This window comes from Scomber japonicus, chromosome 21, assembly GCF_027409825.1.
Source record: "Scomber japonicus isolate fScoJap1 chromosome 21, fScoJap1.pri, whole genome shotgun sequence".
In the NCBI taxonomy this organism is placed as follows: domain Eukaryota; kingdom Metazoa; phylum Chordata; class Actinopteri; order Scombriformes; family Scombridae; genus Scomber; species Scomber japonicus.
In genome coordinates, this window is record NC_070598.1 from 8,422,276 (window position 1) to 8,494,364 (window position 72,089).

Here is a 72,089-nt window from a genome sequence, read left to right on the forward strand (position 1 = left end):
AATGTAATCTAATGTAATCAATAAGTTAGAACATATTGATTTTTAACTTAGTGTAATAGAAACATCATTGGTGTATCAATAAAATCCAATATGTGTAATAGCAAGTACTGTTTGGCTGACGTAACTGTAATAACGGTAACTTCAATGTCTTCACTTTTCACACTTCCTATAATTTCAGATCCACACACACACACACACACACACACACACACAGGATATACAAAAAGACACCCGAGTCAAAACAATTCACATTTAATGCCCTGGGCTTTATTGTCTTATTTTAGTGAGAGTTCTGTCACATTTTTTTTAGTCTTTTCAGCCTCCAGGTGGGACAAGTAAACCTCAAGGATATATCCTGCCATTGGACTGGGCATTCAGATTCTGACAAAGACGAGAAGCACTACTAAGTAATGCTGCCTTTGTGCCTAACTCTTCACAGAAGAGAGTACATAAAATTCCCCAAAGGAAGGCACCCAATACTTGTGGTTTTTGGCCTTGCAGCCGTCTGGAGATTCTTTTTTCAAAGAAAAAAAGAACATAAAGAAAAAGGGGAAGAGAGAGGAGAAGTTTTCCCCTTCATCCCCCTCAATAGCATTTTTTTGTTATTAAAAATTGGAATGATGAAACACGTACAGCAATTACTGCCCATTCACCTCCCTTATCACCTATGCATGAACAAGTAACAAATGAACAAAAGAATGAAGTCTTTCAATAAACGAAAAGCTTACAATCAAGTTTACCACAAGAACAAGAAAAAATTACAAAAATAACTGAATTTGTTTTACAAAAATGTGTGTGGGATAAAACAAATATAAAGGGGACTCTGCTTGCATGAAAATGAAGGACAACCCCTTTAAAAAAAAAAAAATACAAAAGCAGCATTGATATTTATCAAAACCATGAACAAAAAAACCCAAAAACATCACAAAAAAATAGTGCTTTAATCAGAAGCAGCGAAGGCTTCTGGGAAGAGACTTCATCCCTGTTTTGTTACTTGTGTTTGGGACAATGTTAATGGAGGCTCCCAGGCAGAGAGGAGAGCCTCTCGTCAAGGGAACCACAGTCACCCCTGCCAACACACCGCCTCCTCTTCATCCTCCTGGTTCTCCTGGCCTCCTGGTCTGTATGTATGTCACCATTGATTTTCACATGATCCACAGAGAGAAGCACAGGGACCCAAAATAAATGTGGGGGGGGAAGGGGGGAACCTGCTTTGTGTTCACAATATACAAAAATACCCAGGAGTCCGTAGCTACCTAACATTTACTACAGCACAGGAACCAACAAAGGTACAGTGTACAAATAAAAAAACAAAACAAACCCAAAACAAAAACAAACAAAAAAATAAACTGTAAACACAGCACAATAAATAGATAACAGCAGGCTCCGCACCATGCACATGATGTGATAAAACTCTTCTCTATACAACTCCCACATCTCTCACACTCGCCACAAGTTACTTGGCTTTACTTTTTTTTCCTTTAAGTTTGACTCCCAAGTGCAAAACATCACAAATGGACAGTTCTGTATTCAAGTAATATATACAAGGGGGATATTACAAATATGTAGTTACTGTACAGATATTAATTTAGCCATATTCATAATTTACAGATGTCAATCTTTTACTTTTAACAGTAACAAAAAGAACAAAAACAAAAAGTTTAAAAAGTATGAGAGATGAGAATTGCAAGCGAGCGGCCGTGGCCTCTCGTCATTCTGTCAGTCTGCGTCAGAGTCCTGCTGTCCCTTTTGCATTCCCGATGCTACGATGCACAGCACCTAAAGAGTGGACTCTTCAATGCACCGCTACTACGTCACCTCCATGGCCACTGTGTTGTCTGCTATACTGTTCAGTGCTGGCTTGTCTTCGTCATGATTATCCCTGTGGGAAAGCAGAAAAGACATTAACGCTGCTGTTTTTATCTCTTTTATCATGAATGCATCTTTAACTGTCCCAAATCTCTGTCGACAGATCTCGTACGCTTGTGTGTGTGTAGCTCTGACGTCACATTATCTCAGCTCTTATTTCAGGCTAATTTATGTGGATTGTCTTTTCTGTGGCAATCACAGCTGCATTATCTCTGTTGGGCAGGCAGACAGACTGCGTCAGCAATATTAAGAAGATATTTCCCGTTTCAGCTGAATACCTAAACCAAGGATTGTATCTGCTGATGGAAAGGCTTTATTCTACAAGGTAACTCATCTGCTGCTACTGCTGCTGCAAGACGTACTGTAGATGCATGTAAACATTTTTTTAAAAGTGTCTTTTTCTGTTGTGTCTGGAGTGTGGAGGCGTTGTTTGAGACACTGCCACAAGGAGTACAACTTCTGTCTGATCGCCTACACCTGTGTGGAGGTTTAGAGTTTCTATTGTTTAGGTTCTACTGTAAACTAATTAAAGCCTGCGGCTAAATGACTTCTTTATTCCTCATCAAAATGAAGTTGCTGCAAAACTTGCATTGTTTTCTCATCTATGGGGAGTGCTGTAGAGGGGATCATGGGTGTACTGCAAAATGTGACTCCAGACCACTTCTATAACCCAGTTAGACATATGAGCTCAAATCCTGTGGTTCACCATAATATTCACAGGACAAAAATGTCTTTTTCCAAAAGTAGACGGAAACTTTTCATTAAAACTAGCAGTCTGGGTTGAAAAGGTACAATATATGCCATTTTTGTTTCCTTTATCCTCTGGCCCCTTTCTGATTTGTTCTCCTTTTTTGGGGGAGAAACCAGTTACAGCACACTGGGTTTGGGAAAGTGTTCGTAGGTCTGTTTTGGATTGTGTCTTTCTTAAAAGATATCATTTTTATTGAAGAATATCGAGTTAACTGCATAAACATGTTGTGTGTTCACAGATTTTGGCTTTATAAGCCATCCCAGTGGAGCAGTCTCTCACCTTGAGCCCATGTCCATGGATGATGCTCCAGAGACTTTGGGCATCTGCAGGTTGGTGGTGGCGGACAGCTTTAAGGCAGAGGGTGGCACGTTGCCGAGGGTCCGGGGGATGTGGCGTCCGGCCAGGCTGGCGGCCGACGGCACGCTCAGACAGATGTTGTTCCCGATGAGGACCTGAGTGGTGGCGGGGGTGGCGCTGGCAGCGCTGCATCCCAGGAGCCCCAGTGCTGCTGCATGGGCGCTGGGGGTGGAGGTGAGGGAGGTGGGGACGGCATTGGTTGAGGCGGGCGCAGGAGTGGCTGAGTTGGAAGAGGGCTGGAGGAAAGTCGTGGCCGCAGAGGTGGTAGTGTGTGTCGACTGGTTGGTCTGGTGAAGGGCTGCGGTGGTGCTGGAGAGGTGCAAGCCTTTGAATACACCTGGTGAGCAGACAAAACCTCTCATTAGTGCAAACACAAAAACAGACAAACTGCAACAAGTCTATGAATGTACTGAATGTACTAACACACTGTTTCCACAGTCATTTTTCTTTGGTGTATTCTGTGACAATTCATCAGTTCATGAGATGCACCTGCAGAATCTAATGCAATCTGACACAACAGTCATGCAATAAATCTTATCTTTGTGAAGCGTGTAATGTGCAGTTCATGTTGACGCCGTCAGGAAGGTGTTGATGCAACTCTACGGTAATTTTTAGTGATGTTGTTGTAATCGACTGCATTGTATTGCGAGCTGTTTTAATGGGGTTTTTCTCCCAACCCATCCATTTACGCTCAAAAGGAGAGGGAGGTGCAGTAAAATGTTCGTAGTTTAATGTTCAAATATAGTATTTCCAAATATTAACCCTTTCAATTTACAGCTTTCCCCCTTATGTGGCTATAAGGTTCCAATTTTGAGACATTTTCATAAAGTCTGTTTGTTTTATTTGTTGCAAAGTATAAAAACAGCATACCATAAATCTGTAGACCCCATTCTTTTTAACAGATATTATGGCCTTATTATGGATATGTGGTTTCCAGCAGTTTTTCTAATTCCTCATCAATTGATGACACCTCAGACTACAGGTCTTCCTTTCCTCAAGAATCAGCACAGAAGTAATCAAAACCAATTATCCCTCAATTTTGGGGTCTAAATGAGTAATTAATTAAACTAGTGACACTCACCGGCACCTGCCAGGACTCCATTGACTCCACTGGCCAGCACCAGCTCTTCTTTGGACTTGATGGCCAGCAGCTGGTCAGTGGTGACGAGGGCCGACGCAGCAAACTGGGCGCTGGCCTGGTCCAGCGTCTTGGACACCAGTGCCTGGATGGAAACAAGGGAGATGGGAGTGAGAACATGTGGGTCTGGGCCAAAGACTTGACTGCTCTGTTAAAATGTATGAAAGTGCAGAAAACGACTGAGCTCGGCACTTTGGCTGCCAAACCGGAACTGAGCCAGTGGCATTAATACTGCTCGTGGGAATGAGGATGCGTCCCATTTCCTAAGGATGGGTGAACTGACCTTCAACTGTCAATGATTTCCATATTGGGAGAACTCTGGCTTACTTAGCTTTAACCAAGCCTCCATTTACGTCTGTTTTAGTCATAACAAAACTACCAAAATGACACAAGCTGAGAAAAATGGGTCTCGCCTGTCCAGTTTAAGCAGGTAAAGTAGATACATCTGATTCTGTCCATAATAGGACATCAACACCTGTGAATTATATCTCCAACAGTAATAATTACATCTCCATTTTGCTCTACTTCAATCTGATTTGTTTGGTGTTATAAAAAAAACTTGTGCAGGCGGTAAGATGTGTGTCCGTCCTTCCTGACCTGTGCGTTGGTGGGTGCTGCAGAGTTGTTGGCTTGTTGCTGCTGTTGGCTCTGCTCCAGCTGCTGTTTCTGCATGAGGGCCAGCTGCTCTTGGTGCTGCTGGTACTGCTCGGCTGTGAACACTATGGAGAGAGGACAAGACACCAGTTAAAAAATAAAAAAATAAAGGATTTGGATTATTGTTTGCTGCTGTTTTCTTTAGAAAGAATTCAGCTTGAGACTCTACTTTTGGTTTGTGTTACATTTTATGAGATATATACAAGAACTTTTTTTATATTGAAGATACACCTAGCATAGTAGGTGGCTGCTTGGACCGTATACCATTATTTTGTAGCCGCCAGTAAAACCAAAGAAGAAGAAAAGGAATAGTATAAATGGTTGTTGGAGTTTCCCGCTGCGTAGTCTGTCCAAAGTCACTCTATGTTCTTCACACGATTTCAGAGACCCTCTTCAAATAAGTTGTTAGCAAGCATGTAGGGCAAGAGTGACTTCCCATCATAACAGGAAGGATGTAACAATTTGGGGCAAGGGTGAAAAAAGGGGCCAAGTCCAAAACTGCACAGCTTTCTGCGCCTGTTATGTATGTAGTGTGTTGACTTTATTAATTAAAAAAGGGACATTTCTGAAACATAAATGACATTAAAAGTTATTTTAAAGCCCGTTAGAGAGAAATCAATATGGGATCATTTTGCTCATTTTGCATTTAAATGAAAATAATGATTAAAATAATCATTATACAAATAGCGTTCCTAATCAATGAGCTTCCAGGATGCTCGTCAATGGGATGATGGCATTGGTCATTGACAAACTGATTTTCTGTAAGCGTGTACAAACACAAAGCCTTAGGGGACGTAAAGACATCAACAGCTCTGTGGAAACACAATACAAAGGTTTGGTTGGTGTAGGCGTAAAGTCAGAGCAGAAAGTTCAGTTCTTTCACTTTGTATTGTTTTGTGTATTATCTCTTATAGGTGAGGTTTTCAGATAAGCCCAGAGTGGGTTTCTACCTCACCCTCACGTTTTATTTTTATTTTACTATTTGAATACTTTTCAATGCACAGTGATTTAAACTCCTGTTTAGCACTAACTGTACAACAGGGGAAAGTACAGTTACATTACAGACGCAACAATTTACTACTATTTTTTTAATAGTGTGAAACCGAGCACATATCTGATACCCTGTTTTTGACAGAGGCAGTTCAAGTTCTTAGTGTTTTGAGAGTCAAAGAATCGGTTCTAGAGTGGCATGAACTCTGAAGTCAGGCACAGGGGACAAGTTTGTGACCAACCAAAACTAAATCACCACCATTGTGACAGAAACTTTGAGCCAGGTTAAAAGATGTTAATATGTCACTTCATTAAGTTGAAGGTTTTTCAGTTTAAAGCCATAACTACACTAAATAATGGCTTTTCTTAGAAGCAATTATTTGTTTATTATTGTTTTCTGCACTTTAATTCTGCTGTGCTTTTTCCAATGACAATTTATAGCGCCTGTTAGGAAATCTGCTGGCTACATTTCCAGTGGTTCGAGGAGCTGCCCGAGACGGCTGTCAGTCCATCTTTATCGTGGATTACGTTAATAAATGACTCTTTAATGGATTTTTGCTAGTGAAGCTTTTATTACACTTGCGCTTTAACTTAGTAAATGTAGTTGTTTCTGTCTATCGCTCCTCTAGTGCACTCTGTGTGGAGCTGGAGGAGCAGAGGAGAGAAGTAGCGCGAACATCAATGACAGCAAAAACCATTATAGACTATAGAGGGGAAAAAAGAGTGGGCAAAGATTACTTAAATAACAAATAAACAGCCTTTATTGTCACGTATGATTGTTTGTAGTCTTTGTGCTTGAAGTTCTTTGACGACCAGCGTTACGGCGCATTACCGCCACCTACATTGTTAGTGTGTGAAGTCCTTGACGTAAGCGTTGCTAGGAAACTGGAGGCGTGTACGGTTAGGTAACGATGACTTGGCTCTTATATTCATGGAAAAGCAAGATGGTTCTTAGAAGATTTGCTAACTGTGAACCGGCACCAGCACCAGGTTCCAGTTTGTGGGGAGACGGTATGATGGGTCGAGAGTAGAGCCAGAACCGAACAACAAAGAAAGGAACATATCCAATATCGTCACATGGATGTGATTTCATTATAACAAGTGGTTCATTTTTTCCCTCCGCCATCTCTAATCCTCTGTGCAAGAAGTCATGAAAAGAAGCCAAAATTGACATAACCCAAAAAAAAGCTCTATCTAGTTTCATTACATCTTGAATAGAAAGCCGGTTACAGCTTCGGCCATAATAATTAAATTATTACAGATTGATATCTCTATATATTACTGTGCTAGGGCAATGCATTTCTAGTTGGCTGTCATTTTTAATTTGTCTCATTAAAAGTGTATTAGCTAATGCTGCTAGCTTCATTAGTTTATTCAAGCTGGTATAATCAGTATCTCTTAAAAAAAAGTATATATTCAAGAGCTGATGCAATTCTTCAATGTTATCTCAAATCCACCTGCTGTAACATCACACATGTTACACGGTGAAAGAGAGGAAGATGCTGCAATCCTAAATCTCAACATGATTAAGTGGAAACAAAACAAAGCAACCTCTTAAAAAACCAAAGCAACACCTACTCACGACTCTCTGCTGTGGGCTTTTCTTTCCTACATAAAATTATATATATTTTCCAAACTCATTTTACTTTAATTACTGAAGGAAACCTCAGGGCAGTAACTATTATTTCTCTAAATAAAAAAAAGGCATTGATCAAAAAACATTAGAAAATAAAGGCTAACACATCATTTTCCATTCCTCCCCCCCACACACACACCAATTTCCAAACTGTATGATTTCTTCCAGCCATAATTGTTTTTTTAAAGACTTATCAGTGTTGAATAAAATGCGTTTTTCACAGCAGTTAACAGAAACTACCACAATATGTAAACAACAACCCCCTTCATGTGTATTTAAAAACAAGCATTATATACATTTTTTTTATTTCAGGATGCGATCAGATCATGTGATCAGATCTCTGTCTATGTGGGAAATACAGATTTGCTGACTACAGGATAACTAAAGAAACCACAACATCATAATAAAAAAAAAAAAAAAAACAGTTTCACCCTAAACTTGCTTAGTTTCTCTTCAAATCCTATCTTGTGTAGTTTGATTGATGTTCCCGTTTTTCCCTGAGCTAAACAAAAGTGGTTCAAATATTCACCCCAAGTTCCCGTCTACACAGTCACCAGACACTCGCACATCCTTCAGATCTATTTATACCCCCGACCGTTTCTAATTGACTCTGAGTCAGGGGAGCACAAATCAATGTGCGATATGGAAAGAGGGTCTTGAAAGCACAGAGTTCATGCGATTTACCGGTTGCATGGGAGCAGGAGCAATCTACCCATTTTTGGAGGTGCCTCATCAAAATGTGCAGCAGTGAGCCTCCACCACCTTTTTCCTCACTACTCACTTTCACAGGGCACAAATAAAAACAAAATCAATGAACATATAATTTGACATTTTTCAATTTCACTCCCTCCCTCCCTCCCTCCCTCCCTCCCTCCCTCCCTCCTGCCCCTTTCCTATGCATAACACAAAACAGTAAGTCTCCAGTTTGTTTGTTGTACTGAGAGATAAAAGACTTAAGTCTGACAGAGAGGATCCCCTAATGGTTAAACTGGGCAGCCTTCCTTGTCAGACCATCTGGCCGAGCTCTAAAGTAACTACGTGATGACATTTTCAAGGCTGCCTGTAATTATTTCACCTTTATTGGGAAGCAGATATGTCAGTGAGGGTTATCAAGATGAGCAATTAAAAATATCAAGCAGCATCAGGTTTGTTAAAATGTACTTTTGGGGGTTTTTTTCTATTTAAAAGTATTAAAAGTATAGAGTATAAAAAGTATTGAAAGTAAGACTGAATGCTCCACAAAAAAATGATAAATATTAAATATTTTATCCACCTAGAGAGTATTTAAGTGTATTATACAAAATTAGAGTATTTCTTCATTTAAATTTTAATGCATTCTGTCAATATTGAGCAGGACATATCCTTAAAAACAATTTTTTCTATACAATTTTCTTTAACAAATGATAGTGTTGCATTGCTAAAGTGTAACTATATATATAGTTTTAACCATTAGAGCCTTATTGGAGAGTTATTGGTCAGGATGCTTTAGTTTGCTAATCCTAACCTCGGCCAATATTAGCAGCAATAACCAAGTTAAATGGTATAAGACAGATGACGAAAGTATGAATACAGTGCCAATTAAATAATTACAAAATACATGTCACATGCTACAAAGATGACCCGTATGTGAGGGCTGCTCAATATATTGTTTAAACACTGGCATTGTCAAGTGTGCACGTGCAATAATCATATTTAAGGATGTGTGAACTCAAATGAGTCATGCAACCACTTTTTTTTGGTGCTTGAAACTAAAAGGTTTTCACTTTCCATGACTAATCTACAAGGAAAGTCCAGCTTGATATTATATAATTTAGTCAGATTTAAAGGTTCTTGGATGCACAGAGCTTGATCAGTTTTCCAATGTACTCCAGTGAAAGGGTGCAAAAATCCAAATCAGGCCCCACTAGTCGCCTACTACCACCTAACCCAATCTGTTTGGGTTGCTTGATAAACTGATCCAGTGCAGCTTGTTCTTCAGAGCCGGCAGATCACCTGTCTGTAAACACACACGCGACGCAGCTACCGTCACAGATAAAGTTGCCTGGATGCTAGTGAGCGGCAGGCGTTCAGTTACACAAGGCAGCTATTGAGTGTGTGTATTCCCCAATAACTGTCACCTCTTCCCCCCAGTGCTGGTTAAAAGTTAAACAGTTGCTGTCAGATGGCTGGCCAGTGCCCTGATGTAAGATACACTTAAAACACACACACACACACACACACACACACACACACACACACACACACACACACACACACACAAAACTGATAATATCCACATCTATCTGTATTTACATTCCAGCATATAGCTAAATCAGTTTTTTGCTTGAGTTTGAGAGTTTCACCATCCTCGGCTGCACCCGGAGGCCTCTTTATCCTCTGCTACGCATTTTAAGCGTACATTTGAACATCTCTTAAAAATGGTAGATTACATGTATACAACACAACACACAAGTCCACTTTTAAGTTTATTAAGAGATGTGTGTTGTTTTTCCACCTTTCTTCTCACTACTTGTCCATTAGAGTCACATAGGTTAAAACTGTTCAGTTTCGGAGGGCTAAACCAAGTGTGGTAGAGGTAGGAGGTCGGTTGTGTTTTATTAGAAGACTTGTAAAATACCCAAATGATTGAAATTATGACTGTATATATGTACACGAACCACACAAAGCTGGTGAAACTTCCTGTATTTTTTCATCATATCAGATATCAGTTTTTTCCAATCTTGTGTAGCCCTACCATGCGTACTCTGAAAGCACCAATATCTCAAATATATCAAAACAAGAAATTAATGAGATCAACTGGTTCCAGAGTCATTCTCAGTGGCCAAGACACTTGCACACAAAAAAAGTCCCCCAGGTTTCCAGAGGATGGCTGTTGACATTTCAGCAGCAGATGCTAAAAGAAGTGTACTGAGGGCAAACTGTATTTCTGACTGATGCTTAGGCTGAATGCAGTTCCTTAATTACAGCACAGGGTGCAGACAGGGCCATCGCATCAGGCTTTGCTATATTTATTCCAAGAAATTACTGCCAGAATCACTAACCTTACATAATGACAGCTTATCAAAACTGTAGAAAATGGGCCCCGTAGGAGTCTGAGAAACCTTTGCTTGCAACATGAAAAGGCAACAAAATAAACTGATCCACTTAGTGTTCAGACTAAATGCATTTAGCTGAACAACATTTCTGAATATTCCAAAGAAAACATTGGCTGAGGAAAGCTTTGACTTACCATTGACAGGGGCAGGGGCTGGACCGGTGCGGTTCTGGGAGCTGGCTCCTCCAGACAGGGTTCGGGTTAGTCCTGACACTGTCCGGCTAAAATCCTTAAATCCTCTGCGAGACAAATCTCCTCCACCCAAGGGGTGATGGGATAGCGTCCGTGGTCTGAAGTGCCTCCAACGGCAAGTTTTAATGTTCAAAAGAATCTGGCTGAGGTCCATGGGTGTTGGCGATGATGACGACAGGGGTGATGAAGAGGAAGGGAAGTGGGGGGAGCTGGTCGGGTCCGAGGTATTGGTTTCTGAGGTACTGGCGTTGGAGTTGCGGAGCGGAGAGCTTGGAAGTGGTGAGGCGAGTGGTTCGGGCTCCGGGTCAGAGTCCAGGCTCTGGCAGATGCTGTCTAGGTCTGTGTGCGCTCTATCCAACAAGATCCTGAAATACAAAAAAACAACAACATTACAAATAAATCCCCAAACACTGAGCTGTCAAAAAAAAAAAAAAAAAAAAAAAAAAAAATACAACTCAAAAAGACATGCTGCTGCCATCACCTAGACATTACAACATCAGCATTTCTTTATTTATCGCTAGAGTGTTGCACTAGTGTGGCTTTTTCCTTGCATACCATTCATGTAATTACAACGTCCAACTTGCCAGTACCAAAATGTAGTTCCACCATGAGTACACGAAAGAATACTTATGTAATGGAACAAGATTCAAAGTTTATAGCCACACTGCAGCCTCGTGAAGCTATAATGAGACAATTTTGACATTTTTGCTACTCCACACGTTACAACTAGTTGGGGCAAAGAATTTAAGTGTGGCCTTGTGCTTGTGCCATGCTGGTATGTAAATGAACGAGGTGCTGTCTTCTGTACAGCAACAGTTTTAGGTGACACTGGCTGAGATGTCAATAGACTACACCCAAGCATGTCTGTACAAACTTTGAAAGCAATGCAATCCTCAACTTCACATAGCGGGTTACACAAACATACAGACATGGAGGTACATGGCTAGTGTGCCTAAACAAACACACAGAGCTCCATGTTTTCTAACATGATTATGCACTGCTATCTTAAGTAAATATCATATTATGAAGTTGACATTTTAATACAGACATCAACTGCTCCTTCAGTCTCCCTCAGGGCAGCTGATAAGGCTGATTGCAGACACCGAAAGAGAACATTGCTTATCTCATGTGTGTGTCTGTGAAAGAGATGCTGCCTGACCAAGTTGTTCTCCTCAACAATATTTGGCAGTGAGGAAGCTGCTGGCTAAGCCCCTCCAGTCAGCGTGCTTTACCCAATCGTCTGTGTAATTACTGAGGAGATATCAGACAAAGCTGCAGGACATGTTGCTGTTCTAAAACTCAGCGGAGGCAAAGTTTTCTGATTTGTCTACAGGCTACAGTGGCAGGTGAATCCCAAAATGAGACTGTCATGTTCAACATTTTTACCAGCCAGCGTGATATTGATGGTAGAATGCGCCCGCCAAATGATGGCTTGGTAACCTGCCAAAGAGCCGGTACGGTAAACAACCTCAGCAGCTCCAGCCAACACTTGGCTGGATTTCCCCTGCTCAGTATTGGTACTGGCAGCATTCCTACACACATTAACTACATTTTTCCTCGACTTAATTTTCTTGACTGAATTCGTACATGTTATATTTTGAATATGATACATACATGGTTAAGTCTTGCGATACCAGAGAATGAGAGATCTCTACCTAACGAAGTCTGAGGATTTGTAAATGCATGGTATTGTTTGAACGGTGGCATGAACAGCCAATAACAAACAGATGCTCATTAATTTTTGGAAGGGACATGCCTTATCAGAAATGATATCCCTCCAAATGCTTCTGCAGTGAACTGAATGTCATTGCCCTAATGAAGGTCCACCCTAAAGGCTTTGGATTGGTTCTGCAAAGCCATTTTTTTAAAAACGCATTGTTTCCACCCAGTTTTAAAAACGAAACCTGGGAGATTGTCCTCAGTCTTAATGATGAGCAGTGTTTAGAGACTGACCTATGACTCTAGTAGATGAACAAAATATTCTTTATATCAAATGTCAGAAGCAAGGACAAATAAATACATTTATGAAGTCAGACAAAAGTAAAACTTTTCAACAACTGGAAACAATCCACTTCGTTTGGCCTTTGTACCTACAGAGGAAACCGAGCATCACTTATCAAATGTAAGCCACAACTAAAGCGAAATACCTAAAGAGTGATATTGAACTCACCTGCCCCCTCTGCCCACACGACGTCGTGCCAAACCTATGCAGCGCCGTGGTATGTTCAGCGAGGTCAGACAGTAGCGGAACCGTGGGTTGCCGAGCCCGCCCTCCGACGGGCTTACCCAAGGCCAGTTGCCACTCTGGTCTGGACAAGGCTGGAGGAAGATGAGGAGGAGATGAAGAACCAGAGATGGAGACAGAGATCAGATATTAAAATTTAGAGCAAAGAACGGGATCAGAAAAAGAAAAGGCAGGTCTTCCTTATTGCATTGTTCTGTCCAGCAGAGTGTGGAAGACTAACAGCCAGGGCGGCAAGATTGGCCAGCCTGCTGCTGGCACTAAAAATAGAAACACAGGAGTCACAGGAGGGCACTCACAGCGTAGTACTGACAGCCGGCCTTCCTTCTGAACGCAAAGCAGCCATCTGGGTCATTCTCCTCTTCTGCGTCTGAGGAACCTGAATGGATCTATACAGTAAAAACAACCAGAGTAAATTAAGAGCTTAGTCATTGACACCACATATCTTTGTCTACCTTCCGTAATCAGTGTTACTAGCCAAGCCATCTGCCTGGGTGGCTTTCAAACTCAGCAATTGTCTATTTTTAAATTGTAGCCTTCACATCAAAATTGTACTTGATTCAAAAATGTCAAAACAAAAAAAAAATAATTCACATTCATCTGAAACCAAATAGTGTTACCTGTGAGAAAGGTTCTTCATCTGAGCTGGGGAAATCATACTGGTTGAGGTCCTTGGGATTGAACACAGAGGGCCCTGAATGTTGGGGCACTGACAGAGGAGGGATCTTGGGTTTCTTTTCATATTTCCTTTTGGTTCGTACGGCCTCCGTCTTCTCCGGCTGAGAGGAGGGAAGGGCAAAAGTGTTTATACAGCAGTCTGTGTGATCAACAAGGCATTTTCAACATGAAACACACGCCCGGTCCTGTTTGTGGTAGTCTTGTGTTGGTGGTCTGTGCACGGACGAAGACTGTGTGCAGAAACAACAGTGAGTAAAGGAGGCATTGATATGCAGATTGCAACACGTGCCAGATGCCGCTGCCTAGGCAGATGGCGGGTGCCCCCCCGCAAATCCACCCCGCGCCACCGCTCACCCCAACTTCCCCAGTGGGACGACCCCTCCCTGACTGAACAGGCTCCAAATCTACTAGGGTTAGTCAGATCCTATTCAGGTCTTAGACACAGGGGACAAAGCTAACAGAGAGGCAGAGGACTCTACGGTGAAGCATCAAATCAGTGGAAGAAATGAGGGACGAAGGGGCACAGTTAAACCAAAAATGAGCGCCTGCATAACAAAAGGGAGAAGTCAACCAGCTGGTGAAGGGAAAAGGAAGAGCAAATGAAGGGGGGCGAAGTTGCCTCCCTGCATGCAGGAGGGGGGGGGGGGCAGTTGTTGGACACTGGAGATAATTGAGTTATAATGGGAAGAGGTGACACAGAGTTCACAATACTGCTGTGTAATGAAGTGCATTATTGTCAAAGCATATGGTAGCTCAGCTTTATATTAAATGTTTTGGGTTTAAAGGCACATAACCTATGTACCCTTCCTCCTTCAATGACATAACTGATTACCACGCATGAATATTAATACACAACTGTCAGTCTTTTAGCTGAGGGCCATACAAGAGCCTGATAGACCTTTGTTAATTGGAAAATACAAATTCATTATTATGATGCAGGTTTATTCATATTTTTCACAGTATGATATTTCCATTTTGGAGATTTTCCTTGATGCAAAAAAAATGCATTGTACGTTTACTTCCTTATCAAAAATCATAAAGTTGTCCCTGTTGGGGAATGAAATGCTGCACCTTTTCAACTATGGAAATTATGTCTTTGATTATGAGCATTCATTGTAAAGGTGAAACTATGCTATCCAGGTCAACATACTATCTATACGTCACGCAAGCGTCCTCCAAACACACTCCAGAAAATAATATAAACAGAACCACTATGTGTCCATGGTTGCAACAGCTGAGCATGTGCATGTCCACTTACGATATAATCAGGCCTTAAGGTCTATAAAGCTCCTCAATAATATATTTCCCATATTTCTGCAGACATTATGTTCCAACACACACTGTATATGACCTTACTTTCTTATAGTCCTTCATGTCCAAGTGGTCCTGATGTCTGTACTGGTTAGTGCTCGACAGGGGAATGATGGGGATGGTGTAGACAGGCTTTGCCAGAGCCCTCTGTGCCAGAGCCTCTGCCATCACCTCACTGCCAAAGTCTGGCATTGCATTCCTGAGAGAGAGAGAAAGGTAGAGGTTGAGGAGTCAGTGACCATTGAAGGGAGTATACTTTTATGGTCAAATGCAAAGAATAATTGGAACGGGCCCCAGTAATGTCCCTAAAGCTGAATACAAGAAAAATACAAGGAGGAATAAGTGCTATATAGTGCTAAAACACCCCCCCGATCACCCAAAAACCAATGAAAATTAAAGTGACATGCTAATATCTGAATCGTAACAGGCTTTAATTGATTTATCCGGGGGGGGGCTGTTTGGGGTTTTGCTGCTGATCCCTACTTCCAACTTGGCTAATAACATTTACTGCAGTTATTTATCAAGAACAAAAGGAAGATTTGATTGTGTTTCTTAATTGACTGTAATTGTTAACTGATTACTTTAATTTTGACAGTTGAATAGATAAAACGAACAATATGAAAAAGACAATTAGGACTGGTAAATTGTGATATCTTTAGCCATTATTTCTGGCACTTAAGTACTAAACAATTAACCAATTAATTAAACAAGCAGCCAAGAGAGCAATCCATAAAAAGCTGCAGCTTTCATTTCTAAATCTCTTCTTATTTTAAGCAACAAGCAAGTTTTACATTCACTGAAGTGTGACATAAAAAGGTGCTTGTGAATGCTGTATTGTGATATACAATCTAGTATTCAGCAATATGGTCAATACCATGCAGCCATGGCCACCACATAACAGAACAGCCACACTACTGACAGACTACACAAACCATGTGGCATACCTGGGTCACTCTGCACAAGCATAATATTATGAAGTGGGCTGGAGCAGCTATCTGCTGAGAATAGAGTGGTCCAATCTGGGAGTGAACACTGGCACTGAAGCACAGGCAGAAACCAGGCCAGGATAACAAGAGGAAATTGAAATGTCACTACAAATCAAAAGCACTTCAAGCAGAAGGGTCCAATTTAAGCTCACACTGACAGCTACTTTCAGAAGAAATTCATCCTGTTCGGATGTCATGTCATGTCATGGATCAGTCATTCGATGGGAAAAAACAAACAAAACAATTATTAAAATTAAAAAAAGAAAATAATACAAATACAGTCTCGTGTACTACCTCCAAGACTGGGGAAAGACTCTAGCAGCCACTGAGAAGTCTGTGAGCTAATCTGCTCTTGACACTACTGAATAAATAGGATGAAACTCTAAATTGATAATGCATGCAAAACAAGTGTCCATAACTGTAACCCCAATTAACACGAGCAGCGAAGCCTGACTTTACAGAAAAGCTGTCGTTGATTCTTTTGTACAATCAATCTTGCAGGCGAGTGTCATATTTACTTGGGATTTTAACTTGATGAGGAAACAAAGGCCTAAATGAACATGTAGGTTAACAACACAAGTCATCCATGCAGTGAAGCTCTGACACCACAGCTTGTAGGAGCTTAATGTTTACTGTACTCAGCAGAAACTATTCCCAAAACACTTCCAGAGAGACACAACGAGGGCACAGCAACAAAATAATTGTCACCTTAACAGACAAGTGAAGCCTGCGTTTATCTTACAACTGCATCCTAAATCCCTATGAAAAAGCTTCCCTAATAGCAGCTAGTTGCCTAACAAGGTAGTTGATGCAGTGCAGACAACCTTAACAGCCGCTGCCAAACTCTTTGTGGGATTTTGAATGGTGTCTGGGGCCCAATTTCACACACTGGTCTTTCTCACCGCTTCTCCACAATCTCCAGTGTGAGGTGCAGCAGTTCACGCTTGCTTTTCTCTCTCCTCTTGATCATCTCCAGGATGGTGACGGCTCGGCTCAGGTCCCTGCGTAGCTTCAGCATCTTCTCATACGACGCTTCGTCATTCTTTCGGTTCTGGGAATGAATGGGTGATAATTCAGTCATACAAAAAGGTGTAGATGTTCCCTCTTTGTATCCAAACTTTTCCAAACATTACGTTACTGAAGCATTTATGGAAATTCTTATACTACTGATACTTGTCAAAAAAAAAAAAAATCAGGCTGCTGAGAAGTAGTCGTAAATACATGTAAATATCTTGTACAGCTTGACTTCTTCTATACTTTTAGCTTTCATTTGCTTCATCCTTCTACCTTTCTGGTCTGCATCTTCTCCGTCCGTCTGCGGAAGGCCACATAGGGGTCACTTGTGCTGGAGCCGTCCCTCTTCTCCTGCTTGACGAGGGGGATGAGGGAGCCACCCTTGCAGGTTTTTCTCTTGCGGCTCCAGTAGTCAAACACCTCCTTGATCAGTTCATCATCCTCTTTCAGCAACAGTTTGGCCTCCTGAAGACTGACGAGCTGCAGAGGCAACACAGGTGGACCAAGTCAGTGCAATGAAAGGAACAAAGAACTATTTTAACCCAGTAATCATTAAATAAAATAAATCATAAAGCAAGAATCAGGATTTTTGTTCAGTACAAGGAAAATACTGACTCAGTCTGCTTATTTTTCCTGTGGAAGGGAAAGACAGAGATGTGTTTGTGGAAATAGCATGCAAACCGGCGCTTTCCCCCATGCAGGGTGACAAATACCTGCTGTCCACTGCCTTTCTCCAGACGGTCAATCATTTCTTCAAACTGCAGGGCAGTAATTTCCATTTTCTTCTTCAGCTTATTCACAAACGTCTCATCCCCTGAATCTAGGTCGTAGTCTGGCTGCTCCGTATCCAAACTGAAAGCTGTGAGAGGAAGAAGAGGTGATTACTGAGTGTATGACACAGTCTACAGCAATTTAAAAGCAAGAGGACCGTCAGAGCTTCAGATAAGATGACTGTAAACACTACTACAGCAGGCTGTGCCTATTGGACATATTTCATTACTCAAACACAAAAACCTGTTTGACTAGATATGTCAGACAGAATAGGTAATTTAAATGAAAAGGTGTATTGAAAGTAAATGTAATCTACCAAAGCAGAATAATGCCATGTCATGATTTTAAAATACACATTTTACTAAATACACAGTCATTTAGCAGCAGTACATTATAAGCTAAGTCAAATAACCATCAGTTCATGAAAGCTAATTGTAACATTTTGGTCAACTAAAAAGAAAAAAAAAACAGTCTTATTAAGTGTTGGGTTATACTACTAAACAGCAGACTCCTTCAGGGTTCCCTAAGTACATTTTGTTTTAATTGATTTATGCATGTTTTTCACTTGTGGAAATTAGCATTTGCATTATAATAATTAACCTTTGACTAAATGCAATTAGCACTAGGGTCAGCTGTTGTCCAAATATGGTCACTTCTGGCACCAAAACCCAAAGTTTTGATGGTCAAATCCAAAAAAGTTTGATAATACATCTTCAAAACGGCAAAAAACAAAACAACAGGTGACGTCACAGTGACTGAGTTCAAAAACAGTCTATTAATTCAGACAGCACAGAGTTCATCATGACAAAGCACTGTGCTTATGTTTGGTTTTGTGCCTTCACCAACTCAATAAAAACAGTGTTTCAGGACAAACACCAGTATCCAGGCTGGGAACTTTACCAGCCATTTAAGGTTTTGTGCCCAAGCAGTCAAACTGGTCACAGTCTCCAGCCATGTGCTGGAGATGCTCCAGACAACATATTAGTCTGTTAAAAGGTTCCTGTCTGTTATAATACAGCAACCAGCGGGTAAAAGAAAAGTATGTTTACTGGCCCTGTCGCTGTCAGAGTCCCACTGTAATCAACACATTAAACTGTCAAACCTGAAGCATTTGGGAAGTTATGCAGCATTCTCACTTGACTGCTCCACATTTAACTGTCAGATATGAACAATATCTAACAAGTGGTCCTTCATGTTTACATGCTGCTAATTCAAATGCAGTGAATCAAAAGCAGCAACTGCTCAAATGATTTATACATCTACTACTACAGTGTTTCCTCAACATACTTTCACCAGCACCACTGCTAAATGGTGAATGCCACAGCTGCACTTTCATATAGTACATATTGACAACAAATGCAAACCACACACACACACTTTCTCCGCTTCAAGCAGCTGACTGGAGCTAGTTGCTGAGCTAATGGGAATTGGTGTCACTGCTGCAGCCTCTGCTCTCTGATATCTTAAAAATTGGCAAACTCTTGTAAGCTTAGCCTGCAGGCTGAGATGGTAACACCTCCCTCCCTCTACCAACCGCGTCTGCAGGCAGTGAAACACAGCAGCAGAGAGAGGAGTGACTTTGCAGTTGTAAACATTACTGTTGCTGCTCTGGAAACAATATTTAGTTATATTCAAAATAAAGATCAATTCTAATCTTAATTAGGATTACACTACGAAATAGTGTTTACTTCATCAGCAAGCACTTTGTTTCACTTTTAATCTAGCTAATGTCTGAGTATGCTGTGAAAAACTACAACCTATGCTGTGTTTTTAAATTAATAAATACTGTAAGGTCTAAAACAATGTGAAATGCATAGTCTTTGGTTGAATAACATCAGATATTCTTCTCAATCCTCCCCACCTGTGCTGAGACACTTCATTCTTTGACATTTATTACAATTACAGCTATCTAGGCCTCAAGAGTCCTTCTGGTGTCAAAAGCTCTTGTAAATTATCACACACGGCTCAATGGACATGAATAAAGCTATCTGGAAACTGTTTTAAATACGTTTAAGTTATTTCACTGCTGGTGTGCTGGCAATGAGGGCTCTGCACACACACAACAGTACCGCTGCACAGGATAGTGATACAGTGTTCAAACATGATTTTTTTTTTCTTGTTCCTTAATTAGGAACAAGTGGACTGACTCAACATATTCAATGAAAGCTAAATGCTCCTTTAAAAACGGAACTGAAACAGATAACGTCAGAAACCATCAGACACATCTGGTGAATCCAAATGGCAACAACATCACCACGTGCTCACTGACCACTACCACAGCTAAGAGGGTAATCTTGTTGCAAGCGGCGTTGCTACTCACGCTGTATGTGAATAAGCTGCTTTGGCATCTTGAACTCCCCGGGGTAGAGGGACTCGTAGTGCGTGATGTTGCACTCTGCCTCGGGGACGGGGATAACCATGTTGTCCCGCTTCTCGCCATATACCTGCTGCGCCGAGATGGCCCGCTGGAGATGGTGCTCCTGGAAGAGAGACAGACAGGAAACAGCTGTTCAGAACAGACTATCTGGCGTTAAACGATGAGTGCAAAGATCCACATCTTTTTTCTTTTCATTTAATTTTTTTACAGAGACATACTTAGGCAGGGCAAAATGAGTAATAAACAGAGACCTAATACTACTTCTTTACAGTATATGACATCAATTTTGCATATGCTGGTGTATAAAAAAAGAACAATACATTTTAGCTGGTGAAAAAACAGATTCACAAATCTACGAGCCACCCCAGATAACAGCTTTAGGGTACAGGATTTAACAAGACTTGTGGGTTGATTAGTAGTTTGTATCACAGGATGTTGAGATCATGCCACACATGCATCAGCAAAAATCACACAGAAATGACATCTCAGATTGGCAATACCAAACTCTTATATGACCATGCAGATTATCAGCACAAGGAAATACAGAAGGGGCACACATTTTTAAAATGTTGTTTAAGAAACATAAAATGTTTTTTAACAACTCAGTATTAGGGCGCTTTCACACCACTAGTTTGATTATTTGGTCTGCACCAGGCAGTAAAATTGCTACTATGTAGCATACAGGCTACAGTGTGGTCCGCGTTCACACCTGCAAACCAATCAAGATTGGTCCGATTGACGTTCCCTCATCTTTCGGAGTCAAGCGGATCGAGACCACCTCTTTTTGGAGGTCTCGGACCACTTGATTTAGTGTGCACCCGAGTGCGATTGATGCTTTCACACCAACGAAGAGGAACCAAACTAAGAGCTTTTGGTCCGAATGGATTGTTTAGTGCGCACCAACTGCTGTTGGTGTGAAAGCGCCCTAAGTCATAAGTTTGCAAGGAGGAATTATAAATGAGTGCATAATGTGATGGCAGCTGTCCAAGAACAAAGTATTTCAAAACAGGGTAGCACTGCCAAATATCCTCCTAAATCTGTTTCAGTTCCTTTTGTTGATTATCTTTCCACATGTCATTTAGGCTCCTTCGCTCTGATATTCAACCTGATCTCCAATCACTTCTTTGAGCTTGTGTAAGGAGGCACAACAGGTCTATATATAGGTGCCATCAGTTACTAACACTATATCTCAGAGAAATGAGTCATCAGTAGTAGGATGTTGTAGGGCTTTAAAAAAGGTGATGAATAAGGTCCTTTCTTCAAGATACAAAGACTATCTGCAGCTGTATTAGTGTGTCAATCCTCTGCAAGTACAAAAGGTGGTCACATTCACAATCAGCTTTCTGGCAAAGACACTTCATTTAAAACCCTGCACAATTAACACTACTATCACACCAACAGTGACTCATTGTTTTCATCTGCTGCAATTCTCAGCAAGAGAAAGTCACCAAGTTAGTCAGAAGTTCCAGTTTCCAAAGTTTAAGAAAATTGCTGCGTAACACTTTGAGCCGGCGGAGTCGTAAACAAAATACCTGCGAGTTTCTCCAGCAGCCAATCTGTTGCTTCAACTAACCTGCCAGCACAAGCAAGCAGGGACGTTTGGCAAATGAGTCAGACAGTTTGACTCTTGAACTCAGCGGCAAGCACAGAATGTTTTTACATTATGTAACCTGAAACAGACACCTAAAAAAAAAAAGAACAGTAACATTTTCCTACTGTGCTACTGAGCAGAAATGCACATCAACATGAATCTCTATCTGCAACAGAAACCTATTGTTTAACCCTTAGTTAATTTGACACATTTTTACATTTGAGAGTTGTAGAAACACCCTATACACATTTCTTTTAGCTTTACTTCTCCTAATGTGACCCACAGTACACAACATTAGACATTTCGATGTATGCAAGTATGCAAATGTAAAAAATTTGACCTGTATTTATTTTTAAATTTTCAAAAATCAGTATTCAAACATGTTATATATTCATCATATTCAATAAAATATTCTCCTGGATCATAAAATAGTGATCCTCCCCCCATAAGATTAACCTTACAGGAGGATTAATTAAACATGTTGGAGTCTGAATATGAACAGTACTGCAAGGGTTAAAACAGGCCTAAATCATAAATTACTGAGTAGACTTCAGGAGCATATGTATTACTAAATGGCTACAGAATTAAAGTCTTTACCTACTTTTATTCAGTCCTTGTAAAGAAATTGCTATTAAAGAGGTTGCAGCTTGTTATAAATGTATGCTCACTCTGTAGTACACAATCTTTAAAGGTCCTTTCTCAGTAACTGATGCAACAGATGGACAAAACTGACAGAGGCCCATCTAGCTCTAACAAGTAATTTAACAAGGCTTCACACTTTTTTTCACTCGCTACCACATTTTCTTTGCTGGATTTTGAGATATGGGACAGCGTTCATGACATACTAATTGTAGTTGGCAAATATGACCGTCACCGAAACCCTATCTGTGCACGGCTCATTTCCATTATAAGAAAACGATTAAATTTTACACACTTCCATATTTGCGTGGGAGTTTTTAAAATAGTTAGGGGCCTTAAAGTGCAATCCAAAGCCAAGGGGAGTTTTGCGCTGAGTAACAAGAGAAGCATATCAGAGCTGTGAGCTGGCATGAAAGGACGCAGCATGTGTCCAGATCTGAACCATCTGCCCCTTGTAAAGCTTATCAACAAGCCCAGTATTGTACACTTTCTCTGCAATCAACACTCACAAGAAAAAACAGCTTATTCTGTCAACTGGACCATTGTGAATACAACTAGCGTTAGTCATGAGACAAAAGTTAAAGTGTTCGTCCAAATTGATTCAGGACACAGCCAACGTGCTGTTTCTCCAACTGCCACTGGAGCCCTGAATTTGTTTGGGATGTAAACGCACACGTACCACAAAAATGAATTTGGCATGTTCATGCAGGCAAATCGCAGGTTTAGGGACAAAAAGTGGTGCGTTTGGCTAGGACTGCTGCAGTGTGTACAGCCAAACTTGTTCAAGTCTTGTTCACTGTCTACTACCTGCACTTAGACAACTGCTCAATATGATCCTACACTTTACATACTAACAATATCTGAAAGTAACATTTTCACTCACCTACCAAGAGGACTGGTAGATTTAAATGTCACCACATAGCAGCTATTTAACTCTCAGTAGCTAGCAGCAGACTGGCGGCAAGTGACAGTTTTCCAGTAAGCTACAATGTCAGGCGTACAATAAACGGTACCACGAACCTAGAAGAGCTTGAGACAGTCTAAGGCTGGAGCTCCTTCACTTCAGACAGTCTTAGGTGCTCACTACAGTTTAGCAGCACTGTTTAGATATCTTTAAAAAACACATATGGTACACGTATCTACAGTATATCGAGTCAAACATGAGTCATTTCCTCCAAGCGATCAGCCAAATATTTTATTACATGATCATTTTGGTACGTTTACCCTCCAGTGAGACTCCTGAGCCAAATCAAAATAAATAATTAAATAAATAAATAGAATTTGGATACCTTGTCTAGCTGCAGAGTATAGTTGTATTTCCCTCAGCTCTTTATTTAATAGCGGCTTGACAGCTATTTGAGAACATACCAAATTAGTTAAGTTATTTGGCACACACAGCCAGCCTTATGCAATTATTAAAAGCAAAAACTACTGTACATAGCTGTGTTTTCCCTCCAGTCGTGACGATCATTAATATCAATGTACGAATAATTATTTCCCCTTGCACACTCCACTGAAATACAAAATTACTCAAAACTAGCATGTAAGATAAATACTCCAACCTTTTAATCATAAAAAGTTAACTGCATTAGAATGAATTCATTTGGGAGCATCTTAGTCTCCAGTCTGTATGAGACTAACAAATTAAGGGGGAAGCAGAGTGCTCCACTGTGTCGTTATTAACGTCATGTCTCCAGCAGTGGAGAGGGTAGCCTCTCTGCTGCAGCGTTAGCTCCGGGCAAAAGCCATCACTGTCCAACACGCTGAGCTGGTGCAGGGTTGCTGAGGTGAGACAAACTGAGGCACTGAGTTTATTTTCCTTCACCTCAGAGTTGGTTTAAGTTGTTTAACGTAGCAGTGTGTTGGTCAGTTGGTCTCATTTGTTACTGCTGCTGGAGTTCATTGCTCCACTAATGTTAAAATATGAGAAACAGTGTAGAAAGTTTGCATTCAGCTCACAAAAAGGTAATTATTTAGCCATTAAATTAAAAAAAAAATGCTTGCAACTGCTACCTTTTAAGATGAACTCTAGTGTGTGGGTGCTGTAGGCTGTCACAGTTGAATTCTGCCTTTTTTCTTTCTGTCATCACTTTATAAAGTCACTCTTACAAAAATCAATGTTTTTGACTTTTCTGAATTGACGCAGAATCACCCACGTACACATCGTGATGCATCTAAGAATCAAGTTCCCCGCCCCAACTTGCTGACCCCCCTTGCACCCACCACAACAGTCAACTGAACACGAACACTGGAAACTAAACCAAGAACCCGTGACACAATATTCTTGAAGTCAACTGTCAAATATGTTTCCTCCAAGCATTCATAAATGTTGTGTGTGGGCATCATTACTCAGCATCAGCCGCTTGGTGTAATCGTGTGTTACAGCAGTCGGATGACAGAGGCCGGCAAACAAGGTTATCTGTTTCATCAAAGAGTTGTCAGCCAATGTGACGTGACCTTATCTAAACTCTATGAACCGATGCTTTACCAACAAGATGTAAGGGTTTGTCCTCTTGTGTAACCTGCGATACAGGCTCTCTGTAAACCCGCTGTCTGACATGTTTGTGAACCCTGAGCTTTGGGAGTCAAAAAAACCTGTGCAAAGAGTAGACATAAGGAACCAATTAAACCTGAGCCTGGCCCCAGACCTGCCTTTGCACACTTCTGTAAAGGATATCAACTTGGCAGATTGCAGCAGGCTACCCATGAGCTGCATCTGACCTAAAGATATCCTGATCTTTCGCAGCTGTGATCCTCACAACCACGGTTCACAGGCTGGGATTTCCTCTGCTGAGGAATTGGGCGAGTGGGGATAAAGGGCTTCTGTGAATGGCACACAGGAGTGACTGAACTCGGTTAACCTAGGACCTCTTTCACATGTCTTCCTTCATCAAAGCGGAAGTTGAAATGTCACTTATTGTTAGAAAAGCTTCATTTTTCTACGTTGAAACACTGAGTTTTGTTAATTCTCATTCATAGCATATAAAAACAAATATTTAAAAAATGAGAGGGGTTGACAGACATATAGTGTGATTAGATGCTGAAATCCCTCAGTTACAGAGCAATTCCTCACATTTCTGTATCTCTGACGCCACCAATAAACATCCAACGCCCTCGTTCTCTTTACACACGCACTGTTCTGGGGACGCAGATACTCCAAAGTGGCAGCGCTGCTCTGTGTCACGGCCACAGACGCAGATAAAAAGGAGAGACAAATGAAAATCTATTTTTCACAGCACCACGCGTTCCTCCCATTAAATGTTCCCGAGAAAAATAGATGACTCCAATAAAAGTTGCCATGGCAACTGAAGTGTGGCCTCCAGCACGTGTTCACGGCTCATGCCGACCGGTGGAAGGTGAGGAAGTCTCGAGGAAGGCGATCTGCTCAGCAAGAGAAAGCTTACGCCCTCTTTAAAAATCCACAAAACACTGAGATGCATACCGAGACACACAAGCAGCCAAAAAAAAAACAAAACAAAGACAAGACAGGGCTACAAATACATTCTTTTACTTCTTTAAATAAATAAATAAAAAGTCAGACAGCGGATGTGATTCATGGTTTACGTTATCTGTAACTGGAAGGAGCGTCAATGTTGCCCTTATTAAACAACAACAAAACACCTAAATGGCATCTTTACACCACACTGACTAAGAATGATACAAACACGTGTTACTCACAGCTTGTGGTCAATGTAACAAGTTCTTTCAATTTGACTATGAGGACGTTCCTATTTCTTCTGAGGTTGATTTTATAATTTGAAGATGCACATTTTTTACTTTTAGCAAGACAAACATGCCTTATATGTACAGTACCAGTCAAAACTTTAGACACACTTTCACATGTGAATGTGTGTACGCATCTAATCTGAGGAACACAATTATTTGTTCCAGATTCTCTTTTTTTATACTTTTACCATAAGTATTCATAAGATAACTGTTTCTCCTTGTGTACTCAGTCAAATATCACAGTTTAACAGACTGCTGTGATTCCTGCTATGTTTATTCTGTCTTGCTGAATCTTTACATATTTAACAATCAGTACAAATGTGACATTAAAGAGAACAAAATGTTCCTAGTGACACACTGTCACAGCAATGCACACAATGTACTGGCTCTACAGCATACTGCATCTATAAAACTGCTTCAGAGAAAAGAAATACTGAGCCTTAAAACCCGAGTGTGTACCCATGTAATTTCTGCTAAAAGGCCACAGTGAAGCACAGCAGGTTAATGGTTTTATGCTGTGTGGGACACAGGCTATTCGTGAATGAGGCACCATATTTGCACTTGCATTGCAACTACTGATGGTTTATAATGTGTGAGGTTTGACACCATGAATACTGATGAAGCAAACATATGAAAGCTTATTGTGGTTATTTAAATGAGCCAAAAGAGAAAGTCTGTAAGCTTTAGATTCAGCCACCCTACAACCAAAAGAAAGAAAAACTGGTTGTTAAAATGGTGTGTTACAAACAAGACACATCTTCCTATCCATCGATACTGGCACTTCATCAAGATCTGAGCGTGCTCACTCGCTTCTTTAATTGACATCATTCTCAGGCCAGCATGTGGTCACTCAGTCAGCTTGGCACCGCAATAGTGCATTGTTGCTGGACAGGATGTGGGTCAGAGAGCTAAGCCATGCACAGGCTTGTAGTGAAACTGTCCTCTTTATCTCCTCTGTCACTCTGTTATGTAATGCCGCTGTGTGTATGTGTACAGTAGGTGGGGGATGGCCGACAGACAGAGGGGTAGGGTTTCTGCTGACTTCGCGGGACCCCTGTCTGCGCTTTCCTTGTGTTTGTGTCTGCTGAGGCATCTCAGCAACACAGAGGGGCTCTCCTGCTGATGAGGTGACTGTGATGAGTTCAGCAGAGCGCAGCCAGGAAGGGGAAATAAACAATACCCATTAACCCCAAAAATACACACGCTAAATTCAACTTCCAGCCATAATAACTAGCTATCCGCTGACAATAATAACACACATTTTACAACAATCTAGAAAATCTACAAGAAGTTCAGATGAAAAGAATAAATGTGGAGGATTAGTTGGAAAGTCTAATTACTAGTGTGGTCAGCAGGAGAAAGTGAACTGAAGAGAGTGACCCTGTTTGACTTACGTTGGGAACTTATAGCAATCTAAGAAATATCCAACCTGACAAGCTGTGGTTCAATTACATTATAATTTGGCTTTGCATAATCAGTCTACAGACGCAATGCAAATCATTCCTTTGTTATTAAAATTGCCCTGTCATACAATTATAAAACAGGACTAAACCAAGTGAGATTAAGTAGCGTAAATTCCACATACTACTATTAATTTTTTAAATAAGAGCAAATCTCATCCGGTAGAGGATATTAATATCAACATTATCCCAAAAACAGCTGACCGTGACAATCCAAGCATTGAGAGTTAACTGAAGCATGAGCCACGAAGCAGCCACACTAAATATTAAAAAACTTCTCATTACAGTGGAGCTACTGTACAGTTAAGTTTTTAAAATGGGAACTGTTAAAACCACAACTCTTTACACAACCCACACTGCAACAACAGGACACCTACATTTGTAAAAATGCACTTTTTACTTCTGACATTATTATGACAATTTATTGGCTCTTGTCAATTTCCATTAATAAATGCACACACTTCAACAAGCAACCTAAAATCTCATTATATTGTCCAGTCTACCAAAACCAGGGAGCACGTTTTAGACATGAATTAAGCCAGCTCTGAGTGAATGTTATAATCGCAATGCCGATCATGTGTATGATTAAATAGAGGTCAGGAGGATCTGCAGGATATTTTCCAGACACAAGTGCAGCCAGTCTGCAGCACACATGGCAGGAGCCGGAGCTGTCAACACGCAACACCTAGCTGTCAAAACCGTGCTGAGGCTCAGTGTCTCCCCCTGGCATCTGTTCACGCAAAGTGCACCACGTCCAAGGCCTATCCCCGCTCGCCTTCACCAAAGAGAAAGTCAACAAAATGGTGGAGCTGATAGCAGTCACGTGACTTCTTTGTGCTTTCGGGTGCAATTTCAAGTGAAACAAATGGACACAACACGGCTAACGAATCAAATATCAAATCATAACCCTCTTATAATAACACTCGCGTTAGAGTTGGGTCGTTAAATGTAGTATTCATCGAGATCCGTCGTGTGCACGAAGGAGTAGATATGGCGGCCATTTTGCACAAGCTTGCGCAGGCAACATAGTGGCGCCCGTCGATACGAAAACACAGCCAAAGTGATCCACCACAGGTCGGGAAGAAATTAAAAAACATACCGATTCCTCCTCTTTTTCCATCCCAGTTGGCATCTGCGGCACTGCCCGGTTGATAGAGGCATATTCGTGCAGGTCAGGCAAATCCTCGCAGCGGAAGACGGGTAGAGGCTTACTAGCATCCAGCGCCCGTGCCCGAAACGACAATTTACTCATTTTTTAATATGAAAAGATGCAGCATAAATCTATCTGCTCGGAATAACAGCAGGTCTGCCTCTAGTTCTCATGGATAAATCTGTGACGGTCTCTGAGAGTCAGCCGGTCGGTTGAGTGCAGGCTTAGGTCCGTAGCAGCGCGAACAGAGCCGGGCAGGCCCGGGTCTTAGTCGCTCTCTGTCGGTCTCTTTTTTGTTAGGCTCCGCTGTTCCTCCCCGGTTCAATACGCCATGGCCAACATGGCGGACATTACAAACTCATGCAGCTCTCCGCTCGCTCCGCGCGGCCCAACCCCCTCGATCACACAAACAGCCATTCCCACGCAGTTTCGCACGCGTGCGCGCTCGCGAGACCCTTGGGGTAGGAGGGAGGGGAGGGGGTAGGAGGAAGGAGGGAGGGAGGAGGCGAGATGCTGGATGCTGATGAAGGGGATGTGAACTTCCCAGGCTCGGGATGTTCTCGTCCTGTAATACGGGCTGATGCTGACGTGCAAAAATATATTTATGCTGGAAGTGAGACATGAAAACCCCAAACTGAACGCCTATATGTCGCACCACAGATTTATTTAATTATATATATTTATTTATGGATACAAGACCATGACAAATCACCATTTATACGTAGACTACGTGAGTTGATTTTTTTGTTACTTTACAAGAAAGAACACATTTTTAAAAACTTATTTCGTGAATTAAAATTAATGAGAAACCAAATACGCCTGGTTCTGCCAATTAAACTCAATTGTTTTGTAAATGTCGCCACCCTGTGGTACAAAGACACACACACACACCAATAGTCCCCACTCACAAGTGAATTGCTTTTGCTTTTTTTTATGTTAAAAGGAAGGGTTCAGTTTTTTTTAATTTACTGGCTATTAAAATGCGTCTCCTTAATTCTTTTAATACTGTTTTATTGTCGTAAAGTGCATTGAAACATTTTGCAAACTGACTTGACACGTCAAATGTAACCAATGAGAGGCAAATTCCAGTGTGTCCACACATTCATTTTGCACAACAATGCATTTAAGAGTTTATCTGAAGTTTAAATGAGGTTTCAACATTTCCAGTCTTTTTTTTATTTTAGTAGAAACTTTTCCCCCGTTGAGTTGTAGTGGAGGAACAGTAACAAAAAGAGAGACTTTGGCAGTGAAAAGACTGTAATGTTTAAAGAAATCTACTTGATTTGACTTATTTGGATGGTGAAGCTTCATATTAGCTTCAGGTTAACCTTTAAATACACTTTTGCACAGAGGGAGGCTTGTGGATGATTTTGTCCATTAGTTATATTGCATTATGAAGGGATCTTCTAATAGCCAATATGAACAAGAAGCATAATTATGACAAGAAAAACCTATATCAGTGTTCATTTGGGCAGCTGTTTAAGGACACAGAGTGGAGGTTTCTGGCACAACTTCACTTACTTCTAAGGAGCATGGAGAAGAAAATAAAAAGTCAGAGCTCCAGCAGCACTTGTAGTATAGAACAACTTTATTAAAAGACCAAAACCCCTGAAAAATGTTGGTCTATTAATAAAGATGTTCTATACTACAAGTGTTACTGGAGCTTTGACTCTTTATTGTTTATGGACAGACATGAAAAACTGTGAACCCGACCTTTAAAGCTCATATCAGATAAACAGACAGATGAAACTATATAAATGGTTCAACACTAACATTCAGGGGTGGACAAAATAGTAGAAACACCTAGAAAGTCAAGAACTCTCGGTAGAGAAAATTACCTCAAAAATAGTTTGTAATTCTGACATGATGAATTATCCTTTTGTTGAAAATTGTGGGCCTTGTCATTAACAATGTATATAATGCTGTAATGTAATAACAGCAACTAAGGGTCATTATATAGAGTCTCTAACACAACAAGCCTGTCACATCCATGGATTTATCATGCCTTGCCAATATCTAGTCCTGCTATCAACATATTAGCAATAATCAATAATGACTGAAACAGGCAACATTTTTTAATTTGTCAAGTGTCACTTTGATAGTTCAGGTAAGGCTCCATCTTCTTGTAAGCACAGAGTTTTGTGACTGTTGCCCAAAAGCTTCAAAAGTTGGCAAACTGTGCATCTTGGGAGGTCCTTCTTCACGTCACTGTTTACTGAGCTGTTATCTGTATTCATCCTCTGTCATTTGGAGCATATCTTGCTTTTCCCCTTTTGTCGTCTGTCACCATTGTGGCATATCCCCTCCCTCAAAAAAGTCACTATCTGGCTGATTATTTGAATCAGACCATTTTTATTTACCTACAAACTCTGTAGTCACCAATTTTCAAGGTTTTCTAATATCTAAAAAGCTGGATGGAGGCAGTATGTTCAGCACAAATAATCAGATCACATTTGGATTTACCTAAATTAAATAGTTTGTCCATTCTTAATATTTAGGTCAACACCTGCAGGACATCTTAATCATACTTGATTTTTTATGTTTGATTTGACAAATAAGTAGTCTGCATAAAGAGACAGATGTGCCCGACCATTTAGTAACTCAATGGTACATGCAGTAACCCTAACATCAGCACAGGCCCCCACACATGGAGATGTACACAACATGTACAATTTCAATAATAGTTGAATATTACAATTACATGCTCATTGGTTTGACTGTAAAAGTTTAAAGCACAATAGATGGGACTTATTACAAATACTGCACAAAAATCAATATTGGACCTCTAGAAAGCCTCACTCAAGACAAACTGAATCTTTTGCAGAATAAGAGCAGGACTCATTATAGATGATTCAAAGTATAAATTCTGCTTTCTCAAGCTTTACCACTAATCATCCACTTTGAACTGTTTGAAATACACACTACACATAATATTTTGTGCATGATTTCAAAGAGCTCAGGCACTTATGTGTGGACAGACAAACTCATCAGATATAATCATCATTACAACACATCTGTGTGTACATGTTGGCACTACAAAACAAATGTTTAACATCACATGAATTGAGTGAATACCAATTATCAGCATATGCAATGTTAAGGAATAAGAAACGAGTGTGCAGACATTTTTCTGAGAGTAGGTAGCTTCAACAACCCGAACCTTTTGCTTTTACACTGCGATGTAAAAGGGCCACAATATATGCTATATATATATATATATATTCAAGTCATATATAATTGTACAACAAGAACTGTACAACAGGATAAAACAGCTGTGGAGGTCCACCAGCACCATCTCTATCTCACCCCACACACCTTCATATGTAAACATGTATATTTATAAATACACAGTATATCTATATGTGTATGTATGTATATGTATATATGTACATGACCAATAGGAGGTTTGGACACACTTTCTCATTCAACTGAGTGGGGCAGTGTGTTTAAACTTCTGTAGGCAACATTCATATATATTGTACATCACATATTTCATTTATTTTGTCTCCATTACTATACCTATGTAACATATACATATATATTTATAGCTACAGCTACCAGAACCATTAATTCTGTGCCCAACCTTTTCTTTTCTTACAATCCAAAAGTCAGGTCATGTATATAACCTAAATATGTTTATAATATATATAGTTTGAATTCTATTTACTTGACTTTTTATTTTGTCATGTTTATTTCTCCTATATCTCATCCCTTACCTTGCCTCCTGCACTGCTGTAACATGCACATTTTCTCTCTGAGGATCAATAAAGTCATATCGTATCTTAAATAGAATGATAAGAAATGCAAATCACCTGTACGGGTGGGTGAAAATCCTTGTGGGCATGAGGGAATGATCCAGATGCAGGAGGCTGACATGATAATCATCATCCATTTGGGAGCAATAGGCTCACAGCTGTAGACCATACTGGAGGCCTGTGAAACAGAGAGTGGCAAGACAGACAAATATAAAAAAAAACATTATTAATGAGATATTATCTATTCAAAAATACACAGTTAATATTATTTATTAGTCACAGAGATGCGCCATAACTCAGCATTACTGTCACAGTGCTTCTTTTATTCTCTATTGGGGATTAATTACAGTAATAATCTTAAATTTGTGTTATCACTAGGGAGAAGATTTGAAGCAGGACTTAACAATTGTCGGCAATACACACCCACACTAGCATTTCATAAGTTCACAATGTCTCTCTCTCTCCTTTTTTTCTACTTCAATGACAGCGTGGCTTTATATCAGCAGCGGATTGGGTTTTAATAATGTAGAACAAGTTGTGTTGCACATTAGTGAAAACCCCCCCATATGTGTTAAGAGTAAGAAGGGGGTAAAATAGAGAGCAAGACACGACAAGAAAAAAAAAAAAGCAGTGTCATAAATCGTCTTAGCAAATGTGGACGACATGCATGCACCGCCACGAAGCATGCATTGCAAAGCGGCTTTTAACGGGGTTTTTATAAGACACAGCTGTGTGTTCAGCGACACCGAGGCTAGCTGGAAAAAGCTGCTAACGCTAGCTTAGCTCAGTTACCCTGACCCTGCGCCATTTACCAGTCTGCTAACAAGACTGCCAACACTTTAATTTCCACTGACAACTAACTTGTCTTGACTAGATAAGTCCCTTCATTTCGACTGCCACGTTGACAACACGGATAAAACTAGCTGGAGCTTGAGTTGTAACTTACCTGCTGCTAGCCAAGCCACAGGGGAGGATGATGAAGATGATGATGGTGGTGGTTGTTCTGGTTGTCATGCTAGCCCCTAAATGCTAACGGCGGCTAGCTCCCTTCAGGACGCCTCAGAGGGGAAAAAAATGATTTTCAGTGTTTTAGTTTTTTTATGAAAGTATGGTTAACTAAGGTCGCTGGAAAAGAGAGAAAAGCTGTGTGTTGTCAAGTGATACCCGCCCCCTCTCTCTCGCTCTCTCTCATGGTAAACTTCCCCATATATAGTTCGTTAAGGTTACTTCGACAAGAAAAAGAAAAGAAAAAAAGAAAAAGATCCAAACTGACCACCGAGCCACTTTGCAGGCGAATCGTGATTGGAGGGTGAATGCCACCAATCACCTGTGGCGAGCTCGGGGAGAGGATGAGCTCATTGGTCCCCCCCCCCCCCCCCCCCCCCCCACCCCATACTAACAATAATAATAATAATAATAATAATAATAATAATAATAATAATATCATCTTTATAGCAATGCATCCATTTAAATAATTAAAAGAGGTAAGACTTCACATTTAAATATTAAAATACACATTTTTAAAAAAGCAGCCACACAGAAAGTGTCACTCATTTATTTCAATTTTTTATCTTTTTATTTATTTCAAAATATTTATTTCACAGGCTGCTACAGGGTTTTTTTGCTTTTTTGTTTTTTTTGTCCCCCCCCCCCCCAAAAAAAAATGGTTGCAGTATTTGTTATGTAACTGTCTCCAGGGCTGGTCACCTCCCTCCACCCCCGCCCCCCCCCCCCACTCCCTCCCTGCCCCATCATATGAGTCTTGTCGCAGGGCAGGGCTGCCTCCTCTGATGCTGTAATATTTGCACCGCACATTTTTTTTTTTTTTGGGTGATCAGACACAGATGAAAGAGAATGCTGCATAGTGGAAGCATATGGAGTAATTTTCTCTGATAATCCACCACCACCTCCCACTGGTTGTTAAAGCTGCATGCACTGCCTGTCTAGTGACTCTGGGAGTGGAGGAGGCATCACTATGATTAATATTACTTTGCTCAACTCTCCCAGCAAGGTCATCAGCAGCCATCTGTAGGCAGGGGAAAAAAACCTCTAATATCCATTTATGATATGAACATCCCATTGTTTTCCTCCGCTTACATGATTCAGCCCAGTGCACTGGCAAAGTGGCTGGCATGTACACTTGCTAATCTTTTAAAAGTTGTGCAGTGTCACATCTGCAGTGTTCTGTTTGATGAATTCACAGGTGCCTATAAGAATACAAAAGCATCAAGAGTGTGTGTTTCCTGTTGTGTTGGTGTCAAAAATAGCATCTTCTATGACTATGGTGAACTGTAAATGAGTGTGAGACTGCCTCATCATTTCCAGCAGGATGACACTTTCTTCTTTTCTCATCTAGAGGGCAGTGGAGACCCATGTTAAGACGTGTTTCCGATAGCATTACAATGCAGGATGCAGAATGCTCATCTCACTATCTCTTGCCCACTGAGACCCAAGTTACACTGCTGAGCCAACCGTCAGCATATAAATGAGAGATTTTCCTTATGCTATACAAAATATTACACTAGATGTAATTATCTTTTTAAGATTTTATTAATGTGAAGCCATTAACTTGTGCATGTATCCCACAGACAACTAACCCTGAGTAAGAAGCAGTTTAAGTGGTTGATGCTGTTTGAATTTGTGTGCGTGCAGAGAATGCAAGGGAAAGGAAGGGTTGGAGACTGGCAGTCCGGAGTTGCATATTGAGATCAAAGCAGAGTAAGTCAGACATCAACATCTGTTTCCCCCCCGCTACCAAACAGGTTGGACCAACTGCTGACAACAGTTCAGATGAAGGATGTTGTTTCATTGTGCTGCACCACAGGGATCCTGATTGAAAAGTAGATCTCTTTTCCGTAGCTGCTATCACTGTTCTTTATATTTTGGGTTGACAGTCGTCGTGATGGCACTCCTGTAGATGGGGTTGTCCCTCTGCAACAGGGTGGAAACAAGCATCATCGTACATGGTTATTCTTTGACATTCATTTTGTGTTACATTGCTTTTGGTAAACTGAGGGGGCATTACTGATCAAGTGCATGATTTCATGTCAATTTCTATTACAATTTTGCCATGTAACAATTGTTATATGTAAACAATGGTAATATGGCAATGGCAATATTAAAAATATGATCACTGTATGTTGCACACATTTTCTTTTGCTCTCAGTTTTTCTTTTGCCTCTGTGCCACATTTACCAGAATGCTGTTGTTGTACAGTGCTGGTCAAACTGCCCCTGCATCAATGTCACTAAGACAAATTCCTGCATTATTGTAGATTATTATTGTTCAGCCTTTGAGTGACAGGCACTGACAGAGAGATTTGTACGGGCTCACCCTGTTCCAGCGTCTCTGCTCCAGCTCTCTCTGGAAGCGGGCAAACTCCCTGCGGTCATGGATGCTGGTGAGTAGTTTCCATAGCAGCAACAGAGCCACACCCAGTACCACAACAGAGGCTGATAGCACTGCGGTAATCAGGATCACATTAGGACCTGATGGGCATTCTTAAAAGACAGAGAGGACCATTGTTCTTGATTAGAAAGAACACAATCGTTATTCAAAAATAAGGTGTTATTAACAAATTTGTTCAGTCTCATGGTGGTTAATGCAAAGCAGCAGGAAGAAACTTTTTGGAAATGAATGGATTATGATACACTTGCCTAATGTGACATTAATGGATCCCCTGATTTTTGCTGTCCTATACATTATTCACTCATGATTATCAACCCAATCAGTCAGTGATCACTTGCACAAAACATGTACAATTTAGAAGCAAAAGATCTCAACACTCACACACTTTGAATTTCTCTCTTTTACTCAAGGGACCATACCTAACTTCATACATTCACTTATGCAAACCACAGCTGTAGTTTTAATAGATTTCATATTGCTACTTTAACAGACAAAATATATTCAATTGATTTATCATGAAATATACTGGTGCAGAAAGAAAGAGAGAGATTTGGTCTACCTCTTTGAAGAGCTACATGAAAGTGGACAGAGTCATCTTTTAGTCCAGTCCTCAGCAGGAAGTGGATTCTACAGCCCTCTGGATCCATTTCCATACACCTGTGAAGACCTGGAGAGGGGGATTCTGTTGACAAGGCACCTGCCTGCCTTACCAGAGTGAAGTTTAGATGAGCGCAATTTGCCTCACACTCTATTGGATTTAAACCCAGTGAGAAAGCCCTGCAGAAGATGCATTCTCTGTGGAAGACAATCATCAAAACATCAATATCATCCAAAACTGAAATACAGAGTACTTCCAGGTGATGGTTGCTATATCAGAGTTGTGTAGGTCTTGGATAACAGTTGTTACATTCACCACATACATGTATAGTTATGTATGTTTTATGTCCTATTTCACATCAGCCCATTATTTCACCTGCAATACGTCTGCTTCAGTTTTAATGATTTTAGCTTTTGAAGGAATCTGTGAAATACCCCAAAACCTCAATATTTCATCTTAATGTTTAATTAAATTGTATGAACTAGAAAGGTTATGGTACCTGTGCAAGGTACAGATGCTGGGGCAAGAGGGGCAAAGCTCACAAGTCGGACCTTGGAAGAGGTTGTCGTGGCAACTGCATGTGCCACACTGGCAGACCCCTCTGCCCGCACAAACCTTTCCATTCTGTGACAGACAAGACTCCATGCTGAGAGGGCACTCGCATGCTCCTCCACTAAATCCTGGAAGACATTCGCACACCCCGCAGACACACCGGCCCTGCCCTGGAATGGTAAAACAAGTAATAAGTGTTCTGTTATGAGGTGAGATATTAAACTCTTGTAATATGTGATAGATGTTACTCTACTAGTGGTAGAGTCTGTATGTTTCCAGTACCTCCACACTGCTGTCCTTGGTACTGATCACAACTGAAATCATTGCATTCACAGAACTGCCCATAATAGGTATGGTTGGGCTTTTTGCTGCTCTTACGACAAACACACTTCCCACAAACACACTCTCCTTGTCCGCTGCACACTTCTGATGCATTATCATGTCGACAATGGAATGAGTCAAGCACCTTGCCCGACATTGCTTGATCACACTCGCACCGTGTTCCAACTCTCCCCTCTTTACATCTGTAATAGAAACAAATATTTATAGCTTTATTCCTTCCTGAATAACCTGAAATTAGGCTTGTTAGCAAAATTGGTGCCATCAAGCTGTACTTCACCTACCTACATGCGCCACACTCCAGAGTGCCGTTTCCATGGCTACATGAAGCACTGTGTGGGACTACATCCTTTTGACATGAGCAGTTGCATATGGGGCTCAGCAGGACCTCAACTTCTTCACTATAGCCTTGGGGCTTAATAATAACACGATGGGATGGTCTTTGTGAAGCAGTCACGCACAGAGGTGCTGTAATGCTTACATTAAAGCTCACCTAGAGGGGAGGTGAGAATTCCTTGAGCACAATTATAATGCTTCACTAATGAGGTAATCATAATTAGCATTACCCTCGCTTCAACTGCGAATGGCCACATGCTAACAGCACTACTTACACAATTTACCACACACAGAGCCAGGCACATGGCTACACACCTCGTCCCCGACGAAGATGTTGGAGCACCTCCTCCCCTGCTCCCCTCGTCTCTGCTTGTGGTCCTTACAGTGTGAAGTGTAAGAAATGTGATAGCCCGGCGGCAGCTTGCTGTTCTCCATAACAACCTCAGAGGTCAGTGCCTGCAGTCAATATAGCAGTTAACCTCTTAAAGATGAGGAGGTGTCAGCTGGCTACACAAGAGGCTAATGACCTTTGTATGGAGGGAGTTTCTGCTTTACTTACATTATACGCTTCGACTATTATCTGCAGGATGTTGTGGGAGTTGTTGGATAATGTTCCAACTGCACATTTTGGGAAGATGCTTCTTAGGCCCTGCAGCAAAGCAACAACATCCTCAACATAAATGAATGAATATTATGCTCATTGACAATCCACCATCTGATGAGCTGTGCTACTCTACAAAATAAACACAATTTCAAGGCCAGATAAGTTTTGTTATCTTATGTGCTTTGGGAGACTAAAACCTTGGATATTACCACTTTTTTGAGTTTTACAGGATAGATGTAAATGGTAAAGAATCAATCTGTTAATATTATATATTTTTCCTTCAACAACAAAATACTACATTGAATTAATCATTGAAAAAACATATTTTCTATGCAGCCAAAACCAGATTTTGTGGGCTGATTGGACATCTATATGATTGAATTTTGCACATTGTTCCGCTAGAAGGCTGTTATATTACAAAAGCAGCAATGATAATGTTGAAAAAAAGATTTGGATCTGGGGTTGTCGGATATAAGTTTTTGAATGAAAGGTTTTACACATTGTTATCTCACATATAATCAAGGGTGACAGGATGACATTAAGTTAAAAAAAAGTGGTTAAAAGGCATAATTGTGGCTGCTCACCGCGATAATGACCTACCTCCACCCACTTACCCGAAGTAGTTCTTCACATCAGCAAAGTGTGCATTTATACAAGAAAGTTGATGAATAATTGCATAAATGTAAATGCCTCTTCTATACCTTGTACAAGTGTGCGACGTCTTCAGTGACAGCAAAGATGATCTGTATGTTCTTCTGTCTTAGTGTTTCGGCGACGTGAGACACAGAGGGATAATCCTGGCAGAAGGGAGTCAGGGCAGATGCAAAATGCAATGCATAACACTCAGGCCAGAATATATATGTGTAATCAGTAGTTAAGCACGCTCTCCCTCTTCCCTTTATCGCTGTCCTCCCCCTTTACCTCCCATCTAACAACTCTTTCTATCGCTCATTATATTCACTCTCCCTGACAGACTTTCCATTTCCTCCAAATAGATAAATAAGTACCATTCAGAGAGGAGCGACACCCGCTCCTTGCACATCCATTTTCTGCCTTGGGTGGCCATTTATCCAGACAGAAAAAAAAGATTAATAATGTATCAATATTCACTTCACCTGTCAACTGCCTGGACTGCAATGAGGTCAAGAAACACAACATTCTCATAAACCTAATGGGAGAGCTATATGGATGTTTAATACACAGGGGCAAAGTTATACACTCACAACCAGACAAATAGGCGCGCATCCATCCAAGCACCCACACATCAACACACCTACCCAGCCATCTATACACAAACACAGTGAGATTAAGAGATGAAAGCTTTGGTTTGGATTACTCCACAAACACTCCAGCTGTTTCCCATCAGGGTGTGCCTGTCAGCATCTTCTTTACCCAGGGAACTGTGCTGTTGATTCTGACCTTTAAATCACTGTCTTTGACTTCTGTCTGCAGCAGCCTGGACCTCTATTTCACTGCTAGGATTGCAGACGGGAATCAATTTAGCACGCGCAGCAATATCTGGTCCATAGGATAAACATTGTATGCTCCTCTGGACCACAAAAGTATACTATAAAAAGAGTGAAAATACACACATAGCTGTGATGGCTTGTTCAGCTGAGCTCATGCTTTGGTCTTTCTCTGCGACTATAAGCTTGTGATACCCCTTTTCTTAAAGCTGCATTAATCAATTTTTGGCCCCCTGGGTGAAGATAATTCCAAAAAGGCTGAAAAACAACAGCTGATGACCGCATGATGTTGTTAAGTCAAAGAATGACATGCTCACAAAGCCAGTACACACAGAGCAACATTAGCATCCGGTGTGAATTGTGTTTCTCTCCACCTGGTGAATGCAAGCCTAGTATTTATTTAGATAAATCTCCTTTTATCTCCGGCACAAATATCGTGGTCTTAAACTTCTCAAGTTAGCTGTTAACCGCTTGCGTGTTGATAACAGTTGCCTGCTGTGGCTCGAAATAGGGTCGATAAGACTGCTGAGACACTGAACCACACAATAAATCTGCCATAAAACCAAAACAAGAAGCTGAACAGGACAAGATACTAAATCTCAAACCTCAATACGTGGTATTTAGTACTACACTGAAAACCTATTCCTGCTACCAAAATTGTCAAAAGTTGTTATCAAATGCCTGTCCAGCTTTGTGCATTTATCCTTGAAGTGGATATTGGCTGATTTAAATAATAATTTTGACTGTTAGTCTGTATCGTTTCTATGTTCTTACTACAGCCTTGTATGACTGTTTGACTGTTATCTGACATTATGTAGCTTTTTAGAGCTTTGACTTATTTTGTTAAATGAATAAAAGAAGGAATACATTTATATATAAATGTAAAATCTTCAAAGTGCATGATCAAAAGAGAAAATATTGTAAAATAGTCTAAAAATCTTTGTAAAATTTGGGTCAGGCTCTGTGTTTTTTCACTTTACATGTAACCTTTTAATTCAGTGTTAATATGAAAACATATTGCTGAATGGAGCTTTAAAAAGAAAATCAAGCTTAATACTAAACCTGTGAATTTCCTCTGGTGTACACATTTTTATACAAGTGACACTTTCCATCATTTGGAAGTACAATGCCACCCAGTTTGCCATCCCCAGCAAAGTGGAAGCCAGCATCTGTAGAGAACACCAGCAGACGCGTCACATTCCTCCAGCCGATCTCTTCCTGGAAGTGAAGAACATGAAACACTCAATTGGCAGCAAATAAAACACTGTGACTGACATAAATGTTTCTGACAGGCTTTGGAGAAAAAATTACCTTTCTGCCTTTGTATGTAATCAAATGAATGTGGATGAGTAATACTTCAAGCCTTCATGCTCTTTAGGGCTTAAATCTAATACCTGTCATTATGAAATTATTAAAGTAGAATTATCATATTTGAAGATTCATAATGAGCGTAAACTACATCCTAAACAGACGTGCAGTTTCCCCACGGATGTTTAGTATTCTGAAATACCCCCTTCATCTATTGTCTTCAGTCTTTCCACTTCCTCCACACTACTCCCACCTAAATGAAAACAACAATCTTTGTAATGCAGTCCTGCTCCCTGCTGGGCATCCACACATTACCTCACACATAGCAGCCTGCATCAGCGCATCCAGACCCCCCTCTGGTGAGTCCAGGTTGCCAGAGATCCGCTGCTCCCCGACCAGCTCTGTGAACAGGGATCCGTTGGCGGTGAGGCTCAGGATGTGGTGGTAGTTAAAGGGAGGAGCACAGGGCCAGGGCTCAGTCCTCTTACAGGGATTCCTGAGCATGTCCTCCGCAGTGCTGATGTACGGCATCACTGTCTTGTCCACAAATGCACCAAAGCCTTTTGGAGTGAATGGGAATGAGTAAGAAGTAGTGTTTTGAGAGGGGATTTTGTGACAATTCTGTGACTGGGTGGAATGTGAATAACTAATGCACAGCATTGTCCTTGAGTAAAGCACTTAATCCCCAGTCGCTCCTGTGGTGCTGCTCAGTGGCCATTGATAAGATTATGATTGTACCGGGCAACTCCCAGGTGTGTTACTGTGTGAATGTGACACAAGATTACCATTCCATAGGAGGAGTGTACAGGTGTAAACATTTAAGAGAAATAATGTAAACCTACATGTCAGGTGAGGAGAAAATGGAAACATAGGCACACAGACCCATTCTGAAGTCACTGGTTGTATTCCTCATTTCTTCCATGAGGTCTGCCCCCAACTTCTTGACGTTGGGTAGGTCATCCTCCATGGAGAAGGAGAGGTCCATCAGGTAGTACAAGTCTATGGGGTAGTCCTCTACACGTTTGAACTTTACCTCAAAGGTCTGGGGTTGTCCTACAAACACAGTATTACAATAACAGTTATTAAAATTAGGGTCCAGATGTAGCTTATTTTTCCACACTTGACAGCTCCAACTACAGAGGCCACATAAAAATAAAATCCATTTTATGATGACTGTGTATGTTCTATACAACACAAGTAGGGCTACTATATAATCTAAATCAAGACCCTATTTCCCACTAAGCCCACTGCCTTATTGCAGTGTGAGCCTTTTCTTTCTCGAGCCATTGAGAACAACTCTGGAAGAAGCGTCATCCACCTAACATGGATCTGGAGGTAATCTTGTCAAAAATGTGTGTTAGCAAGACCTTGGAATTCCTGGGGAAGAACAATCTGAGTGCTTGGAAGTGAGCTTTTCTGAAAAGTGAAGGTCATTGGTTTTCAACTACAAATTTTCTTATGTACTGACAGATCTGAATATGGAGGACATCTCCTTGGGTAAAAACAAGGTGACTTATGTTTTCTTTTGGTAATAGTGATAGTATACATAGACACCCACCTGGCCTGAGGTGCAGCAGGACAGTCTGAGGCTGGAGTTGGATGACATGTTGGTACTGTTGTTGGTGTCTTTGTTCGTTAGGGTGGAAGGTGATCTTTTGGTTTTTCAGAAGGACAGTGGAACCTCTGGGGTCCTCCAGGCGATGAAGAGGACAACCCCTCTTCAGCAGTGCCTTGGCTGTGTCGCAGCGCTCCCAAACGTGCTGACCCACTTCTAGAAAATTCTTGACACCGGTTTAGGTTTAGTTCACAGCCTAACAAAAAACTCTTTGCCTTGAATATCTCGAATTCTAAAAGAATCTAATATACTAGGACAGCTAAGACTAAATGACACCACATATATATTCCACTACAGTGAAAAACAGTAATTTGCATGAAGAACTATCAGTGATGCAGTTAATGACAGTGATGTAGAGAGTGTGTAAATGTGATAATGAAAAGCAGCTTGCGTGTGTATTTGTGTGTAGGTTTGCTCTCACCATGTGTTCAAAACACGGCTACATCTTTCATTATGCAAATAAATGTAATTAAAAATGGCACAAACATTCAACATTCTTATATATAATGGCCCATTTCAACACATTCTTTGATGGTATTTGTGTCGGGACAACATTGGAGTCATATTGCTGTTCAAACTCAGCATGTAAATAGCAACATATGTTACTCGCAAAACAAGGATGAGGTTTTCCAGGTTTTAGGTATTTTTTTTTCCCTAACTAAATGGCTTAGAAACAGCATTTAGTTCATTATGAGAAACTAAAACAAACTTTTAATCTCTTCATTTCAAACTCCTCAGCATTTCCAAAATACTAGTTTTCCATCTCTATGTCAAATTCAACATTTATATCTGTAATTTATATAGTCCAATAACTTACTGAACAAATCATGGCATTGCCCAGTGAATGCCATTCTAATAAAAAACTGAACCAAGCACTGAGAAGTGAACTCTTCATTGTTTCAAACAGTACATCGGGTTACATGAGAGTGTTTCGAAGGCCACTCACCTCCTCAATACACCAAGCACAGTGTGGCCCTGCTGCCAGACACTCTCCGCAGCTCCTGACCCCCTGACTTTGGCATTCGTGATCTGAATAGGCTGTAGATGGAACAGAAACCAGCAAAAATATATATACTCTTCCACTGTTTAAATGCACCATACCATATTTGTTCATGTGTTTTTCTTCACTTTCTTCACATTCTGGTTTGATTTGATTTGAACTGTTCACTTTGGCCACTTATGTTTTATGTCAATTATGTCATTTTCTCCAAGCTAAGCTGCCTGTATAGCTTCACATTTAACAGATACTGAATTACAGATTCTGAATCTCAGAAATTAAGCACATTCGAAAATGTCAAATCACATCCCAAAATGTCAAACTATTCCTTTAGATTATAATTTAAATTCACCCTGTTTCACGCTATCAACATGGCAGTCTGCTAAAAATGCCTCACAGAAGTGACTAAATGTCGCATTGTGCCTGATTGTACATCGCATATAAAACGGAGCTGCTGCACCCCCAGGATATGACAGGTGCAAATTTTGTGAGGCAAACAAGTGGTGGGATCCAGGCTACAATCTAAATGAGAATTTCTGAGTAGAAAGAATAATGAGACAGTTTACTTTCATTGCATCCTCAATGAGAGTTGTATTGACCCACCTTGTGTTCCTGTGGCGCTGTATCTGAAGCACAATAACAGGACAACAGCAAATAGCAGGCTCATCTGGAAAAAGGACGTAGGAAAGCAATTTACTGACTAAAAATGTGGACCATTCTTTCCTCTCAAATCATTAAGGTGGAGTGGAGGTGTAATTGCTGTTTGAGGAAAATAATCTCTACACAGAGCAGCTCACAGAAGACCTCAATATTTGATCTACTCGGTATTGGTTTATACAATAGAAATAAGAGGCACTTACTCGGTGCCCTGGTGGTCTAATGGTTAAGGCGCATACCCAAATAACATCCACGGCTCGCCTCCTGGCTGAGGCCCCCTTGTTGCATGTCATACCCCTATCTCTACCTCCCTGTGTCTCTCCATTGGCTGTCAAATAAAAGCAAAATGCCATAAAAATCTTCTAAAAAAAATACTAGAAGAGGCACTTACCTTGAACGATTCAACCGTGTGAAGTAAACATAAAAGGGGAAACGGGTGTCTTCCCTCTGAGGGAGGGACCAGATGGTTTCCTACACCCACCCTGTGCAGGACATGAGCTGGGGGACTCATCTCCTCCACTCCCTCCCTCTGTTATCCTCCTTCTTTTAGCAGCCACAAGTGGATCTGCCAGCTTATGTTTCAGGGTCCTGAGCAGCAAATGATCTCTTCAAGTAAGGCCAAAGGAAAAGAGAATAAATCCTTGGTTTTCTGCTGAGAGCAGCTGATGAAAAGAAAAAGACAGTTTCTGACATACTTTTCCTCATATAGCACACAGCTGATGTTAGAGAGCAAATGCTATTGCCTACATTCTTTGCTATACGCTCTGCTTTCTCACTTGTTTGGCCTTGCACACCACTATATGAGACTAAAGCCCATATGGAAAGATATTGACCTGACAAGCCACACAAGCTAAATGAGTTTTGAGAACATGTTCCTTACTCAAAATCCACCCTAGCTATGCAGAGGCTTGGGAGTCTCCCCCTCTAGCAAGAACAGAGCCTTTAAACCTCCGTGGTCCGAGCCAATGTCCTCCTGCTCTAGGCAGAGGAGTCAAATAAATAATATGAAAGCTGATCCACTGCTAATGGCAGATTTATTTGCATCCAACTGGTGGGATTGAAGTTTTATCCCACAGAGGACTCGGCTCCCAGGGCTGTGTGGACAGAAACTACTGAATGATCACATAGCATCACACACTAAAATAATAGGAGGATTATCAGCAGCACTCTATTAAAGAGTGGAAGTAAATATGCAGTGAATTTCCTCAACATCAACCAGCTTTCACTGCCTACTCAAAACCCACTGTAACAGCAAAAAGACAATGGAATTAGTTAGTGTGCAGAAATGAGATGGACAATACATTGGAGCGACAGTTGGTTTGTTATTCCAGTTTTGAGAGATAATGGCGATGAGAACTGAATCATAATAGTTAAGGGAAGAAAAAAAGGGAACACTTTCCATTATTGCTGACTTCTATTTGATTTAATTCAATTCTTTATCAGTCTGCGGGTGGAATTTTGTTTGCAGACAGAGTTTAAAATAAAAATGCATAACAAATCACGTCTCCCTCAACCGTACAGTCAAACATAATTTGATAAGACCAGATATAGACTCAATTGCACAACACAATGCACGGAATTCAATAACAATAGGAAAAGTTTTCTCATAGGCACATCCAAAAAGAAGTTACTGTGACTCATTTTACAGCAGAATAAGGAGCTTTCATCAGTGCATAAAGAAAGAAGACCACGCACTGTTTGCTCCAGCAATTTAAGAAGATTACCTCAATGCCCATGCACAAACATCCTACTGTCAGTATGTTGTGCTCTGTACTTACTTGCTGACACATTATATTAAAAAAAAACCTTTTTCCCTCCCAAAGAGACATTGATCTCAGGACACTGAGAATGAACAACCATTAAGAGGCATTATCAACTCCCCAATGCTCCCTGCTGGAGAAAACATGTATGAGCCACCTCCAAATGATATCCATATACACAATTCACTAATGCACCACATAGAGCCTGACTGTGTCAATCAATTAAAGTTTTAGTGGTGTAATGGTAACCAGCTAAACTCTAAACAGAATCTGCTTTATTTTACCAGGAAGCAATCATTCTCTTAATTTTGAATAGCATTTTGCAATCATCTGCAGATTAAGACTGTGAGAAAATGTTAAAAGCAAGTGGGTGGACCTTGAGTTTCGAAAGTCAAGCATTTTACAGTTCATTAATTACACTAAATTGATGAAGACTATGAGAAGGTGCTGAAATTCCCTGGAACAACAAAATTGTATGCAGATCTTGAGTTCAGATACTTTTGCCTGTCTACTATTTCCAAGATCAAGCACGTTAAAAACTTTTCCCTGAATTTTGAACTGAATTTTGAGGTTGTCCACAGATGAACACTATGAGATGGTGATTGCAAGCTTAAGAAAAGCTTACAAAGTGGACCTTATAATAAATCTAAAAACCTTGGTTATATCTTTGGCTTGAAAGACTGTTGTTGAAGCATGAGGCCCAAAATTGCCCAAAATTGTTTTTCATCTCACTTTTTTAAAACATACAACTAGTGCCTTCTCTTATTAGATATGTGACCCCCCATAAAAGAAGGTAGTTTATAATGGTCTTATGTAACAAAAGAACACTGCTCCAAGTCATTTTTTCCATAAGATGGGCTTTTTATATAGTGTCCTCTTGATGAAATATAATAACTTGCATCCAGATACTGTGTATGTAAAAACAATGCAAGACTTGTCATCTGCAACAACATTCATCAATCATTGATTATTATAACAAAGAGGGACACAAACAGCAATATATTATGTGTGGTATTGCTAAACAAGAATGAGCTTCATTGATAATTATGTTTAACATCTGCTTGCTTTTTAATGCACTCTCAGAACTTTTTTACCTCTCCTGTCACACACTTGTATTACCATTTTAATTTAAAACTTCTCACTGAAAAAACAGGATATTTTGAAAAGTTGTTTGCTGTTGTTTACGGCTTACATAATGTTTGGGGGAGAGCAGAGAGCTCCTTAAATCATGAGCTTCATTTTAACTTGATAGAGGCCTGTCACCAAATATCTGGATTCTTCTTTCAGTGGCTCCACAGGACTGTGGGTGCTGGCATGTAGGAGGAGTGATAACAAAAGGAAAGACTGGAGCGTTATTGCCTCTTTCTGTCTCAAAATGTACCGTTTGGTGGAGGGGAGTTCAAATTCTATTTTTAAAAATGAAAAAGATCAGAGCGGAAGGAGCGAGTTTTCTTCTACTTTACATCATCCCTGCTAAGATGAACTCCCATTTTTCAAATGATGAATTTCTCGTTTTTGGAATGAACCTCCTCACAGGCAGGTAATGTGGTGACTCATAATGATCTGAAACACTAAACCCATTAGTCGGAGCTGTGTGAATATCCAGGGGCTCAAGACCTTGCACTGGTGGACAGCTCTGTCTCAATATAGTCCTGGACCTAAAAACTGAAGGATATTCACTAACTTAACCTGACCACAAGAAACTAATGGAGGATGGAAGTCAGCCTTCAGGAGAGCTGGGGTGATTAGTCTAGTAGAGAAACCTGACTGAAGTCCATAGAGACCTGTCTCAGGCACTTTGGCTCCCTGTTTTCAGCTCTGAGGTTTATGACTGCAATGCTGATTGAGTTCAGGCAGCTGGTTCCATCCCTTCATTAGCCTTCTCATGAATCTGATGCTCTAGCTGGATGGTGTTGATGATCCTGGAGCCCTTTGGCTGGATGTTGTATTGCTCTCTCTGGCTGAGTCAGTCCAGATGTTGTGCTCTGTGGTTGCTTCTGTTGCTCTTGGTTTTTCTCCAGTGACATTAGCCTTCCCAGGCCGTTGGCATCGTTGGAGCTTGCTGTGCTGCTTGGGCACCGGGAGGAGCTGCGTGATGCCCGCTGCCTGAGGTTCTGGGAGATGGATCGATGAAGGTTCCTCATTGAAGAGCTGGCTGCCATGGTGACCACCCAGGGGTGATGGATGGCTTGGTCGGCGGTCAGACGGATGGCTGGGTCTAATGCCAGCAGGCACTGAATGAAGTCCTTGGCCAGGTTGGACACAGAAGGCCATGGCTGTGAAATAGAAGAAGCAGAGCAAGGTAACTGCCATCAATGAGAATATAAAAGCACTCACTCCAGAGTTTGTCAATTCAGCCTACTCACACCTCCATGACACACACACAGACACTGTGGAAACCACATTCCTCTAAAAGCACCAGCTGGGAATCTAGACGAGCCGCCTGCACAGATTCAAAGCCTCTTCAAAGCAGAATGCAAGATTTCATTCTAACAAAGCAATAAAACTATGATCCCTGTGCTCCGCAGGCCTAACAAGCAGAACTAAACTCAAAGGAAAGCTAAATGTCACTGGGCAAAGGAAAGCAGCAGTCTTGACTGAATGAATATAAAGCCTGGGAGGTAGGACGGCCCTGCCGTATGTGTGGGATTTGGGTGCATGTTTATTCTTAGCTTGCATTAGCTTCACAATGAAAGCACCACAGATGAGCCTCATTGGGATTTTTTGCTCTTTGTTAATTCAAATAGCAAATCATTCCTCTTGTCATGACCCAAGCTGACATTCAAGACTACTTTGAAATCCTGCACAATCATGCCATCTTTCCATTGAGAGAGAAAACATCTGAATCATTATCATAATTCAGAATCATTAAATAATTCATCATGGCTTTGGTCCTCTGTTATGCAGACAACACTGTGGAGGCCTGCCTCAGGAAATGGATGACCTTTGGGCTTCTATCTTATCTTAAATAAAATATCACTGATACAGACATTGGATTAGAGTGATATGGCATCAGATTAAAAAGATGACCAAGACAACTGGTTAAGCTATGATATGCCTGCTGTGATAATTCCTTATGAAACATGGGCTGGTATGGATATTGTGACAATAACACAATAACCTTTAAAAGTGTCAAAAAGTGAACATGTCCTCCAATGTTTAGTTGGGATTGTTGAAATGAAGTCAGTTAACAATAAACATAATTCAGAAACTGCTTCCTTAATCACCTCTATCTCTCTCATATCATCTTTCAGATGCAAAAAACATTTCGACAGTCACTCACCAATTAGTTCAAATATTTCTCAACCGTGTCTGGCTGGGGAGAATAGAAGCTAAATACAGTAAAATCTGTGTGTGCAAAATTCTCTCATTCTTCGCTCAACCTCGCACAGATCTCGCTCTTTAGGGAGGTCTCGCTCTCCATTTTAATCCCGAAATGCATTTCTCTCTCCTTTTTTGTCTCTCGCCGAGTAATGACAATTAATCAAGCATGAAATTGACAATCGTGAGACTGTTGCCGGTGAGAGGAATTCAAAGAAGCAAGGACTCGCTTATTCTCACAGTGCACTGACTGGAGACAAGTGTGTGTGTGTGTGTGAGCACAGCGCAGAGTGCAGAGCCGTTGCCACAGCCGTACTAGTCACAAAAATGCTTCTCATTCAAACTTTCTTCTCACTGTGTTATTTCACACCTGAGAGGCAGGCAGAGTGACACTTGGTTTCCCTGGGAAAGAGAGAAAGTGTTTGATTGAGCTCCCACAACTTTCTTCTTCATCTAGCACTAGTGGTGATTCAATGAGGCTCTCTATTGCAGCACCATGAAATACACATTTGATAGCAGTCATGGCTATCAGATGCCTTGTATCCTTGATCTGGAATGAGGGGAACACATAAGCTTAGAGCATGCTTGTTATGCAGGAGACACAGTGAAGTCTATACTAGCTAGGAAAGATGTAGGAAAAAAAAATCTGAAGACACAGCTGAGAGGGAGCAAAAGTTTGCCTCCCTTTTGCTATCACAACCTGGTCTCACAATGTGTGTACAAATACTTTACACTTTCAAACTGCGTGCACTGCACACACCAAAGATTATGCATTGCAGGTGATATGACAATGTGTACGTTTAACTTTTTCATGTGTCATTAAAACATGAAATGCAGTAAAAATGTCCCAATGTGACGCTAAAAATCTCTGTTTAAAATGCCTGATGTGACCATGCTCCTCCTAATAAGCCAAATAAAATGAAAAAAAGTTGCATTATATTACCATGACTTCTCTAGAAAGGATTGGCATATCACCTGCACACCAAATTGGACTTTGGCGTACACACTGCACACAATTTTAAAGTGTATGATGGTGTTATTTGTACATAGGTTGAAGAGACTGGTCTGGCTATCAAAATGGTACACCTAAAGAAGAAGAGACATAACTGTGTTGTCTTCTTGGAACCCAGCCACCTGAAGGAAGTTTATCTCCCCCCCTTACTTTGAACATTTTTCACGTCAAAATACACAAAGGCTTTATTGTGTTTGCTGGAAAGGGGCGAGAGCCGGTGTTATACATCACTGTTGAGCAGAGCCGAAGAGAAGTGGTGGGGGGATGGGAGGGAGTGCAAGTGGAGTGTGGATATGGCATAAGCAGTGAAGAAACCTACAGGGCTTGGCTTATTGAGCAACATCTTGTTAGAGTGAATGAGAGGCTCCGCTGACTGTATTTGCAGTGTGTGCTACATCTTTACCTGACAAATCCATGATTGCAACAAATGAAGAAAACGCTAGAAGGTTGGATTACACTAATGTGATCACGAGGATAATACACTTTTGAGTAATGATCAACTCCACATGAGAATCCCCTGCTTTACAATTCGCTCATATCTGATTCACCTGCCAGCATTTCCTCAAATTTAAAATATGCCTCATCATAATGAGTCCAAATGGGAAAGGTGGCTTGTTGTTAATTCAGGTAAACGTTGCAGCTAACCACAGTAATCAAAATATCAATACCCGGATGCAAGAGAGATTGGCTTGTCATGTACAATACACTGTGGCCAAGTGGAGTCTGGGTTTGTTCACATTGGTGCTCACTAGGGGGCAGACTGGGCTAACCGTTACCCAGACTACCCTGCTGCAGCTGAGAGATGCAGATGTTTGGGTTGGGTCAGAAAACTGTTAATAACACAGCTGCAGAATGCAGAGGAGGTTACAAGGCTAATGTAAAGCTTCATGCTATACATACATAAGCCTGCCATGACATAAGCACCCATGCGTACACAGGCACACAAATACACACACACATCAGATGAGATACCCAGATTTTGTCCGATGTGCGGTAAATGGATTGGGTGATAAGGTGCAAACCCCCCCTCGAGGCTACACCTATTCTTCCTCTGCCCTGCTTGTCCTCTGTCCCCTCCTGTTTTTCCCTCCAACCCCTCCTCTGCAACCCCCTCTGCTCCACTTCTCCCTCCCACTGTTGAGCCAACGCATCAGTGTGAGCCTGCACTACAGGTCTTAAGGCCAGCGGCTGTTGCTCCAGTGGGGGAAATGTGTGTACTGTGTGTGTGTGTGTGTGTATGTGTGTGTGGTGCTGTGGGGGCTGGGGGATGCAGGTGGGAGACAGAGAGACCAAGTTTATGGGCAGGTGCCGGGGGCCGTTTGCATTAGTGAGTCTCACCTTCGTGTTAGCCCACACACATACACACATACACACACACACACACACACACACACACACACACACTTACTGTGTGTCCCTATTCAGCTTCAATAAATACAAAGGGTTACTGCTTTTGGAAGAACAATGTCTCTAATTGCAGCCCTTGTGTATTAATTTGCACTGTAGAGAAGAAGAGTCATTTTTTAAAAATTTATATGTCCATCTATAAACATGTTACAACTTAAAGTGAATCCTGCTTTGTTGAATACTTATTCCAAATCATCTAGCAACAATACCCTGGTTCTGCTATTAATGAATAATAAATTAGACATTACAGTACAACCTATAGAAGAACCTAGAGTCATATGTTTAAAAAGCAATTTGTTAGCACATAACAGGTTAGTGTTAGACTTTAAATGAATAAATTACACTTGTTAATACATGGACGTAATTAGAAAGGGATTAGCAGATTGATAGTTAACCAAAATAAATAGCAGCCTTTTTAAAGGAATTTAACAATCCAGCTTTACAGTTTTTCAAAAGGAAATTACGAGGGGTATTACTTTTTTCAATTTGCATCCTGATTTACCAATTGCTTTCCCACTTACTATTCCATTTACCAAAGCTATTATCATTTATAGGCCCTTGTTGTGCCAAACTGCATTAATTTCCTGCATTTCTGCCTTTTTGAAGGCACAGAGTGTGAAGTGTCACTAAATTCAAGTTCTATTTTGTGCTTATGTTTGGTGGCAGAATGGCTTAGTGGTTAGCACTGTTATCTTAAAGCAAAAGGGTCCTTGGTTTGAATCGAGCAGCTGGCTGGACTTTGTATTTTTCAAGAGACAGATTTACTCAGTTATCTGATAACTTTTCAGGCTAAATCTTTTTTACATCAGTCAATGTTCCGGACTTGAAGCGGCTCGGTTAAATTATCCAGATTACTCAGTAAGCCTTTGACTTAGAACAAGGTATAAGAAAAATGATTGTGTACAGGTGTGAATGTGTCTATTTGGCCTTACTGGTGACCAGGGTGTAACCGGCCTCTCACCTTATGTATAAAAGGATAGACCCCAGCACCCAGTGACTCTGAACAGTTTAGATAATGGCTATAATAATCACAAAAAACTAAAATAATAAATACAAATTATTAGTATTATTATCCATTTGATTATAATGTTCTTAATAATTTGAAAGGCTGACATAGCACATGACCATAATCTTCTGATGAAATCATATCTTTGTAATGACACTGATTATCTATTATTCCATTGACCAGACATCTTGAGTGTTTCAAGATGTGGCTCTACTTTTCGCTGGTCTACTTGTCCCTCTGTTCAATTGGTGGACAGCTCATTTCACGAAACTCTTCAAGTCAGATTTAATATGAAGGGAATTACTCAGGCTGTACTCGTGAATCTTCATCACACATAACAGCAGTATAATCCCAGTGTGTGTGTGTATGTGGGTAAACATCTTGTCAATTTAGAAATGTAATTGATGACCGACCGTCAAACCCTGGACTGCCACTCAGCCATGTGTGATGTCTTCATATTATCCTTGTATGAATTTACAGATTCAAGTTTTTACTGCATCTCACTGGAATAACGTACGGTCCTATAAAATATGATTTTCCTGAGGATGTTCCTCCACCACTGTGTCCTACATATGAGCTGTGTCAAAAGCCACCATGAAAACGTGAAATAAGCCCTTGCATAAACTCTAGAAGGATTTTGCACTATTGTTCAGTTGGTGGTCAGTGCAGCGGTAAACACAGGGATAATAGTCCAGGGCCTATGTAAGGGAGCCTCTTGTATGCCAGACTAAAATGTCAGACTGCATCCCTGAGAATCAGGCCAGGCTTAAAGCCCAGTGAATAATCCAGCCTTGGGTGTAATCAGCGTGAAAGAACAAGCTCTAACTCACCACTGAGCTCGACAGAATAGGCTGTTAAAAATACCCACTTCAGTAGTATGAATGAGGAAAGTGGGGGGAAAAAAAACATGCATCCGTTTTTTTATGTATCCTCATAGAGCTAAAGCAGGCGGAAACTCCACACACCAAAACAAACTTTAGCGTTTCCATTCATGTTCATTACAGTGCTGTATAGGATGAAAACAAGGAAAAAAATCATTTTGTTAAAACACCTGCGCTGGAACATGCTCAGTTGAGATTTTTCTATTTACACTTGGGGCAGCCTGAGTAACGCTGATATTTCAAGTAGTTCTAATAGTATAATGAGTAAGGTGTAAATTATTCTGGGGCATTGTTTATAAATATTTTGTCAGGGTTGGATAATTGCAAAGCCTGCACATCATACTCAACCAAACCAAACCATAATGTGTTGTTGGAAAAGAGCTGTGTGTCAAAACTGAAAAGGCAGAAAGGACTTTTAATTGAAACTGATTTTTTGTAGGCAGAGATAATCTGGAATGCTCTCATCCATTGAGTTAAACCACAGTCAGTCAAAGAATTGCTTTTTTTTGGGCTAAATTTGAGAGCAATAAGAAAGGGACAAACTTGCACTATCCAAACTTGCACTGTCCAAATAACTATAGTTTTTTTTTTTACTATATATGCTTCAAATAAATACATCATGTAGGCTACTTAACTACTCAAATCTGTAAGAAAACTTACATCTCCATGGAAGCTGTATTTTCCTCTAAGAATGGATCTGTAGAGCCGCACTCGACTGTCGTCCTCAAAGGGCATAGATCCACTCAGCACGATGTAGGCGATCACCCCCATTGCCCACATGTCTACTGCACAGGAATAGGGTCTCCTCAGCAACATTTCGGGGGCCATGTACTCAGGGGTTCCACAGGTTGTTCTCAAGGACCATGTATGGTCTGCCCCGGTCCCATCTCCTCCATTACTTCTGTCAGCGCCTGAAACCTCTGACCCTGTGACACCAAAGGTTGCCAGTCCAAAGTCAGTCACCAGCAGCCTGGAGTCAGCCCCGGGGTGGTAGTAGAGAAGATTCTCAGGCTTCAAGTCTCTGTGGGTGATACCCAGCATGTGGAGGTATCCCACCCCAGCCAGCACCATCCGGAGGGCCTGGGTGGCGTCCCGCTCTGTGAAGTGTCCTTTGCTAACGACACGTTCCAACAGTTCCCCTCCTGTAGCCAGCTCCAGCACCATGTAGACCCGCTGAGGAAACTGAAACACCTCGATCAACTGAATCACATTCGCATGGCTCACCCGCGGCAGCACCGCCAGCTCAGAGGCGCACACCTCACGGGCCTCTGGGGCCTCTACCTCCATCATTTTTATGGCGAAGGGCTGGCGAGACGCCCTGTGCTCCACACGCACAACACGACTGAAGCTTCCACGACCGATCAGAGCCTTGATGTCATATCTGACAGGACAGAAGGGGAATGATGACTCATTACAACATAACTATCTTATGATACACTGTTGCAAAGCACTCAGTGTCTCTTACTGCAGCTGCAGCAGTGATGTATGGAATGAGATATGAACGTTGCAGCAAAGACGATCAAGGATATTCATCTTTTCTTTGTATGAAGCATTTGCTGAATAAAATGATTCTGATATAGATCACTAATGATGTTGAAGTTCAAGTGTAAATAAGCTAACCATTTAAACAAGACAATACTTCACGTGTGCTATGACTAATAACATGTGGAGGGGAGATGTCAGCTTTCTTTCTTTAATTGTTTGTAAGCTTTCATCTGACAAATACAGGAAGAGAGTTCTCAGGTATAACAAGTCCTACTCTCAAATGAGTGTCTAGTATTACTGCTATGCACTAATAAACTGTATTACATGAAGGTTGGTGGCAGTGAGCTGAGTAGAAGGAGAAAGCTTGTTACATTAAAAAGCTCCCATGAACACAGTGAAGGCTCTTAATAAGCCATTTTACCTTGTTGTGTGAATAAGTGCAAAAAAAAAGGCTGCTCACCACATGAGGTCAAATTTGAAATTTCTTTTGCTCTTTTTTTTAACACATTAAATTACTACCACTTCACTGATATAAAGTATGATTTGATCAACATGGTGGCAGGCGGTAGGTAAATATTGGTGTTAAGATATAAACCATGCAGTCAGGTACATAATCTAGTGATATAAATGTAATTATTATTTACATGTATATCATGTAAATAATAATTATTTCAGAAAAGGACTGTGCAAAAAAGTTTTTTTATTTCTCTTTTCCCCTTAAAAGTGTCAAGACTTAATACCATGAATTCATGAGATCTGATTTTTAGTGTATTGACATTGCCTTTGAATCTTTACTGTTAATATTTACCTTGCTGTCACCCGTGGATCAAACTTGTCCTTATACTTGGCAACTTTATCCCTCTGTCGTCCGTCTCTGAGCATCTGCTGTTGGCCGTTTGACGTCGGTGGAAGATTTTTACTGCTTGTGGAAAACCACTGACTCCTCTGCTTCTCCATACGCTTCTTCGGCTCACCATTATCACCATCATCATCATCATGTGCTCTGCTGAAAGCCACAAGAGATTGCACCACACTTACATAGCCCTTCTTGGATGCCTTAGGCTGCACCTTGCTGGTTCCGCAGCCCATCACTCAGTGTAACCAGCCAGTGGCAAAAGCTTGTTTCTGCTGGAGCATGCAGGTAAGCACAGATGGCAGGTGTTGCTTTCGGTGTGTTAACAGTAACAGTAAGCTCCACCCAGCCAGCAAGTTGGAGGTGGCAGGTGTGTGAGTTCACCCTCTCACTCACTCATGTGATAAAAGTGTTGCGTAAACAGAAAGTGGTTTGAAGCTATTGTCTCTCCTCATACAGTCGATCACAGTGATTGCAAACCGGGGGTTTCCAAAAGGAAATCACAGATAAAATGGTTAAATAAATAAAACCACATATAACAGAATGATTACTTTTTTAATATGGGATACATTAATTTAATTGGTAAAAACTGTGTCAACCTCCAATTTTTGGAGGCTCTACATTCTGTAAAGATGGTAGTACAAAGATTTTCATACACTTCAGACTACAGGGTGAGATACTGATCTGCCACTTAATTTGTATGGAAATATTATACCCATGTAACTGAGCTACATGGATTAAACAGTTAATTGTTGCTTTGGAGATTAAAGTGGCTATATCAATATTTTTATATCAACAATAGATCACATGACTAACAACAGATAATTATCAACCAACCCAAGTTCCCCTTTGCTATACGAGCTGTTTAAATGTTTTTACAGATTTGATTCTCTCTCCCTCTCTCTCTCCCTCTCTCCCTCTCTCCCTCTCTCTCTCTCTCTCTCTCTCTCTCTCTCTCTCTCTCTCTCTCTCCAACTTGTTTTCAGTTGCAGCAAAATTAGGATGGGAAAATTGACTTACATTGATCAGGTGGACCCAAACACAACTCCAAATGTGGTGGAAATAGATGTGTATAGATATACCCCTTGTTTCTGCTGCTCCCAAGTGGCCAAAGATTATTGCAGGTTTAAGCTTTACAGTGTTGCTGTAGTATTACAGTATGTTTTTACATTGTGGAATTGCTATATTTATTGTAACTTTAATATATCTTTCACCAATATCAACAGAACAGCACATAGCACAAAATAACTCAATGTCTCTTCAAGTCAAATCGATTGCTATTAAATTTTTAACTGATTTACCCCCCTAAGCAAGACCAAATCTTAGAGCTCCAAACATCCCACATTGTTACAAACAAAGCAATCCATCCAAACTGACACTATTAGCAGGAGGAAGTGATCCTTATAAACACCTCAGTTCATTCATTATAATAGATTTATTTACATGAAAATGAAATGGTGAATACCATATTGTGAAATGTTAGGCTTTTTTCTATGTTGTACTTACAGATTATGTCTCAATAACAGTGTAAAATGGTCAAGAACTAATGCTGAGGGTATGTTCATTGTATTGTTGAGCACAATATGTCATACAGTGTGCCTCTAAAAAGCCTGTGACTACAGCTAAGCTACTTTTTCTATTTTCTGCCCTGTGTTATGCTGCTGTCATCATGTATCCATAATCTTCAGAGAATAGAAATGGGAAGGTAAAAAAACCCCAACATACAACCTGCTTTCCCCCGCCTGCCACGGCCCTGTACATTGTTTAAAAGAGCTAAACCTTGCAGAAACTGAAGGCGCCGATGAAAACATGTACATATTTATTCATACCAGGCAGCACAGAGGAAGGAAGGGATCAAAAAGAGGGAAGAAGCACCTTTTTACCACAAGTGCTGGGCTGTACACTGAGTTTAAATTATTCTTTTTCACTTGAGCAGTACTGAAATAATGTGGTTATATGAGTTTTGTATAATGAGTTCATGTTTATGAATAAATTGTGCTGCATGTTTTTGTATCTAGGAAAATTTTACAGAGCCCGCTTCCAAAACCAGGTATACTATTTGAAAAATGTTATCTATAGGAAACATAATTTAGGATGTTTAACAGTTTGTGTGTTTATTTATTTTGGTGACATCTTTTAATCCAAGATCGTGTTGTTGTTGTTTTGTTAAAGGTGTAGTAAACGATAATAATCCAATACATTTTTTCTCTCTTCACTATCCGCTAGCTGTCCCTTCTAAGTGCGCGCTGAAAAAAAGTCTGGCTTCAATACACAGCCTGGCTCTGAGATTCAGCAGATAAACACAACACAGTGCTCCAGTCAATCAGAGACAGGGAGTGTTCAGCTAACATTAGCAGCGTGCTAACGTAAACTACAACGTAGAGCTGTGTAGTTGCTCGCTGTGTATCTGGTGTTTACAGTCATGAAGACATATAAACTCAGGTTTTCTATCACAATAATCTCACATGAGATTGAGATGAGGTCTGGTGTTAGCCAGGCTAGCCACCTGTCAGAGAAATAAATGCTGCTAACTTACTGTCCCGCAGCAGATGCTTCAGACTCCGCCATGTTGGTCAGTTTGCGCAGTGGTTACGTCCGTTGCCATGACAGAGCCCGTCCATGAACTTCGGGAGTGGGGGTCTTCTGATTTTCACTGAAATATCACAAATATCATCAATTTTTCTCCTCGTTCTCCCCCACATCGCTTACTATACCTTTAATGCATACTTGTCAATCAAACCTATTGTTTCTCAATGTTCTGTTTTTAAGTTTGACATTTCTGTAGGTGGTGATTTTAAAGTGGGAGCATTCTGCTCATGTTTACTTATTTTCTATTTTCTGGTGCAGGTGTGTTGACACATGAGAAAAACGCACCATTTCCTGTTTACCAGCACGGTTATTTACACAAAAGACCCACCAGACACTTAGCAGCAGCAAATGGAAAAGCTTTCATGAAATGAGCAGGGGTTTAATCGCTATTGTGTTATAGCCATTGTTGTAAATGTTTATTTATATGAAAATGTCATAGATTCTATTATACATTGCTGAGTCTTTTCAAAGGTGTAAATTGTGTTGTCACTGAGCAGAGAAGCAGGCTGCATCATCAGTTGCTTGTCTGCTGCATTTTTTTCTTTTTCTAGAGGAGCCAATGGTGATGCCGGGCCTATCATTCTGTTCTGCTGTCACACACTGTCTATCTCCTCTCAAAGGACTGCGCACACACTCCCCCACATATACACAGAAAGAGCGAGACAGAGAACCCCCACACCCCTTCCATACACAGACACACAGAGCCAACAGAGGATAGACGTCACATCAGCACTGAGGTGGTAAATCGTCCTTCAGAAGCCTTCCTCAAGGGAGTCAGCAGTTCAGCGTTTATCGAACCACTATCTGATTACTAAAAGGCTGTCCTCAGTTATAAATGAACCTGCAACATGTGTGTGCTATTGGTAAGGCTGGGGCCTTGGGAGTAAAGCCATTATGGGCTGCTGTGAATCAGTTTAGGCCAGAGCAGCGGTCAGAGCGCAGCTGCCACTTGCCAGCCAGTTCATTACTGTTGTTATTGTAGTCAGAGGATGTGATACCTGTGTGTGAGAGGTGTGGACTGAAGCTAGAGCAAACTAAAAGCTGTGGATTGAAGTGGCTCACAAGCACAGCAGAGTGAAAGGCTGCGAAAGAGCTGTTGTTCCTAGGTTGGAAGTTAAAAAAAAAAAAGAGTTGGGCTTAAATAAAGAAAATGTTTCAATGAACACTTGAACTTTGAAAATGTAAGCTTCAGGTAGGCGAGACAGCATGGAGTCTATTTCTGGTGTGCACTTAACATTAACATCACAACGAGCAGGGATGATTGGGAGCAGCATAATTCAAATAAAAAAGCTGTACCGCCAAGAGGATACATTATTCATCAAGAATTACTTGCTTTCTTACTGGAGCCTAGACTAATATTCATTAAATGTACGAAAGTATGTGGATGCTCTTGTCCTTTACATTCCTTGTGCACTTGGTCTGGGACTGTTTCAATGAATCAGCCTCAGCAACTTTGATGGCCACAGTTTGGGAAAGGCCTTGTTTAAACATGATGATGCACTTGTGCAGAACTGTCACATAAACAAATGGTTTTCCCATTTAAAAGTGGAACAAATTGATTGGCTTCCATTCAAACTTAACCCCATCCAACAGCTTTGGGATGAACTACAACACCAACTGCCAGCCTGGCCTTATCTTCCAAAATCAGTGGCCGCCCTCACTAATGCTCTTGTGGCTGAATGGCAGTAAGTACCTGCAGTCAGGTCCCAAAATCAAAATCTCCCCAGAAGAGTGTGGCCTGTTATGACAGTGTATGAATCCCCATGCTTTTGAATGGGTGTTATGCTTGGGTGTCCACATCTTTTAGCCATGAGTATATGTGCTGAACCTTAAAGCAAGGCAAGGCAAGACAGTTTTATTTATATATCACATTTCAAGACAGAGGTAGGGGACAGGGGCGTGAAAGGTTTGGAGAGTGTGTGGCAGGAAGTGTATCCCAGGAAGGAGTGCTTAAGTGTGGTATGCAGGTGAGGATGGAGGACGAGCTTTTCTCACAAATACAATAGGGCATTCGCACTGTGAATTGCTCAGGCCCTAATAAAAAGAAAAAAAAGTACAATTGAACAGTAAAAAAAAAAAAAAAAGAGAACCCAATTATAATGAAAAATTAAAGAAAATTCAGAAAAATAGAAAGAGAAAAAGAAAACAAAAAACTAGGCTAAAATAGAGAATACAGCATAGAATAATACATTAAAATGATTGAGAAGGAAACATTGAATCTATTTTTACATATGATATTATGATATATTATTTTCCTTGAATGAAAATGGTCAAATGCTAATTTCAATTTTTAATTATATAGTCCAATATCATCGATCACAAATCTGCCTCAGGGGGATTTTCAATCTGCACAGCGTATGGTAAATGGCAAATGGACTGAATGTATTTAACGGCCACTCAAGTGCTTAACAATCAATGCCAACATTCTCCTATTCACACACACACACACATCCATACACTGGTGCCCCTCTGTGTTTCTATGCTTACCTGTTCACACTCACAATTTGGAGCATTTTAGGGTTTGGTATCTTGCAGGAGCTGAAGATTGAACCACCAGCCTTCTGGTTTTCTTATTATACCCCTAATGTGCAGAGAAAGAGAGAGACTATAAAGAGACTGCAATAGGACCTTAAATAGAGCCTTGTGGTACCCAATAGAAGATGTGCACATTGTAGAAGAAAAATCATCTCACTAGCCTAAGTGAAACTAACATGTCTAAGTGGTAAATCACTGCAAAATATTATTGTGAACGCCAAAGACAACAACCATCCACATAAGCAGCACAGAGTTACTGATCATGATTTCCAAAATATCAATTTTGTCAAAGTGTTTTCAGACTGTGCACAAACATGTTTTATTGCTGCTCTGCGTCTGCGACCTTTTTTATTTGCAACTGCACCAATCATGTGTGTATAGAGTGCCTGTGCGTGTGTGTGTGTCTGTGTGTTTTTATTTAGACTGATCCCAAAACTCAGAGTCTCTGCCTCATTTCACACCACCCAGGGTGAATACACATCTGTTTGCATCCATTTGCACTGACTTTATATGCTATTACTTTAAATGCCTCCAAAATTCACTTAGCGTTCAGTCTGAATGCACTTTAATGACAACAATAAATTATTTGTCACTCTAAAAAGAGCTGGCTTGTTGTTCATCTTGAACTGGCCTTGAATTTTTCAATAAAAGTTCTGTCAAATATTTTCACACCTGCAACGCAAAACCTAAAGTAGCTCAGTCACATTATATATCAAGATGACTGCATAAACTTTAATGTAACATTACCTGGAAGTATGTCAGCATTCAGATGATTGTCTTGATATCTTTCAGACACACCTGTGCAGCAGGTATAATTAGAAGTTTTAGTGACCCTGCTTTTGGTCTTGATCCACGCTCCAAACTCCTGTGCAGACCAGATAAGTACTTCCAGAGTGACCATGCATGCTGATAAAATAATACTGTTGCTGTTGATCAATCACTGAGATTTACTCTCCCATCCATGATGGGCCAAGCCCCCTCATGACCTCTTTCATCCGCACTGAGCCCACACGCAGCATTATCCTGCTGATTAATTAAAGCAATCCACGACCCATCAATGGAACACTGGCCTGTAATTGTTGTTGTGCAGAGATACAAATACGTGGAGATCTGGACACAAGGAGTATGTTTGCTTATTACAAGCTGTTGAGAGCAGGAAAAATCAATGCTTGGAGAGAATACTTGTTTTTTTTTTTCATGTCAGGGCAAACCAAACCTCCTTTAATACAACGCTGTGGAAAGAGTCCCGACTGCACACAGTTATGCAGCAATAAAGCAGAGCTGCTGAGCACAATGGTAGCGAAAACAAAACTAATTACAGTGACAAGTGAGGCAGGCGCCAGGTCTGTCAACAGAGGGGGTGGATGTTACATCTCCCGAAGGCAGGACCCTTAGGGACGGCTGACGGATACTCTAATTTTCTTTTCTGTGAAGAGCTCTGAGGTGGCCGAGGGACGAAGCATGGCAGACAAATTGTCTGTGACGTCTTGATTGAACAAATCATGAACGTTGTGCGAGTTGGCAAAATTGGATTTAGCTGACAGATATAGTCACCTGCCAGGGCAGCACTCTGATGTCTAGCCGTGGACTCACATGTGTAATTAATGAACAGCTCTGCTAATTACTCTTCAGCAGAAAGAAAACAACTGAGGGAGGGTCGTTTAATAACTCTGCTTCTGAAGAGGAGCCACTGTGCTGTGCCTTGGAAACACATTTAGCAAGCCATGTCCTGAGTAATCGCTGCAGAGATGCTTCATTCACCCCTTAAATTAAAAATATGAATAACTGAGATAATTAATTCTGTGGGTAATTGTGCCTTAAACTAATATTCTTGCAAAATGTTTTGCTAAAATTTACCATCGTCTGGAAGACCAAATAGACACACAACACCACATTTCTCTGCATGGGAGTAGTAAAACACAAGCTATTTGACATTTTAGACAATTCCTCCCAAATGTATGACCTCACCTCTGAAAGAAAATGTACCCCCAAAAGCTCACAGGTGAACAGCTGGTGTTTCCTCTCAGCTACAATTTCTAACCATCAGACTTGACCTTTAAAATTACCTGGTTCTAAGGACCAAATGTCAAAACCCCTCAACAGACAAAAATCATCCAATACAATATGTGTCCATTCGTTAAGCTATATCAATATATACGGTAAATAGAGAATTCGATTTGTGAAAAATGATGTTTCACATATTAAACAGCCAAATGCCAGATTTCAGTTGAGAAAACAAGCTATTCTGAAGCTTTCAATCATTTCAATCAATCATATCACACACTCTTATTGTGGACAACATTTAAGTCACAAACACTTCACTTTTGAATAATTTCACAACTTTAGGGAAAACTTGAACTGTTGAAGATCATGTGATTTGATCAAAAGCCCCAGAACAGCTAAGGGCCTTGTTAAGAGATTTTGTAAGCAGCTCATCACATTTGAAAATCTTTTGAACATGTGATGAATTCATATGTTCCCTCTTTGTAGGTGAAGTTCTGTTTGATTAATGACATTTTACAAAATAATATTTAGCATATGAAGTTAACCAATCCATTTTTAAATTATAATAATGATGATATAAAAAGTTTATTATCATATGTACAAACGTGGCAGATATTTCAAAAACTCTGACAAGCCCTTTCAGAAAATAAATGCTGTTGCTAAAGTGAGTCATTTTAAGGCTTTTTGCCTACAGACTAGTTATGCTGCTGGGGATAGACTCATCTTCACTTTTGAAATATTGACTGATAAATTTGAGGAGGAAACATTTTTCTCAAGCAGATATATTGCATTTTATGGGAGAAGTTTTCAATTATTTAGTCACCCACTGGCGGAAACTTCTGAGTTTGAAGTGATGGAAATCTAATATCTGTATCACATCCATCAGGCCTTGAGGGAAGTTATTCAAACAGAGGATTTGCTTCCAAGAGATGAGCACACACACTCCTCTCACCATGAACACCAAAATTTAATTTGAAAATGGGCAGCAGGATTATTCCCATTATCCTACTCCCAGACACTCATTTTTAAATGACAGACAGAAATATGCAAGTGGCTGTAATTATATTGCGAGTGCAGAAAGGTTTTCCTATTTTTTTTCTCGTCCCTTTATTGTACTGGCTGTGGTTTTTAGACACTGTTATTGGACACTGCATTCTAGTTTAATCAACCAGGCATTCATTTTCATATAAATGCCTCAGAATAACACAAACAGGATTCAGGTCAATTATGAGGCTGCTAATCTGTTGCTTTTATAACACATTTCGAGCAGCAGCAATGACGTGGTGAATACATGTGAGAGTGTGTGCACATGTGTTTCATTTATAGGTGCATTGTCAGAAAAGCTATGATTTTTGCTCATTACAAACACACTCACCAGCGACTTTCCTTTAAGGCACAAAGTGTCAGATTGATCAAGGATGCATCCCAGCTGTGCTGATGATTCCTGTAAAGAGCACAGAGTGCTGTGCTTTATTGTTGCTATGCCAACCTCAGCAGGGGACCTATTCAGTAATTGTTCATGTTTTCACTTGTTTTATTTTATTTTGTAACTTAGAGGAAAACTTTTCAGACAGTACACCTACATTTCAAGATCTGTACAAAAGTCATGAAACCCCTCAGGATGTTCCTTTTTTTTGTAAACTCACATTTTACCCATCCCCAGTGTTTGTACATTTTCTCAACCACCTTCTGTTATGTAGTATGTTTAAGATTGCAGCAAGCAACAGGAGCAGTCAGACATGTTTAAACACAAAAAATTAACACCAGTGAAAAATATTTGTTCAGTATATTTTGCAGAGATGGTTTCCTGTCTCAATTTGACATTCCCCTAGAGTAGAGCAAACATGATAAAATGCCCTCTGAAGTGTCCACACAAAGGAGAAAACATACCAAAGTTCTGTAATCGCTGTCTTAGTTATGGGTAAATCAGGATGAAGTGCCCTATAGAGTTCCTCTATGTGTGACAGTCTGGAATGACGTGCACTCATGGGTGCTCTTTCAATAGAGGAAAATGTGATAGTGCTCTGTAAAGTACCCCCACAAGATATAGTGTCTATGAGTTATTGTTGTAATGGGATGGGATGGGCTGGAGTTTTTGAATGGTTGCCCATCTAGTGAAAAAAAAGTAAACACATTTCTGTTAAGAGAAAAAAATAAGAGAAGTCAACTCCAGATACACCAAATGTCCTTAACCACCCAAATCTGCTCTTACAAATGTGTGCTGAATGATGAATCCCACTTGATCTCACATTGGAGGTGCGTGGCTGATTGTTTGTTATTAGCACAAGTAACGCACCCTAAACACTATAAGGGCAGGTGTTGTACTGTGTGCTAGTAGTCTAGGAAATGAAGAGATGCCAGGCAGCAGGAACAGGCAGCAAGAAGATGAATTTTAGCAGTAAGGAAATTGACTTAGTGTAGTCCAAATCTGGATCAAATAAGGGTTGATTAATTGACATGATTAATAAGAGCAGAAAGAAGAAAAGAAAGAGTTTTGTTTTTCACTTTTTTTCTTTTAACAATCCAGCAAGTTTTACATCTTTAGGCTTCTAAAGACTACTTTAGTTTAGACACTTGCAGCCTGTGTTGAGGGGTTGTGTGTTGGCATTATCTGGCTATAAAGGACCACAAGCATACACAAGCACACATGCATGTCACTTGCCCTGATGGTCTCCAGTGTAAAACTGTTTAAACCAATGATGCAAGGATACAAAACAACAGTTGTTGTGTTAAATATGATCAAACCTGATAGTAATGATGGCCAAAACCATGGGAATTTTGTTTAAAAGCTGACAGCTATTGAGAGATTATAATACAACTCTGAAGCCAAAAATCTCTTTGATAGGTTAGGCAGTACTAGTGTATAATCCAGTGCATCACATTTCAAGGTTATACACCAGGAAGAAATGGGACAAAAACACGACTGGGATTCAAACAAAGCAGCTGCAGGAGTTTTGTCACTGAGGACTAACTTGTCAAACAACAAAAGTAGGTCTAAATCTAAATTTGGACTTGTTGGTGGACTTCATTTGTCACTTCATCAGTCTCATAAATTGTGAAGAAGGGAAACAAGACAACAACAACTGCTATGTTTTACAGGAGCCTCCTGTTTCCTCCTCTTTCTTTCAAGTTTTACTTCCTCAGAACAAGGTATGAACAATTATGCTATGTGATGGTGCGCAGTGATTTTGCTGAAGCATGCAGAAACGTTAACTGGGATAATGGGACTTGGGTATTACTGACAATACTTTGCTGTCCCCCTCACCCCTCAGCATTACTGTCAAACCCATAATCACAGTAACGAACGCCCTCCCAGGTGCTATAACAAGCCGTACCGAAAGCCGTTATCACTCGGCGGTCTTATCATTTCCTAGCAGGTCTACCGTGGAATATATGCCTCTTGGGGGAAAAATGGACTATTGCAGTAAGGGGACTTATTATCAAGTGAAATCATTGCCGCCCACTCAGTGAGCGTGAGTTGTCAATATGGAGTCTAAAGGAAACATCTGTCTTGATGGAGTGACACTGCATGAAGCTGCTTGGATTCATATGTTTGTGTATCTAATGTGCAGAAATGTAATAAGAGTGTAAGTACAGTTCCACGCAATGTTAGGATTCATCATTTTATGGACAGCCACTCTGCTACTCCAACAGGGAATGAGATCCTTATAGCGGCCAAAGTGGGTATTTTGTAATCAAGACACACTCTTTTTTTTAGGTTAGGGAGTGCTGGAGTGGACTGAAGGCTGAAGAGAGATATTGCAGCTTGGTACTACTGTGAGTGCACTGTTACCTATAGAGTTCAAATGTATACCCCCATCGCTTTCAACAAGCACTGATTTGGGGATTTGCAGGTGAAACAATGTGAAAGATGTAATTTACACTTAGCCATTTCATGCATATCGGACAGATCAATAAATGTTGGTTAATTTTAAATTGTAATCTGGGATAGAAAGTTGATCCAACATATCTTCTGGCTAGAAGGCCATATTCATCCCAAGTGCAACTACATCAGCAAGTGATCTGTTGCCATAGCCTTTCACACCTATCACATAGGCTTGGGTGGTATGACAGATTTTAGATGTACCAGGGTATAGAATTCCTGAAGGTATGATTTTCAATACCTTCAAAAATACAGAATCTGAATAAACCTGAAGTATACCAGGAGCATTTGAAAGCATTGTATAATCCCTCCTCCATCCACAATGTGGGTTGCAATGGCAGTCTGTATTTCTTCTGGTTGACTTAGTAGGACGTGAAGTCTGCTGAAGGGTTAGGGTTAGCTATTAATTGCCTTTATTATAGTTAACAGCTGTTTCAACAGTATATAAATGATGGCAAATGTCAGCCAGCAAACATCTACCTTTCATATAATGTAGCCTTAAATGCTTCCAGAATGTAGCTGTCACATCCTTGACTATTTGTCCTGTGCAAGACAATTTAATCTGGTTTAGCCATAATTGCGGTCCATTGATTGATAATTGTTTTGATTGACGTGCAAAGAAGGACTAATTGGGAGCTTCTGGAGTTATCAGAGGAATTAGCAGTTGCCTTTGTCCCTTTTTTCCTTCAGACTCTAATCATTATGATGTATGGCAGGTTTGATTGACAGACAGATGAATGGAGTCCAGCCAATTTCAGTGGATGTGATGTGTGGAGGCAAAACCACACATGTGCACACACAAGCTAACCACAAAAGATCTTAAAGTTGTATATAATTGGGATTAAAAAGATCAATTGCTATTGGGTGATTCTACAAAACCCCAGACACCATGATTAAATTAAAGTTTAATGTCCAGTGCTAGCCTTTTTAAATCAATCATTGTCAGTAATACCCACATCTAGAGATGTCTCCACAACATGAGTTAAACACATTCACACATGCATAGAACATAACTGAAACCTCAAAAGTAGACTGAGGCATAAAACACTAACACACATAAAGACAATCACCCACACATACAGTATACACACAGATCCAACCGTTCATCTGCTGCCTAGGCCATAACCTTTCCAAACCCATTGCACAATTCATTTGATCCACGGTTCCATGAGTCAAAGGCTGCACACTAACCTTTCACAGTGACAGGACAATGGGGGAAATCATGACATAGACGGAGGATCATCTTCTTCTAAAGCTCCAGGTTAAAGACACAAAACAATGGCAGAGCAATCCTCACTCTATCTCAGTCTGACCAATACTGTGGTCTTATTTTTCTTTTAAAAGAGTGAAAACATCGCCTGAATACAAAGATAACTGAGGTGTTACAGATATTCCCTTGTTGCAATATTCTAAGTGTTCTGTTTCATTTGAAGAAGAAGAAAAATGATTAAAATGATTTCAACCCAAGGGCAGTTTTAATATATATTAAAATTAAGTATTGTAATAATAGTTTGTCAAAATGTATCAAGTGGAAGATGTCAATGTAAAGGTTCTCATTTGCTACAATTGATCAGAAGCAAATGGCTTTAGAGTACTGTATTCTTACTGTGTCATTTTCTCCCATAAACAGCTACTGTTAGCTATTGACTTTATGAAGTTCAGCTTACATCACCAACTGAAGAACTGATACAAGAATAATCACCAGGTCAATCTTGGTATCTCATGAAAAAAACACTCTGAAAGCACTTTAGCATACAGACTGGCAAGTAATTAGCAGACGAGCATTATCCAATGTTTAAATATATAATAGATCTTGAAGTGATGGAAATGGCTTGACCCCTGACTCACTAGAGATAATCATGCAACAAAGAATAGGTAGGAAGCTGAAGAATATTATGCAAAATAACTGTCATCCAATGTTATAGCAAGCTAAAGAGTTGTTTTAATGACAGGCTTTTGATGCCCAGGTAATCCACTGAGAAATTCAGATGATGATCTGATGTATTGGTGAATGTATTGAGGATTGTGGTAATGTTGGAGACCATAAATGTGTTGATGCTGTATCATACACATTGATGTTTGCACTACATATTTATTATTATTTCATTTTGTATCGTTTCCCTGATGGTGGTTGTTCAGTTGGATTTTTTGATGATGTTCAGGTCAAACAGTATGGATGTTAAATTTTAAGCATTTAGCATCCAGTCTTCCCCACTGTTCTCTTTAATTGGCTATTGGGTTGGGAAAAGGGTCTTATACCATGCCAACAGTATATGTTCTTGTTGCAGCTGTTGGTTCTACATAATGTTTATACTGAGTGACATATTCAAATGTCAAAGGCATTTCGGTGGATGGATGGGTCAACAAAATATCTGACTTTAAAACAAAAGACTGACCTGACCAAGTAGATATTCTTTTAACCATGAAGATGAAAGTCCCTTAGTGCCACGATACAGGTGCTACTGGTAAAATGATTTGTGGTTACGTCTAGGGGATTCGATTGCCACTCAGCTTTCAAAATGAGAAATGGTAACTGTTGAGCTTGACAATAGTAATTTTAACCCAAGGCACAGTCTTTCCCTAACCCTAGCCACATTCTTTTTTTGCATCTAAACCCTAACCATAGCAAAATGTTTTTTTAATGGGCGATTGTGTCATTTTTGAGATTACAGATAAAGTACATGTTTTGTTGTTTCATTTGTAGAACTTTTACATCTTCACTAGTGTATTAAATATATTTCTGTGAACATGTTTGGCTGCGTAACATAAATTTAAAACAAATTTGACCAATTCTAGCCCAACATAGATGTCCATTGACTTTCATATCATCAAATCACTCCTTATACTTGGATTGGACAAGAACATAGACTTACCACAGTGACCCAAAGCCATACCTTTATTACAGACAATACATACACCAGATGTGATAACTGTACATATGACAAACATGGGAATCTTCACAAATTTAAACCTAAATTTCACATGTAATTTGAGTGTTACTAGTGATATAATACAGTTATCTTACTGTATATACTTTGGGCCTTATAAGACCCCAAATGATATCTATTGTAAAAATTGGAGGAATTTCCAGGGACTGACACTGAGAAAAGAGTAAAATAACACTGGAAGATGGAGTGCAAAAAATATTTTTGAGATAAATTGATATTCCAGGGTGTGAAGGTCATAAACCCATGGGATTAAATGCACACCACATTGTGTTTGTTGATTGATTTTTTGGTTGTGGCCATTTTTCTTTTGAGAGCACTGACATACTGTGCATTAAAAACACAGAGACTTAAAGGAAATGGTACAATGAACAGTGTTGAAAAGTGAAAATAGTTTTCAGATGCAGTAATACTATGGAGAGTAAGATTATGAACCCCAGGGCAAAAGTATACATAGATTAAGGATGTTTTTGAGGATATTTACAAGATAAGTTACATGTTGTCAATATATGAAGTCCCCCTAGTTAATGCTCAAAAACTGAATAAAAAGAATGATGAAATTGTAATGTTGGACTATATAAGTTAATATGAATTAGGCTTTACGCCGATCTGATCGGCTATATCGGATCGGCCAATGTTTAGCATTTTATGCAATTTGTGAGATTGGCTGTAATGTCTTAATTCGCCGATCCGATCAATGTTGTCGCGTTTAAACTTTTTGCAGATGATTCCGTTGCATAGATTGCAGATGACTTGTGTTTCATCTTTCTCATTTACTCCAAAGAAGTTCCACACCGACATGTTTGTTTGAATCCGACAGTTAGTTTTGAGCCCTGTCACGATGTGACGGACAATAAAGTTTTTTGAATCTTGAATCATGAGCTGTCGGATTCAAACAAACATGTGGGTGTTATGGGCAGACAGATAAAACACAAGCTATTTGCAATCTGTGCAACACTAAAGAAACTCGTGGGGAAGCATCTGCAAAATGTTTCAACACCACAAATGTACCTGGATAGGGAACACGAGGAGGAGCATGCCGAGTTTAAGAAACAGAGCGTGGACAAAGAAGACGTGATCGGATCGGTGATCGGTTTATTTAAACTCACTGATCGGTGATTGGTGATCAGCCCCAAAAATCCTGATCGTGTAAAGCCTAATATGAATAGACTTATTAGTGGTGGAAAAGTAACTTAATATGTTATTGTACTGCTAGTCTACACTGCTATTCCACTACATTTCAGAGTCACTCATAAAATATGCAGTGCTACTGATAAAACTGCATTGAGGAGTTGAAGTGACGCTTCTACCACCCGCAATAAAACATAATAAATAAAACATTTCACATTATTAAACATCAGAATACATCAATAATAATGATAGTTAAACACATTTATGAAGACAGAAGTTCCAACAGAGTATTTTTACCTTGCTGAATTGACAGTCTTAATTAAAGTATGCCTCTCTTCCTCCTATGATTAAAAAAATGGAGCCCATAAGCAATAAAACACAGTCTTGGTCATTTCAAAACACTCTTGCTGTTCCAATTTTACTTAATCTGATATGACCAGTGGTGCATAGTGGCTAATGTATAGCTTGATTTAGGTAGATTTTGTCATGTGTGGTCATGGTGTAGTAAAAGTCACATAGACTCACTTAAAGCAGATGTTTTGTTGTAAGCTGATAGCTATATGTTCTGGCTTCAGGTTTGGTCAAATTAGTGCCTTGTCCTGTGCCTTTTCTTCTCTTTAGTTGTTTTATTTTAGTACCCAGAACAGGAAATTGGCGTTTTAGTTTTCAGTAGTCAGCCTAATTTTTGCTGAATAGTGTGAGTAACCATCTGTGGCAATCAGTCTTTTTGTGTATGCCTTCAAAAGCATCGTCTGTAAGTATCAGTTTAGCACAGAACATAGAACTATATCTGAACAGTATTTTGTGAAGTACATTTTATAAAGCCTAAGTTCTGTATCATAGCAACGCGTTACTTTATCCCCTTAACATCCTTCGCCCGCCGACGGGCGATTTGCCCCTCCTGCGGCTGAAATTATGATACGCGCAATACAGCTTCAACTTCCGTCAATATGGACATGCTATACATCGTTAGAAAGGTTAGAGTCTCCGCAAGACAACCATCCAGTTCATTTTAC

At 40.4% G+C, this 72,089-nt stretch overlaps 3 protein-coding genes across 3 annotated transcripts; all 3 read right to left on the minus strand.

Moving 5' to 3' along the window:
* Positions 1–245: 245 nt before the first annotated feature.
* On the minus strand, positions 246–28,980 carry LOC128382410 (enhancer of polycomb homolog 1-like). The gene is made up of 14 exons (XM_053342399.1): positions 28,576–28,980; positions 20,004–20,163; positions 17,626–17,771; positions 17,186–17,392; positions 16,801–16,949; positions 14,958–15,111; positions 13,544–13,702; positions 13,223–13,312; positions 12,852–13,000; positions 10,625–11,046; positions 4,713–4,834; positions 4,059–4,200; positions 2,900–3,314; positions 246–1,882 (listed from the first exon to the last, which is right to left on the minus strand). The coding sequence occupies exons 1-14, from the start codon at positions 28,726–28,728 to the stop codon at positions 1,810–1,812; spliced, it is 2,541 nt and encodes an 846-aa protein (XP_053198374.1). The 5' UTR covers positions 28,729–28,980; the 3' UTR covers positions 246–1,809.
* Positions 28,981–35,246: 6,266 nt separating this feature from the next.
* Positions 35,247–43,604, minus strand: LOC128382851 (integrin beta-1-A-like). The gene is made up of 14 exons (XM_053342848.1): positions 43,554–43,604; positions 42,551–42,773; positions 41,875–42,045; positions 41,308–41,552; positions 40,747–40,902; positions 38,920–39,015; positions 38,174–38,263; positions 37,930–38,070; positions 37,563–37,771; positions 37,222–37,463; positions 36,887–37,109; positions 36,349–36,584; positions 35,715–35,881; positions 35,247–35,312 (listed from the first exon to the last, which is right to left on the minus strand). The coding sequence occupies exons 3-14, from the start codon at positions 41,975–41,977 to the stop codon at positions 35,247–35,249; spliced, it is 1,974 nt and encodes a 657-aa protein (XP_053198823.1). The 5' UTR covers positions 41,978–42,045; positions 42,551–42,773; positions 43,554–43,604.
* Positions 43,605–47,904: 4,300 nt separating this feature from the next.
* Positions 47,905–56,222, minus strand: LOC128382852 (serine/threonine-protein kinase H1-like). The gene is made up of 3 exons (XM_053342849.1): positions 55,942–56,222; positions 54,309–55,029; positions 47,905–48,297 (listed from the first exon to the last, which is right to left on the minus strand). Exons 1-3 carry the CDS (start codon positions 56,220–56,222, stop codon positions 47,905–47,907), a joined length of 1,395 nt encoding a protein of 464 aa, XP_053198824.1.
* Between the last annotated feature and the right edge of the window lie 15,867 nt (positions 56,223–72,089).

What these genes read in the sequence shown, in the direction of transcription:
- LOC128382410 (XM_053342399.1), bottom strand. Translation starts at nt 28,728, where the DNA reads ATGAGTAAATTGTCGTTTCGGGCACGGGCGCTGGATGCTAGTAAGCCT. An exon ending in TGGAAAAAGAGGAGGAATCG is followed by an intron (nt 20,164 to 28,575) that starts GTATGTTTTTTA and finishes TCTCTCTTCCAG; the next exon opens with GAGCACCATCTCCAGCGGGC. An exon ending in AGCCCCTGCCCCTGTCAATG is followed by an intron (nt 4,835 to 10,624) that starts GTAAGTCAAAGC and finishes CTCTCTCCATAG; the next exon opens with TGTTCACAGCCGAGCAGTAC.
- LOC128382851 (XM_053342848.1), bottom strand. Translation starts at nt 41,977, where the DNA reads ATGGACCTCTCCTTCTCCATGGAGGATGACCTACCCAACGTCAAGAAG. An exon ending in ACACCAGAGGAAATTCACAG is followed by an intron (nt 39,016 to 40,746) that starts GTTTAGTATTAA and finishes CCCTTCTGCCAG; the next exon opens with GATTATCCCTCTGTGTCTCA. An exon ending in AGCAGAGACGCTGGAACAGG is followed by an intron (nt 35,313 to 35,714) that starts GTGAGCCCGTAC and finishes ACCCTGTTGCAG; the next exon opens with AGGGACAACCCCATCTACAG.
- LOC128382852 (XM_053342849.1), bottom strand. Translation starts at nt 56,222, where the DNA reads ATGGGCTGCGGAACCAGCAAGGTGCAGCCTAAGGCATCCAAGAAGGGC. An exon ending in GATCCACGGGTGACAGCAAG is followed by an intron (nt 55,030 to 55,941) that starts GTAAATATTAAC and finishes CTGTCCTGTCAG; the next exon opens with ATATGACATCAAGGCTCTGA. An exon ending in AATACAGCTTCCATGGAGAT is followed by an intron (nt 48,298 to 54,308) that starts GTAAGTTTTCTT and finishes TCTATTTCACAG; the next exon opens with CCATGGCCTTCTGTGTCCAA.